The sequence below is a fragment of the Gadus morhua genome, chromosome 20 (genome assembly GCF_902167405.1).
Source record: "Gadus morhua chromosome 20, gadMor3.0, whole genome shotgun sequence".
Lineage (NCBI taxonomy): Eukaryota > Metazoa > Chordata > Actinopteri > Gadiformes > Gadidae > Gadus > Gadus morhua.
Genome location: NC_044067.1, coordinates 23760419 through 23832507, shown reverse-complemented (window position 1 = coordinate 23832507; position 72089 = coordinate 23760419). Strand labels below are relative to the sequence as shown.

The 72089-nt window shown below is 46.5% G+C and overlaps 2 protein-coding genes across 2 annotated transcripts; one reads left to right on the top strand and one right to left on the bottom strand.

The window, feature by feature from the left end:
• Positions 1-32327: 32327 nt before the first annotated feature.
• Positions 32328-53058, top strand: LOC115533580 (uncharacterized). Its single transcript, XM_030344139.1, has 2 exons — positions 32328-33412; positions 52667-53058. The coding sequence occupies exon 1, from the start codon at positions 32335-32337 to the stop codon at positions 33388-33390; it is 1056 nt and encodes a 351-aa protein (XP_030199999.1). The 5' UTR covers positions 32328-32334; the 3' UTR covers positions 33391-33412; positions 52667-53058.
• Positions 53059-55376: 2318 nt separating this feature from the next.
• LOC115533442 (uncharacterized) lies at positions 55377-57941 on the bottom strand. The gene is made up of 4 exons (XM_030343979.1): positions 57652-57941; positions 56382-56554; positions 56015-56263; positions 55377-55911 (listed from the first exon to the last, which is right to left on the bottom strand). The coding sequence occupies exons 1-4, from the start codon at positions 57809-57811 to the stop codon at positions 55456-55458; spliced, it is 1038 nt and encodes a 345-aa protein (XP_030199839.1). The 5' UTR covers positions 57812-57941; the 3' UTR covers positions 55377-55455.
• Positions 57942-72089: the final 14148 nt, after the last annotated feature.

The following is a 72089-nucleotide window of genomic DNA, read 5'->3' as shown; positions in this document are numbered from 1 at the left end:
GTTTAAATACACCCCATATCCAGGAATTATCATGCCAAGTAATCTTTGGAGATCACGTTTGTGTTTGGCATGGTGTCCGTCTAACACCTGCATTTCTTGCTGGGTCACTACGCGAAGCATCGGTACCGCGTATGCTAAGTAACATGTACCCTCCATACCGTTCGGTACAAAGCTGTACATTTTCCTGCCGCATGCGAGGAACACTCCGTTTGGTAAAGCTACTGAATTAGGACTGATTTGTATTGATTCGTTCAGGGATAATTTGTGGAATGGGCCAATGCAATTGCTATTTTCCAGATGGATTACGTCCTTGGGGTTCAGATTAAGTTAGGTAATATTTATGCAATTCGTAACGTTATACAATTTTGTTATTGTGAACTGATGACGAGATGGTTTTTGTTCTTTTAACGTGGGGTTAGTGGAGTGTGGAAGTTCACACCTGGCTTCTGCACATCGGGTCGTACGCAGGGTTGGTGGTGCTAACCTTGATGAGGTCAGCACCGTTGAACACTCGACCCTGGGAATATTATGCGACCTATTGCATATTGCTCCTACAGGTGGGCAGTTACAGTGTGTTCCGCTTTCACCAGCCACACAGTCAATTTGCGCATGATATGACTTCACTGTTAATAGACTGCCAAAGTTACCTTTAATACTTGATATTATCGCCATCCCGATGATCCGTGTTTGGTTGCATCCCTGCGGGGTGTGTTCTTTCGCCACATTTTCTATCTGGTTGACGATATCCGGCGCTGTTATGTAATATTCTTGTAGCGAGGCTGCATTTCTTTGGTCATCACAAGCATTATTTAAATTATTTGATGTTAAGTTACGCCAATTCGCAGTTAGAAATTGTAGGTGGGACAGCGGAACTGCTGCCACAACCGGCCCTTCAGCGCTGCTGGGTATGTGCATGCACATCCAACAATTTGTTTTGTTTAGATGTCTTACTGACTCCTGCATTAACCGAATCATTGAATTTTCAATTTCAGGTCCCACCTCTCGCTTGGCCCTTGTTCCCGCCAGTGTTTGATTTTCATGAGGTACTGGTGTCATCACTGGTTTGCACGTTAAAAATGATGGGTTAAACATAATCGTAATTAAAACAACAAGACCACAAATGATTCCTCGGATCTTCCATCCGAGCCTCGAACCGGGGTGTCATCGTCTGGCTCTGGTGTCCATGTTGATTGATGTTGATTCTGGCCACGTCTCTCCCCTGGCCAGAGAAAGTTTCTGGGCCTGGATCTGATGTGATTGTGTGCCCGTGAGGGTGAGTGAACAGCACTTCACCCTGTTTCAGTGTTGGGGTGACAGCCTAGGGGGTTGGGTCGGAAATTACCTTTGGCGTGAGTGGTGGTGCCCGTCTGCAATGGCTGGCGTGGATCCAGGTAGCCCTCTCAGCTACTTTGATAGCCGATGATGTGATCAAAAGGACTTGGAATGGTCCTAACCACCTTGGTGAGTTCCAGGTCCGTCTTCGATAATCCTTCACCACAATCCAATCGCCTGGTTGTAGATCATGGAGTTGCCCTTCCTTGGACAGCGGTAATGCCTCCTTCACCTGTATACGGATGGATTGCAAAGTCCGAGAGAGGTTAATACAATAATCAATCATGTCGTGATGAAAGAATTCTGTGTCCAAGTTGCTGTTGTGTGGTGCACCTGTCCCCATTGGCATCGGCCGTCCCATTAGGACTTCATAAGGGGACAGACCTACCTTTACTCTGGTGCGTCCCCTCATGGCCAGTAGGACCAGTGGCAAGACCTTTAGCCATGACATACCTGTATCCGCAGCTGCTTTGGCCAGTTTGTTCTTTAGAGTACCATTCTCCCTCTCCACTGCCCCACCACTCTGAGGGTGGTACGCACAATGGTTGCGTAGATCAATTCCTACATACTTGGACAACTGCTGGATGCAACCTTGGGATGATTTCTGTGATCAAGGCTTTGGCCACGGCCGCAGAGTCGGCCGCTTTGGTGGGGAATACCTCAACCCATTTGGAAAACATGTAAACTATCACCAAACAATACTTCTTTCCCTCACATGGTGTTAACTCTATAAAATCCATCATCAGATGATCCAATGGTAGGGATGGTTGTGGGTGGCTAGTGGGTACTACTTTCTTTCCTCTTCCTATGTTGTTGGTGACACACACAATACATTTTGCACAAAAACTTTGTGCATAGTTTGAAAATCCTTGTGTATACCAGTGCTGGTCAATGCTATCTACCATTCCCCCCTTTGACACGTGGTCTCTACCATGTGTCATATTAGCGTAGATAGGGAACAAACATTTAGGTAAGCATGGGCGCCCATTAGGGCCGTACCACAAACCCATGCGGTATGTTGCACCAGCTGATTTCCACAACTGACGCTCTGCGGGTAAGGCCCTGGTTTGAGCCTTCGCCAGTTCTTCGATCGTAACTGTCGGCGTCAGTTGTGTCATCTGCAAGGTGGAGGCAAGCGGGGCTTTGGCAGCCGCCTTAGCGCCCTCGTCTGCCAGAGCGTTTCCCCTGGATACCAAGTCCTTAGCCCCTGTGTGTGCTTCACATCGACAAACAGAGATGGCAGTGGGTAAGAGGATAGCATCCAGTAGATTAGCAACCAATTGTGAATGGTTAATTCGTTGGCCCGTGGATGTGAGGAAGCCACGCATCTTCCATAGTGTGCCAAAATTATGAACTACACCAAAAGCATACCTACTATCAGTGTAAATGGTAACCCGTTTACCCTCTGAAAGTATACACGCTCTGGTCAGGGCGAACAGCTCAGCCGCCTGGGCTGAAAGGTTAGATGGTAACCTTGCTGATTCCACCACGCAGTCCTGCGTGGCAATGGCGTAGCCCACTTCACTAACACCTGTGATCACATTCTTCCGGCTAGAACTATCGACATACAGAACATCATTCCCCGCTGGGAGTGGGGTGTCTGACAGGTCCACCCGTGGTGTGCACACCTCGTTAATGGTGGCCACACAATCGTGGGGTTCCCCATCTTCAGGGGTGGGCAGCAAGGTGGCTGGGTTTAATACAGTACATCTTTTCAAAGTAATGTTAGGCATTGCAAGCAACACGTTGTAGTATGACAAGGATCGTGATGCTGTTAGATGCGATGTACTTTGGGTTAACAAAATAGATGAAACCTCATGGGGTACAAGCAAAGTTAATGGTATGTAACCCACCAGCCCCCTACTGGCGGCAACCGCCATTGCCGCTGCTGCCACTGCCTTCAAACAGTGTGGTAGGCCTGCTGCCACCGGGTCTAATTTAGATGAGTAATAGGCGATGGGGCGCATCTTGCCCCCGTGTTCTTGCAACAGAACCGATGTCATGTATCCATTTCGCTCCCCCACAGTCTGTGTGAAGGGGCGCTTGTGGTCCGGCAACCCTAAAGTGGGAGGAGCCATAAGGGCCTTTTTAAGGTCTTCAAAAGCAGCGTCTGCCTCTGGGGTCCATGTCACGTGGTTAGTTGGGGTCAGTCCATGTCTGTGTGTGATGTCTTGGAGTGGTTGTGTCAGATTTGCATAATCGAGTATCCACTGTCTACAGTAGCCCGTTGTTCCCAGGAAGCCCATCATTTGTTTCTTTGTGATGGGTTTTGGCATGTTTTGAATTGTTTTTATCCTCTCCTCGCTAAGGGACCTGCCGTTCGGCGTGATGATGTGGCCCAGGAATGTTACCTTTTGCATTACAAACTGTAGTTTAGCTACACTGGCCTTGTGGCCCTGACTGGCTAAAAACTGTAGTAATACAATAGTGTCCTGTTTGCACACGTCGGGGTCAGGGGAACAAATTAAGAGGTCGTCTACGTATTGAATCAATGTGCTCCCCCCCGGTAAAATTAAATGATCCAAATTGTCGTGGAGCGCTGCTGAAAAAACAGCCGGTGATTCACAATACCCTTGGGGCATCCTAGTCCACGTATATGGCTTACCATTAAATTGAAAAGCAAACCAAAATTGGCTCGCAGGATCCACCGGTATGCTAAAGAACGCGTTTGCTAAATCGACCACTGAAAACCATTTACTATTCCCAGGTACCTGTGTTAATAGTGTGTGAGGATCTGGAACAATGGGTGTTCTAGGATGCACTGCATCGTTTACCTTCTTTAAATCTTGCACAAACCGCCATGCGGTAGGTTGGCCGGCTTCCAACAGTGAGTTGAAAACAGGTGTTATACCATCAATCGCCTCTTGGCGCAGCCTGTATTGTGGTTGCTTTGGTCTGTATGTTGATTTGGGAGTCACCATTAGGGGCTCCACATTTCGTATGCAGCCCACATCGTACTTGCTTTTAGCCCACAGGGTGGGTGGGACCTCAGCCAATCGTGGGTCGTCCACCGTCATCTGTGGGAGCAAGTACTCTGGTGACTCCCCCGTAGCACCTCGCATTTTTTGCACTGAGTGTCGGGTTTCGAAAGCTCCACCCCACGCTCTGTGTCTCAGACCCGTTGCGGGTGAGAAATATTGTCCCTCAGGACCATGCGGGTCTGGTATCCAATCACATGCTCCCCCCCCTTTCACTGCCCATGGGCCCAATTCAGCCCATGTCATGTCGGGGGTTTTTGCAAGGGACACATGTGGTGCTGAGCCTGGGATTCTAAAGAATCCCTTTACTTCCTCATTAGAAGCTACGGTTAACATGCAACATTTCTCATTCCAAAGCAACAACTGCCCCATCAACACAGCTGTTTCACAATCGTCTTTGTACCACTGTTCCTCCACTTCTGCTATTTGTCCATCATAAGACATTCTGGCAGTGCAATGCAAATTATCTGTGGGCATGTATTGTATTTCTGGCTGGTTCTGCATGCAGTGGTGTGCGTTTGTTATCAGTATGTCAGCTATTGCTCCCGGTCCCTCTCGCAGCAAGTCCCATGAATAAAAGTACCTCGGTGCGCTTGCCACACACGAGTATGCTTGGATCATGGGGCTTGCATTGGAGGTAACCGTGAGGCCCGCGTCGGTGCAAATGACACATTAAATCTCTCCCCAACAGGTTTTTCGGACATTGGTCTGACAGAAGGAACGAATGTTTAAGTTGTTTGTCGCAGTCCCGTACGGGGAGCGGGACTGTGAATTTTTCTTTAGGGTTGTCCGCCCGCCCCAACCAACTGTATGACGCGACCACTCAGTTTTGTTACATATTTCCATTCCTTGGAGGACAATACTGAATGTATTGCCCCTGAATCAACTAGGAATGTCATGTCTTTACCATTTACATTTATGCTTGTCTGTGGGAGCTGATCAGGTCGCGTAAGGCTGGTGAGAACCATACAACAATTATTTGGATGTGATGCTTGTGAGCGTTGTGACGCTGAGCCTAACAGTTCGGGTGATGGTTGTGTTTGTGTCATGGTGCTCATACCTCCTCCTTGGACCTGGCCTGCTCCTGCGTCCCGTCAATGCGAATTCCCCCTTCCATCTTTGCCTGTCTTTTCACCTTTGCCCTTCGGGTGATTTACAGTCACTTCACGGGAAGGTGCGGACTCCCAGTCGTCCGCCCCATGTTCTTCCTCTCTTCTCTTGGGACAGTCTTTGATCCAATGATCCTTGGCTCCACAATAATGACAGTTCCATCGTCCGTTGTTCTCTTTTCTCTTTTCTTTCGGCCCGTCGCCTCTTTTGTCTCTGTTGCGACGGGTTGGCTTAGGATTCTCCAGGGCCTCCAGTTGAGCGAGCTGGAGTTTCTTGGTTATCTCTTCTTTTCTATTCTTCCCGAATTTTTCTTTCTTCATGAAGAGGTTTTCTGCGTGGGTCGCGTGACTTACAATCAAGTCAAGTCTGGCGGTACGCCACCCAATGCAGTGTGTCTCTATGAATTCCGATATTTTGTCGGCCAACGCATCCAGGAAGGCCGCGGTGAGATTTTCTTCGTACGGAGTCTGAACCACCCGGTCGGTTGGTACAGGCACTCCCCCGTGGATCTTGAACACCTTTTCAACGCGGTCCATCAAGTCAGCCACCGTCTCGCCTTCTGTTTGTTTGATTTTTCGAATAGCGGTCCAATCTCTAACCATGGGGAACGCCCCCCTGGCCCGTTCACACAGTCCCTCTACCAGCCGGCGGTACACGGACCCTTGATCCCAATTGAACATTAAATCAGCTTCGTCCCTCCCGGGCATGTCGCCTTGGATCCGACCCCACCTTAGGGTCAGTCTGTACGTACAGAGTTGGCGAACTTCGCTGATGGAGGCCTTGTGTTGTTGGACCAACTCTTGAAGGGCTGTGGCGAAGGCAGCCCCCCCCACTACAGATGGGTCTGGGAGCCATTCCGCCATGTCCTTAATGTCACTGGGTCTCCATGCACGGAAAACGTATGCTGGACTGCCATCCTGGGGGTTCAGTACTTCGATCATGGGGAATTGTCCATCCATCACGTCCCCATGTTGAGGAGTTGGGGAGAACGCCATTCCCTGGTTCTTCAAGCGGCTGGCGACGGGTTCCCGCTTGGTCGGTGTGGCCGTCGCCTGCTGGAATGATTGTGGAGCTTTCTGCTGGCTACGAGTTGCAGGCCTATCTCCTGCCGTGCTGCATACGGGTGCTTTCTCCTCATCTTTGAGGTCAGGGTAGAGATTGTCCGATGAGGCGGCTTCAGGGGCGTTGTCATACGGGGGAGGAGAAGGGGGATTCGCACGCGGTCCGCCGGTGCAGTCCAGGTCCGGGTCTATATCTCGGGTGACATTGAGATTAAAAATCCCTACACTCTCTACGCTCTCTGTCCCTGGCTGATTTTTTTTTCTATCCTGGCCCTCTATTTCCCACAAATAAAATGCACACCAACATAGTTTGGAACTTTTCTTTTTCATTTCTGACTCCAACAATCGTCTCTCTAACTCCTGTAATCGTTTTAAGCTAAAACTCCCCATTTCAGGAAAGCCCAGTTTGCACCAATATTTTAAACCCTCCAGAGCCGATTCACCATGCTTCTCCAACATAACCTTTGCAGGCCCCGTTATCTCAGTTTTTCCCGATTTGTTCCCCATGTTTTTTTTTTTTTTTGATCCGTACACACTATTAATTATTATCTAATCACCGTAACCTCCTTGTTACTACACATAGGCCTATATATTTATTAATGAATGCCCGTTATTATTATCTATATATATATATAACACACCAACCGCACTTCAACGGGTTTCCCTTTACCGTCCCTGACAGACCCTAGCTGCCCATTCTGTTACCTATATAGACGGAAGCGAAACGGAGCTACCGCATGTTCCTATAACAGAGTTTCTTTGAACGAGCCCTAAGTTCAGATATAAGTTTACGTTTACCGAAACATTTATATACCGTTCCTGTAACAGATTTTATTTGGAAGCTTTAACAGTATTGTGATCTCACCTGCTCGAATTCTTTTTCCTTTGGATACCGTACTGAAGAACCCCTACTCCATCCCCATCAGACACTCTTTGCTCGACCCCATTAGTTCTGGTTACAGTCACCTGGAGGCGAGGTAGAGCTTTGGGACCGAGACCGAATCCTCAGACCTGACTTGGCAGACACCTAGGGATTTTTCACGGGATCTTCAGGTTAGATATCCCGGACGAGCCCCCAAATTGTCGCGGCAACTTCTATTTCAGAGTTTGCGTCTAAGACAGATGAGATGTTTAAATGCAAAAAGCACACAATACTGTTGACAATCAGTGGTTATATATATTTGTATTAAAAAGTACGAACAAAGATACATCACAACATGTATCAATAAACAATAAAACAGGCATACATTACAATAATCTGAGGCCTCAGATGGGAGTTCTCCATGCGTGGTACTTCATATACTAAAGGCACGCTTGGAAAAGGTCCACTGAGTAGCTAAAGTCAGGAGCTTTTATACACTTAGATCGGATCCTTGTGGGCAGTTGGCCCCGATAAACCAGAAACCTTTGTTAACCAGATGTTAATCTATTGATTGAAGTTTCTTCAGAGGTTAAAAAGGTGGTTGAGGCTGTTCCTTATCACCCTTTGCTTCTCTACGCTCCCCAGGGGGTCAAGTAAAACAGGTCTAAACCAAACTACATACAATACGGAACGGAATGTGAAACTAGATTACATCACATGAAACACTAAGAATTACATATTTAGAAGACCTTGCAGAATAGCAAGATTCCAAGAACGGGATGTGAAACTAGATTACATCACATGAAACACTAAGAATTACATATTTAGAAGACCTTGCAGAATAGCAAGATTCCAAGAACGGGATGTGAAACCAGATTACATCACATGAAACACTAAGTATTACATTTTATAAGACCCTGTACATAACATGTAGATTTTCCATCACAGGAGTAGGGTTTTGTATTGGATGCGGTAGTGTACTGGGAGCCAGTGAAGTTGGATGAGGACAGGGGTGATGTGGTCAGATGATTTGGTGCGGGTGATGATCCGGGCGGCTGAGTTCTGAATGATCTGCAGTCTGTTGATGAGTTTGGTGGGGAGTCCGGTGAGTAGGGCGTTGCAGTAGTCTATGCGTGATGTGACAAATGAGTGAACTAGGATTTCAGTGCTGGATTGGGTCAGTGATGGGCGGAGTCTGGCGATGTTGCGGAGGTGGAAGAATGCAGTCCGGGTGATGTTGTGAATATGGGGTGAGAATGAGAGGGTGTTGTCCAGGATGACGCCGAGGCTCTTGACTTTGGAGGAGAAGGGTACTGGGAATCCATAGATGATTATGAGTGGAGCTGGGGTGTGTTGTGATTTGGTGAGGGTGGATTTGGAGCCGATGAGCAGGGCCTCGGTCTTGTTTCCATTGAGTTTCAGGAAGTTCCTGCTCAACCAGCTCCGGATCTCTTCCAGGCACGTGATGAGGGAGGTGGGGGGGATGGCAGCGGTTGGTTTGGTGGAGATGTAGACCTGTGTGTCGTCAGCGTAGCAGTGAAAATGGACCCCATGGTGACGGAGGAGTGTGCCCAGCGGGAGGAGGTAAGTGGTGAACAGGAGTGGACCCAAGACTGACCCCTGGGGGACTCCCAGTGAGACACCTGAACACCCAGACTTGTGGTTGCTTAGTTGAACAAATTGTTGACGGCCGGTGAGGTAGGATGTAAACCAGGAGAGTGCAGCACCAGTGATCCCAATGCCAGTCAGGCGGTCCAGGAGCAGAGGGTGGGAGATGGTGTCGAATGCTGCCCTGAGATCGAGGAGGATGAGAATGGTGAGTAATCCAGAGTCGGCTGCACGGTGGAGGTCGTTGGTGATTTTGACTAGGGCTGTTTCAGTGCTGTGTTTTGGACGGAAGCCAGATTGGAACGGTTCGTTGAGATTGTTTGTGTCAAGGTGAGACTGTAGTTGTGCGGCAACCACCCTTTCAAGTGTTTTGGAGATGAAAGGGAGATTGGAGATGGGCCGGTAATGGTCAAGGTCAGTTGGGTCAGCACCAGGTTTTTTCAGGATGGGAGTGATGGCAGCCAGCTTGAGAGTGGGGGGTACGGTACCAGTAGTGAGGGAGGAGTTAATTATGTTGGTGATCATGGGGGAGATGGACGGTATACATGCTTTGACAAGGGAGGTGGGAAGAGGATCGAGCTGACAGGTGGTGGTTTTGGCTTTGCGGATGAGTTCTGAAACGGTCTGTTCTGCTACTGGGGTGAAGTCAGAGAGGGAGCTGATGAGAGGTTGGCCAGAGGTGATCATCCAGGGTGGGTCATCAGAGGGGGTGCGAGATGAGGCCAGTTGTTGGTGAATGGTGTTGATTTTAGAGCTGAAGAAGTCCAGGAACGCAGTGCATTGGGTGGTGGAAATGTCTGGAGGGAGGGTTTTAGGAGGCTGAAGTAAGTGGCTGACTGTTGAGAAGAGGACTCTGCTGTTGCCTGTACCAGTGTTGATGAGGTTGGAGTAGTATGAGGTTTTGGCAGTGGTGAGGGCATTCTTGTAGTGATGGAGGTGGTCCGAATACATTTGTTGGTGCACAGTGAGTTGAGTCTTATTGTAGAGTTGCTCCAGTCGACGACCAGTGGCTTTGAGCTGGCGCAGATGAGGAGTGAACCAGGGAGCAGTGTGGGTGAATGAGACTGAGCGGGTTTTCAGGGGGGCCAGGGTGGTGAGGGAAGAGGAGAGACAGTTATTGTAGTGAGTCACCAGGTCAGTCAGGGAGGAAGCTGGGGGAGGGTTGGGGTAGGAGCTGATCAGGTTCTGTGGTGTTGATATGTTTGATGTTTCTGAAGGAGATGGTCCGTTGTTCCTTGGTTTTGTGTAGTTGGGTATGAATGTCAAAAAGTACAGCTTTGTGGTCGGAGATGGGGAAATCAATGACATCAAGATTAGTGGGAGTGATGTCAGTGCAGCAGATTAAATCCAGAATGTGACCTTTGTTATGGGTTGGGAGGGTGACATGTTGTGTGATGCCAAGACAGTCCAGAAGTGATGTGAAGTCATTAGCAAAAGTACAGGATGGGTTGTCAATGTGGATGTTGAAATCACCAAGGAGGATAACAGTGGGGGACATTGCACATACAGATGTAAGAAGTGATGAGAATTCATTGAGGAAAACAGCAGAGGGTTTTGGTGGTCTGTAAATGGTGACAATGATAGTGGGTTTGGGGCTTGTGTGTTTTACAGCTACATATTCAAAGGAGGAGTGATGGGGGACTGTGACAGTGGTGACTTTAATGTTATCACGGTGGAGGAGAGCGAGGCCACCCCCCCTCCCATTAACCCGGGGTTTACTAATAAAAGAAAAACCTGGTGGGACAGCTTCATTTAGATGGGAGAAGTCATTTGGTTGTTGCCAGGTCTCAGTGAGGCAGAGAATGTCTAGGCTCTGGTCAACAATAAAGTCATTTATCAAAAGGGCCTTATTACTGAGGGATCTGGTGTGCAAGGAGGGGGGCGGGGCCCAGTGGTCCAGAAGGAGCGGATGTTTTTGTTGCTATTGTGAGTGTACTGAAAATTCCGTCCAGAGCCTCGTGGATGTATTTTGGTTGTTTGAGAATGTCATGGTGGGATGCAAGCTGAGGTGGGGGGGTCCTTGAGAAGATCCGGAGACGTAACATCTCCGTTACCGAATAACGGAGCGGCAGAGATGCGCTCGTGACGTGAGAGTCAAACATACCGCAATCCAGAGGAACAGGTTAAAAATCCACAGGCTGTGAAGTCGGCAGCGGCGTAAGCCAGCGGTAGATCCAGGCGATTATGGTGAAGCCACAGAGCCAGCACAGCGGAGGCAGAGGAGTGGAGCTTGCCGGTTGTAGCTAAGCTGGAGACGGGGAAGCCATTTGGACGGCGTCGGGGGTTAGCAGCAGTCTAGCCGGCCAGCAGGTGAACACTGTCGGGTAGCGGTGTAGGAGGGAGGTGGCGTCCCCCGCGATTGACAGCAATCCGCAGACGCAGGTAAGCGTCCAGGAGAGCTGGCAGGGTGGCAGCGGACCGGTGTGTCACAGTTGGTGTGTCATCCACCAACTGTCAAACAGCCGGCAGCCAGCTAATCAATGGCCCAGCGCTGCAGGCAGGTCCCGGACAGCTGACAGCAGTGGCACGGACAGGTAGCATCCAGCTGGTCACCAGCTGGTTAGCTAGCGTCCAGTTTCCAGGGGTAGAAAGGGAGAATTGTAGTCCGATCCGAGGTCCAGAAGGGTTTCAGACAGAAGGGGTTGAAAGTAAGCAAAATAAAACTAATAAAAAATTAAAAGACTAGTAAGATAAAGAAAAAGAAAATCGCGAAAAAATAATGCTCAGAATGATGTTCAGAGCGAGAAGCGGCAACCGGTGAGCAGCAGCGTTCAAAAGGCAAAAGCGTCCACCAACTGTCAAGCAAATGTACGACTTCACATATAAATAGCGTAAAAATAAAGAAAACTGCCGTACTTACAATAGCGAAAAGTGACTATATATAACTAGTAAACTTAGCTAAACTACTAAAGACCAAAAAAAAAAAAAAAATGTTCAATGCATTCGTGAGAAATATTAAAAATACTGAATAAAAACAAGCTATACAGAGCGGCGTTAGACTCGCCAGCGTCCCCGTTACTAGGCAACATATAAAGATGTATAATAATTTTCAAATGCCATTTGTATACCATCGGTAGTAATCTTTTTTGTCACAGGGTCTCTAATCTTGTGGATGGTATTTTTCCGCTTGTTCCTTTCTAAGCCTCCAAGCAAACAGCTTTGTTGCTTTAGGGCCTGACTCGTAGTATCTTTGCTTCATGAATCTAATATTTTTCTCAACTTCCTCGCTTAATATTTGATCTATTTCCTGCTTTAAATTTCAGATTTTATTTATGATACTGGCCTCTTTATTGACAATTTGCGTTCGCTCTAAATCTATTAATTCTTCCTGCAGTTTTGATAATTTTCTTGCTTTCAACTTTTTCAACATTGATGTCCTGGCTATGATTTTCCCCCTGAGAACGGCTTTAGCTGCATCCCATAAAATACTAGGACTCACATCTCCGGTGTCATTATCCTGTTAATATGAGTTTAAATCAGACACTATTGAATTCCTAAAAGCAGGGTCATTCAACGTACCGGTATTGAGTCGCCACAGTGTTTAGCGCTGTCTACTGTCTAAATGTAACATCAGATAAATTCCAGAGTGGTCCGAGAGGTCTCTCGGCCCCATTCTACAATCCCTTACTCTATGTAAATCCCCACCATACATAAAGCAATTGTCGATTCTAGAGTGAACCGAGTGTCGCGCAGAATAAAAAGTGTAGCCTGGGACTGATCCATGCACAAACCGCCATACATCATTCAGTCCAAGGTCTTCTAGTACTTTATATATATATTTCTCAGTAGCGTTATTTTTCCTCAATCTATTCGTTGTATCTAGTAGGGGTTTAAGTAGCATGTTAAAGTCTCCGGCACATATTAGAGTGCCATATGTTTCAGAGGCTATCAAATCAAACACCTTTCCGAAAAAATTATTTATCACTCCCAGGGGGGGCATATACATTAAAGAGAGTCACTTCTTTTTGATCTATTTTTCCTTTAATGAGAATGAATCTACCATCTTTATCTCTTATTTGGGATATAAGTTTGAATCTAGTCGAATTTGAAATTAGTACGGCAACTCCCCTCCGTTTTCCATTTTTAAATGATGAGTAAAAAGAATTCCTAAAGCACGTAGTTTTTCATGTTCAGGGCCAGAAAGGTGAGTTTCTTGCCAAAATGCTATGTTTACCTTCTCCTTTTTCAATTTAGTTATCATTTTGCTTCTTTTGATCGGATTATTCAGCCCATTGACATTCAGTGACAGTATGTTATAGTGTTGGTACTAGGGTTGCCGCGGTATACGGTATTACCGGTGTTACCGGTGTTGAGGCCAACACCGTTTACTCGGTGTTGCACACCGGCAACACCGATTATTATTATTTTATTTTTTTTCAGTTATAAAAAACAAATTCAGTAAAAATGAATAATATAATTATAATTAGACAAATTAAAATGTGTAGAATAGGCCACAGTTCTGCTCTGTGCGGGAGAATTGTCGCGCCGAGAATTGACGTGCTTCCTTACAAGACCGGTAACCATAGCAACGCCGGTAAACAAACCCCGCAGAGCCCAATCCCTACGTGAGCTACCCGCGCTACGGCCATCCGGAGGCGCACAGAGCTTTTCGCCGTGATATTATGATATATACAATTATATTATACTATATATATACTATTATATATAGAACGTTATAAGACGCCGAGAATTGGCGCGCTGCCAGCCGCTGTCACCGAGTGTGAGAGGAGAGTTGACGGAGAAGATGGCGGTTGACCTATAGTTTCAAAGTCAATACCGTTTATACCGGTAATACCGGTGTTGACACGAGCGTATTACTCGGTGTTAAAATGTCCACACCGCGGCAACCCTAGTTGGTACTGCATTATGTATATTCATGAGCAATTGTACTTGAAATATCCCAGACCTCAAAACACAGAACAAGAGAACTAGAACTATAAAATAAAGTGGAACAAGAGAACTAGAACTATAAAACAGAACATCAAACTGAGCTTCCAACAAGCAAGGTGACATGTCGCCTCGACAGTGAGGGGAGCAGGCCACAAAGTGGGGCCCCTCTGTAGCAAAGAAAAAAAAGAAGGAAGAAAGTCTCGTGGCTGTCTGTGCGCACCGTAGGTATCAGCCTTATAGTACAGTGTATTTGTTAAGTCAAAAGAAAGTATTGGACAGGGGTTTTAACGTTATTAATCCTTATAGAGGGTAGCCTTCATCCTCGGGTCCAGAGTATTTATTTATTTAATAAAAAAAAAAAAAAAGAGAGCAGGACTATGCAAATAAAAATTATGAGAGAGAGTGACTTGTCTCACCCTCCGATCTGATAATGAAAAAAAAATTGGGATTTTAACCATTCACCCATCCTCCTCTGCTGGTCCCGATTCCGTCCTGCGGTACTCCCTTAGTTTTTCCCGGATCTGCCTCTGGTATCGGTCCTTGTCTCTGCCGCAGCGGGTCTCTGTTGTTTCCCACGGGAGGAGCTGGGCCAGTGTTTCCTCCGTTATACCTGCACCCTTGGTCCCGCGAGTAACTTCACCCACGGTAAATCCCCGCTTGCGCAGATCCTCCGCAGCATGAGTCGCAGTGTTGTACATGACGGTGCCCGTTGCAAGGGAGACGCGCATCCTGGTTAATGGTGTCTGAAAGCACTTTATCCCGCAGAGCTCGTTGATCACAAAGCAGTTGGTTGTGGGCGTCCTTCAATCCAATGTTCCATCTTTCCATATCGGCCATGCTTTCCTCCATCTCATAAATGCGTTTCACCGCGCCCTCAATCTGACCCGCCGTATCTTGCATTTTCCGGTCCATTTCTGTTGAAAATTCCTCCATTTGTTTTTTAATGTCCTCCCGAAAACTGGCATGAAAGTCGGAGAGGTCTTTTTTCAATTCGGCTCGGAACGCTGCCATACCCGCGGTCATAACTTCGCTCACGGCTACACGGATTAGGTCCAAAGTATCACCTTCTCCGGGGTCGCCATCTTGACCTGCTAAAGTTTCGCTAGCCGCATCTCCTTTGTCGATTTGCCGATCGGTGTTGTACCGAAACCCATATCCGCCTTTCTTGCTTTTATCCCCATCCATTGTTATTCAGTGTGTATCAATTTGAATGAACAAAAACGCTTCAATTAGGGGGAATTTAAAGGCTGGTACCGGAGCTCTGTTTCTAAGCTGTCATGCAGTTTTGCGCGCCACCGGAAGAACCAATCACCACACTCTTGTTATAACAGCACTTCATTTATAACATCACTCCGGTTATTATAACATCACTTCAGTTATAAGTTATAACTGAAGTGATGTTCTAACTTATAACATCACCACACCTCAGTTATAACACCACCTCAATTATAACATTACTTCAGTTATAACATCACAACACTTATAACAAAGTTATAACCTATAACATAATGTATGTGTGTGTGTGTGTTGTGTGACTGTGTCTTGGTGTTGTGTGACTGTGTGTCTGGGTGTTGTGTGACTGTGTGTCTGGGTTTTGTGTGACTGTGTGTCTGGATGATATGACTCTGTGTGTGTGTGTATGTGTGTGTGTGTGTGTGTGTGTGTGTGTGTGTGTGTGTGTGTGTGTGTGTGTGTGTGTGTGTGTGTGTGTGTGTGTGTGCATGAGTGAGTGTGTGTGTGTATGTGCGTGCGGGTGCGTGTGTGTGTGTACCATTGTCCGGGAGGAAAAGGATGAGAAGAAGAGGAAGAGGTATCTGATGAAGGAGAGCTGAGGGACATCACAGTCCTCCAGCGCTGAAGACCCCCCTAATGCCTCCTCTCCACGACCACACCAGCCCTGAGACACCTGAGTCAGGATATAGGATTACAGAACTTCAGAAATATCTAATACGACCTCCCACCAGTTCCCCTACCAGTTCCCCTCCCAGCTGGACCTGTTCAGAGACTTGTTGAGACAATTCTGATGTTTGGTGCCTTGATGGTCAGAGGAAGCTTCAAAGGTCTGAGCGGCCAGCCGTGTATCAGTGAGCTGATGTTAATAAGGGTGGGGGTGTGGCCCTCACACTAAGATGTTAGTGTGAGATCAGAAGAACCCCTTAAGAGACTTTCAAGGAAACAGGAAATGTGCAGGGGAGGTAACCCAACATCCTCATGAACCCCTGACCAGCCTGTCAGGATACTACACACTTATTATTTGTTTTACATCCTTGCACCTAAAAATAGTACTTAGCATAGCATTTTATCCTATCTATCTTTGTTGTATAAGGGAAATGGGTTAACCTAGCGATTGTAAATGCTTGACACTTGGTTCTATGGACATCCTTAATGTACCGACTGCGATATATTGTTCCTCTTCTTCTGACAAACTTACTTATGTAATTTGCTTTGGATAAAAGCGTCTGCAGACAAACACACACACACACACACACACACACACACACACACACACACACACATACACAGACAGACAGAAAGTGAGACAGACAGACACACACAGAGAGACAGACACACACACAAACACAGAGGGACAGACAGACACTCAGACAGAAACACAGACACAGAAAGACACACAGACAGACACACACAGGCACACACACACAGAAAGACACAACAACACACAGAAACAGACAGACACATAACATTAATCCCAATATGAAATGTAACCGCAAGCCGTGTCCGAGCAAAATGAACAGTCAAGAACACACTAATTGAAGATATATAGGGAAGATATATAAATATGACATATAATTATGAAGGAAAGATGTTGATGAGAATGTTCCCCCTAATGCCATGCTGTGTCTCGGCTTTCAGGTGAGTGGGCTGCAGAGCAATGGCCAAATGTCATGTTCAGCTTGTTCATAATGCTCTAATCGGGATTCAAACTCTCAAACTAAGGATCACCAGTACAAGGCATTATCACATTGAGCCACTGACAAACCTGAACTGTAGCTTCATCACATGGTTAAAAATTATATTGAAAAGCACACAACATCAAGAAAACTCCAAGCACACATTTCTGAAGTGAATTAAGGGCTTCCTTAAAAGCAAATACCTGAAAAATCTTTGCAATTCTGGAGAAATTAAACATTTGTAGTCAAGAACACTAACGGAAGAAATACAAATATGAAAGAGTCAATTATTGAGGAAAAATGGTTAATGAACAAGTTCCCTTTAATGCCATACTGTGTCTTGCCAGTCAGATTCTTGGAAACTAATGAGCCGGAATGTTGATTGCCTGATGAATTTCAGGTGCTGTTCAATGTTGTGCTCCTTAAATGAGTGGCAATGACAGAATGTCATATTCAGCTTGTTCAAAATGCTCTAATCGGGATTTGAACTCTCAACCTAAGGATCAGCAGTACAAGGCATTATCCCGTTGAGCCTCTGACATTCCTGAACTGCATGAAACCTCATTCACATGGTGAAAATCTCCATTGATAAGCACACAACATCAAGAAAACTCCAAGCACACATTTCACAAGGCAATTATGGGCTTAAAAGGGTACAGATCTGAAAATATGCACTGTTAATGGTTTATTGGTAGTGGGGGGTATTGTTATCCACCTAAGGATAGTCGTATTTTCTTTTTAACAAAATGGTCAACAAAATAAGAAAAATAGGGTAACTGCTCCGAATTTATTTGCCAATATTTCTTAAATGGAACTAAATAAAACAACTGTTTGATAACTTTTGTGAGGCTTGGTCTAAAGATTTTATGTGGCGATTTTGATGAATTTTTGATTATTTTGTAGCCTGTGAATAGGGATGGGAATTGATAAGAATTTCATGATTCCGATTCCGATTCTGCTTATCGATCCGATTCCTTATAGATTATCTTATCGATTCTCATTGGGTGCGAAAATAAGTACAAATGTGTTTGTTTGTATCTCTTTAATATCTGATCAGAAGTGCGTCCAGTATTAGGAAATTGTACATTTTCACATAAATTGGTCTTTGGCTTTTTAAGCCCAAATGCCATCATTATGTGCCATAAAACTAAAAACACAGACTGAAAACAGTCAAGTAAGAGCTTGTGCCTTTTGGAATACTAACAGTGCTCATTTGCATTCAACTTGTAACAAAATTCAACTGACATAAACAAAATAAATAAGTCTTCTGTAAAGATAACAACACAACTAACAAACTAACTCATGACGCATTTGCCTTGACCGGAACCGATAAGCGGAATCGTTAAGCAGGCTTGATAATGATTCCAAGGAATCGGTTTACTCGGAACCGGTTCTCGATTCCCATCCCTACCTGTGAATCTTTTCATCATGTTTGGATTTCTACGAAATTGTGGGAACATTTTTAGGGCATAAGACCAGGGGGTATAATGATGCATCTGATTCTAGAGATTCATATGTTGAGTCCAGGTCAATCTGGTCTGAGAAATAAGCCTAATTCGTGATATTTTACAATAGCGCCACCTTTGAGTGCAATACCCAATTTGGGTTTATGGGTAGTGAGGGTTAGAGTTTTTGACTTACGGTATATGCTGCAGTATGACTTTTACAGAATTTGAGGGAAAAAAAGAATGTTACAGAAACAATAGGGGACCAAGCAGCTCCGCCGCACGGATCCCTAATAATGAAAATATAGACGATATAGACTATAATCCTATTAATCCTATAATTAATCATGGTAATATTGTAGATCATAACCAACCAGCCAGTCTACCAGCTGTAGCAGTCTGTAGCGATGAGGTGAGACAGTTTTAGGAAGGTCCACCTCCACCACCGTCCCTACTGACCTACTGGGACCCACATTCAACACCTACACAACCCCACACACACACACACACACACACACACACACACACACACACACACACACACACACACACACACACACACACACACACACACACACACACATTGTTTGTATGTGTACAGTTACATTATATTATCTTATAATAAGGTAATGTTATTGTATTCATTATATTATCTTATAATAAGGTAATGTTAATGTATTAATTATATTACCTTAATGACATGTAATGTTATTGTGTTAATAATATTCTCTTATAGATGCAAGTTATGTTATTGTATCATGTTAATGTATGAATATTATTATCTTATCAACATGCAATGTCAATGTATTATATTATTTTCTTATTGATGTGTAATGTTATTGTATTCATATTACTACCTTGTACGTGTAGTTGAAGGATTCAGAAAAACACTCGACTTGTGAGGTCTCCCGGTTCCCAAACACAAAGGATGTGGGCGATACAAAACTAGAGAGAGGTAGAGCGACCGTTAGAGACAGACAGCTAGAGAGACAGAACGTTGGAGAGAGAGACAGACCGTTACTGTGCGTTCACAGCAATAGCGAATTGAGCTACCAAATCACCGGAAGTCATTCACTTTCTATGGGCAAGAGCGACCAAAGCGACACAAGCGTCCAACACTACCAGCGGCAAAAGGTGAGCGACCAGAGCGACCAAAAAAAGTTAAGACGCAGTGGCGGCTCGCCTATAGAGGGCGCTGGGGCGCCGCCCTCCCGCCGACCACCCTTTTTTCCTTTTTTTAATATATTTATATATATTTTTTAATAATCTTCTCATTTTGAGAATTAATCTATTTTAATTGCATTCGAATAATGCATTTAATTTAGAATATCTTTAGAATCCCCCATAATTAAATCTTCATTCACTGACATGTTCAACGTTCATTTTGGTGAAGCAGATGTCTTCCGTGGGGCGCTTTTCGCTCAGCCCCACATGCCTGAATTATTAGCCAATGGTTCCCCCATTGCTAGGGAGAAAAGTACGTCATTTCGCCAATCAGCGTCGTCGATTTGTATGGCTTTGGGGCGCTCAAGATATAGCCCCAAGCGCAATGCACCGTCCACAGCGCGTAACCGCTCATTTGCCATTACCTCAGAGATCAGCAAGATGGCGACTTTGAGTACTGCTTCCACTGTTTCCCTGTGAGTTCAGCTAGCCCCAAATTCAGTTAAGTCTTTGCTTATGAATCCCTTCGAAAGAAGAACATTTGCAGTAAAAGAACTCGGAGCAGAAAAGCCAGAAGTGAACGTAACCCAACAAGCAAGAGAAAAGGATAGAGCCTACAAGAGAAGTTTTTCCAGAGTTTGGTTCAGGCTTGGCTAACTAGCTGTGGGTATGCCAATGCAATTTTTTGCTTTCCTTGTGATAGTTCGTGGACACAGACCTGACGTAAGAGGAATGACACATTCTGTCAGAACGGATAAAAAAAACACAAGCGAGCAAGAGTGCATATGACAACTGTGTGAAGCTAGCCATGCTAGAGGTAAGCAACTTCTATTTATTCAATTAGCCTATATGTATTTCCCTTGAGATGGACACTGGTTGCAGACCCTCACAACCTCCCCCCACCCCGTACTGTATATAGTTCTCTGCAAACCTACGGTGGGACCAGGCCTTCATTGTGCATATTGTATATAGTCCTCTGCAAACCTATTCAGTGTACATACTGTATATAGTTCTCTGCAAACATGGTGGCATCAGGCCTTCAGTGTGCATATTGTATATAGTCCTCTGTAAACCTATTCAGTGTACATACTGTATATAGTTCTCGGCAAACCTATGGTTGCTTCAGGCCTTCAGTGTTCATATTGTATATAGTCCTCTGCAAACCTTTGGTGGCATCAGGCCTTCAGTGTGCATATTGTACTGTATGTAGTCCTCTGCAAACCTATGTTGGCATCATGCCTGAAGTGTGTCTTCAACAACCACACACAAAAGTTTGCACATTTACATGAATTTTGTGGAATTCATATTTCATTGTATTTGTCTAAATGCATACTAATGCAGACTGTAGATATATTTATGAGTGACGTTTACCAACACAATGGCTTGGCCGTAACACACTCACCCATTATATCTATCTCTCTCTCTCTCACTCACACACAGAGAGAGAGAGAATGTTACCTTGTGTGTAATTCAAAGTTATTGTTGATGTATCTGCAATCTTAATGTTGCTGATTTCTACAAGGCAAAAAATGTACTTAAAACTTAGTTCCCTGGCCCCATTCGTCTTTGTAAGTTAATGATCTTTTTTTGCCTTTACTATTTTGTCAGAATGCACCAGAATGCTTCGTTTGTTTGTGAAAATCACAAAAAAATCTTGTGGGGGAGGATGCCCCCAGACCCCCCTTTTTGGGTTTGGAATGCAAACGTTCAGCCCCCCCTCAAATAAATTCCACCAGCCGCCACTGTTAAGACGGCTGAACTTTATGCAAATTACTATGACAGGTTTCAGCGGCCAGACACTGACAGCCAATCTATGGAGCCAGTTTCCTGCCATAATTCAAACCTGAAAAAAAAAGTTTCAAAGGCTTGTAAGTCTGGGTTTGAAAACTCAACACCTTGTAAAAAAGGTTTTGCAACGCTGAAAAAAGAGATTATAACCTGAAAAAATTCAAACAAAAATTCAAACATCTGTAAACATGATTTTGTGTTCTATTTTATCTTCTTCATCATTTTCACCAACACATTTTCAAAGTATTATTTTTTTCACAAACATGTTCTCAAAGTTCAAACAATTTCACCAGCGCATTTGCAGAGTTTCAAATCTGGCACTGTTCTAACAGTGTATTTCATTGTTTCCCGGTTTTGAAACCTTGTAAATGGGATTCTGCAAACAGTTGTTCATACATTGAGAAATAAGTTTTGAAAGGTTGAATATTTATTTTTTAAAACTTGTAAAGGTGTACGTTTACGCCATTGCAATGTATTTTTTCAGAACTGACTTTTCAGCACTGAATTTTCAGAGATTTGACCACACAATATTGGCAGTGTTCTGTCGCACATTCGTTTTGAAACTCCTGACAGTCAAAGTCTGAAGAAAAAAAAAAATGTTCCTGGGGGCGGGACCATTTAGCTCTAAACCTATTGGTTGCTCTCGGCTGACGTACATTCCAATCACATGTGCCGTTCACCGGGCTGTGCGTGATTGACAGTGCTCTGCCGATGAAAAGAATGTGATTGGAATGTACGTCAGCCGAGAGCAACCAATAGGTTTAGAGCTAAATAGTCCCGCCCCAGGAACGTTTTTTTTTTCTTCAGACTTTGGCCACGTTTATACGTAGCAGGGTATTTATAGAAACTAATATTTCCCCCCCTCCGTTTTCAAAAATAACATTGTGCACACAACATCGTTTTCAAAAAAGCAATTAAAGCCATGCAAGCCAATCAGAATCCGCAGAATCAACAACAACATATAACACGAGCGTCTTCCTGTAACAAACAAACTGTAAACATAGGGCGCTCATATGTCGTTAAGCATTTCCTGGCGCATAATGTGACGCTTCAGAACCTAAAACCCCGTTTCCCCCCGTTGACACGACAACACATAACCGGCGTTTTCAGAAATCTCCACTTTGGCCGGAGTTTTTAGAAATGAAAGTTTTCTGTGACAAAAACTGTGTTTTCGTGTAAACGAGAGGCCAAACCGCGTGGAAATATCTGCGTTTTCCCTTCGTGTAAACGGGGCCTTTGACTGTCAGGAGTTTCAAAACGAATGCGTGACAGAACACTGCCAATATTCACGTGACTCAAAGCTTGCGCCTGTGTGTTCAAATCTCTGAAAAGTCAGTGCTGAAAAGTCAGTTCTGAAAAAATACATTGCAATGGCGTAAATGTACACCTTTACAAGTTTTTAAAAATAAATATTCAACCTTTCAAAACTTATTTCTCAATGTATGAACACCTGTTTGCAGAATCCCATTTACAAGGTTTCAAAACCGGGAAACAATGAAATACACTGTTAGAACAGTGCCAGATTTGAAACTCTGCAAATGCGCTGGTGAAATTGTTTGAACTTTGAAAACATGTTTGTGAAAAAAATAATACTTTGAAAATGTGTTGGTGAAAATGATGAAGAAGATCAAATAGAACACAAAATAATGTTTACACAATTTTTTTTTTCAGGTTATAATCTCTTTTTTCAGTGTTGCAAAACCTTTTTTACAAGGTGTTGAGTTTTCTCAGTTTTCTCTTGCCTGGGCACATTTTAATTTCTTAATTATAATTATATTATTCATTTTTACTGAATTTGTTTTTTATTACTGAAAAAAAAAAGAAAAAAAACGGTGTAGCCGGTGTGCAACACCGAGTAAACGGTGTTGGCCTCAACACCGGTAACACCGGTAATACCGTATACCGCGGCAACCCTACTCCATACCAATCGTAATGTAGGCGCTCTTTGCTTGCATGGATCCCAGGATACTCTGAACACCGGCACTTTGGTTCCTATCTACTGTTTTGGCTCCTACTGAAAAATTTATCGCGGCTGTAACTGGGCACCCGGTGTTTTACGATCCAAGCCTTTTTCATTTCAGAGATCGCAACGAAAAGGCTCTGGCCTGGGCACATTTTAATTTTCTGAATTACAATTATATTATTAATTTTTACTGAATTAGTTTTTTATTACTGAAAAAAATAAATTAAAAAAACTCCACACCGGTAACACCGGTAATACCGTATACCGCGGCAACCCTACTCCATACCAATCGTAATGTAGGCGTGGTTGGTTGGTCTGTATGTGAATTAATGAAACGTTTGAGATTATTGTAAAATAGGCGCGATACATGCCTGCTAACCAAGATCCTATCATACTAATCTTCCTTGCTCTGAATGGGACGATATCGTTTTCAAATATCGAAAATACATAGGTTGTGCAAAGGAATAATACATTGTGCAACGGAATAATGCACGCATAATAATGCAATAATAATGCAAATGAATAATGCACAGAACAAACATGTCACTTCAATGCAGTTAAATAGAGGATAGACAGCTGACAAATGACCATTCAGCAGACGCTTTTATCCAAAGCGACTTGCAATAAGTACATTTGTCATAAGAAGTGAAACGATATATCGCTGTCAGTGACAGTGATAATGACAGCTGTGTTTTCTGTTTGTGTTCAATAGTTAATGAGCGCAACATCCATAGTGATTTTGATACAAAGTGATGATAAGCAGGAGTATTTATAGAAAATATTTGCGATCTAGAACGTTCGTATTTAAGCGGGAATCATTTGCTCTCCATACCACCAATCTAACCAACCAATCGCGTGTAGTCATGCTTTAAACAAAACACGTTCTATGTCGTATAGGCTACGACTTTTAAGGCTATCGCTATTGGGTTATCCCTAGGCCTGAGCCGTAGCACTGAAAAATTTGTAATCCCATTCCCCGCCCACCAACAGCGTGGGCCTCAATTACGTCCGCGGGCCTCAACGACGGAGTCGGGCTCGAGGCCGCGACACACCCCGCCCTTCTCGACCCGATCTGGCCGATATTTCCCGCCATCAGCCCGTACTTCAGTGGGGCTGCGGCGGAGCCCGGGTTGCTCGGGGCCCCGGTGAAAACCTTTATCCAGGTCACGAAGACGGAGGGTCCGACAGACCGGGGTTACAGGGCGGTACCGCCGCTGGATCCCGCTCTGTGTGCTGTCTTTGGAGTGAAGCCGGGGCTCAGGGACCGCTGCCCCACTGCCAAAGACCAGCTGACGGCCAAGCTTACAGACAGAGCGCATCAGTGTATGATGCAGCAAGAGGCTTTTATGAATAACATCGCCCTGCTGGCGCATAACATCTCCACCATGGCGGCTGACCCTCATCGTCTGGCCGAACAGGCAGTTGACGTGGCGAAAACCGCCGGTGTCATCCTCTGCCTCTGCTCTAACAGGCGCGGTGGAAGCGGCTTACCAGCCCCGCCCGCCTCCATCACAGGCTGCGGCGAGCGGCCAGCGAAGGCCCCGGGCAGCGGGCTCATGGGGCGATGTCCCGCCCCACAAGCGCTGGCTATTACGGGGCGAGGGAGAACCAAGTGACAGCGAGAAACACCTCTTTACTTTTTTAAAGACGGCTGTTTTCTCCCCACACAGTTAACGCCGGAGCCTACCGGCCCGTCCATGACTGTTTCACACGCATCTCCCCCCACACATAGGCAGGCCGTCAATAAACCTTGTATTATGGATAGAGCCAGCCCTACATTACTTTCCCCTCACCACGTCATGCCTGGCATGACATGTGGCGAGACGGCCGCTAAAACGAGCTCTCTGTCTACGAATGAGACGCAGCTCGTTCACAGTGTCAGCAGTCTGCTGCCCAGTCACAGTGTTATTCCTCCTCGCGTCCCAACGCTCAGGAGAGAGGAAGCTACACTCTTGTCACAAGCTGAGCAGACAGGGCATGCCTCTGCTAATGACACACACACCCAGCCCTTTCGGTCGGAGCTCCCCATGGGCTGCGAGGAGGACTCCTCCCCTCGCAGCGGCGGCAGGGGCTCAAGTGTGGCTCGTTTCCATGACAGCCGCATCAAAACAAGAGGCTGCACAGCCGCTTTCAGAGCATTACTCAGAATGGCTGAACGCTTGCACCCTGGCCAAATGGATGGACAGGCTGATCAGCAAGGGTCACACCTTGCAGTTCACCTCCATTCCACTGCAATTCAACAGGATTTTGGAAACAACGCTGTCAACCAAGGATCAACAGCTGTCACTTTTGGAGGAGCTCCAGCAGCTTCTAGCGAAAAAAGTAATTTCCACGGTCCCGAAGGGAGGGGAAATGCAGGGATTCTATTCCCGTTATTTCCTGGTACCCAAGAAAACAGGAGGGCTGAGACCGATTCTCGATCTAGCCCTATTCAACAAATGCATCGCAGAGAGGCCATTTCACATGTTAACAATCAGACGAGTGTTACAGTGTATAAAGCCGGGCGACTGGTTCACCTCAATAGATTTGAAGGACGCCTACTTCCACGTCACAGTGATCCCCAAACACGGGATATTCCTGCGTTTCTAGTTCCAAGTGTCACACTACCAGTACAACCGTCTCCCATTCGGCTATTCTCTAGACCCACAAACGTTTTCCAAGTGCGTGGAGACGGCTCTCCGGCCGCTTCACACAACAGGTATGAGAGTACTGTTCTACTTGGACGATCTGCTTTTGATGGCTCGCTCCAAGGAGGAAGCAGCTATTCAAACGAAAAAGCTGGTGATTCACCTGTCGAATTTAGGCTTCGCCATAAATTGGAAGAAGAGCTCCCCCCTCCCCTCAAAGTGTGTGATGTATTTGGGGGTAGAGCTGGATTCAGGTGTAATGAGAGCACGGCTCTCACAGCAGAGGATGGAGACGCTGTGGTCTCTCCTCCGCCGCTGTTCCCCGGTCAGCATTGTGACAGCCCTCTCTGTCATGAGGCTGCTGGGCATGATGTCAGCCGCTCACACGGTGGTGCCGCTGGGGCTGCTTCACATGAGGCGGCTGCAGAGATGGTTTTCTCGCCTGCGCATCGACCCGGTGCGCCAACGCGGCGCAAAGTGACCATTCCCCTATCAGTGGGCCCAGATTTGACCCACTGGGGCGATCCCCGAACTCTCGCGAGAGTGGTGCCGTTGGGCAGAGCAACGTCACACATCTCATTGTTCACGGATGCTTCTCTGTCGGGCTGGGGAGGAACATGCGAGTTTCACGTAGTGGGAAGCGTTTGGCCGCCCCCCGTGACAATGCATATAAACTAGTGGTGGGCATAGATATATATTTTTTATCTAGATTAATTTTGGAATTAATCTAGATTAATCTAGATTAAAATGGCAAACGGCAAAAAATCCTTTCGTTTACCTTGACAACTGTCAATTATACTTGGCAACGGTGAATTATCGAATATAATTCACCGCTGGAAGTTGTGCAGTGCCCATGCAAGTGAACGGAGTATAAACAAAAATAATTGACAGCTGAACGTTGGGAAGGCCCATGCAAGTGAATGGAGCAGTCTACAGCATTGAGAAGAGCTGTGTAATAATCCATAATAATGTAAGGTTTAGAAGTTAAATATTTCAAAGTTGTAGAATAAATTAATGCAATTTATATTGGAGTTAATTTGCTAGAAATTTACTGACAATGTTTAGTCAGTTAATCATTTGCATATTTATGTTATACAATTATTACTTACATATTTACATGTTTACATATTTAACACAGTCAGGATATTCTTTTTTCGAATCTGCCTCTCTGATTCCCTCACGTTTTACTCAGTCTAAATTCTAGCTTCTTATTGGTTAGTTCAGTCACGTGATGGATCCGAACAAGGAAGTGTTTGAAAATAGATTAACGGCGATATTTTTTTTATCGCGCGATAAAAGTTTCGCGTTAACGCAGCCGTTAACGCCGATAACGGCCCACCACTAATATAAACGCATTGGAGCTCCTCACTGTGTTGAAAGTGGTCCAACACTTTGCCCCAATATTCACGAATCAACACGTAATGATTCGCACGGACAACAAGGCGACAGCAGCATACATAAATCGCCAAGGGGGCGTGCGCTCGGCACAGCTGCTGAGCATAGCGAGACAGATGTTATGCTGCAAGGGCGCACGCACACGCACTTGCTCTCCATCAGAGCAGCGTACATCCCCGGTGTCCTGAACAGAGGGGCCCACATGATGTCGAGGGGGGGTCCCCAACCATGAGACTGGACTCTGCACCACGATCTGATCAATCAGATATGGAGCGAGTTTGGGAAGGCGGAGGTCGACCTATTCGCCACGCAGGAGAACACACAGTGCGAGCTGTGGTTCTCTCTCAGCGCGAAGGACAATCCCCCACTCGGGGTGGATGCGTTCGCTCACAGACCGTGGCCGAACACATTCCTGTACGCTTACCCACCCGTCCCCCTGATTTCCCAAGTCTTGGACCGAGTCCAAGAGGAGGGGCTGTATATGATTCTCATAGCACTGCAACGCACGAGTGCACCGTGTTTTCCCTGCCTCCAGCGTCTGCTCTCGGGGCCGCCGAAGGAACTCCCTTGGCGGCGGGATGCTCTCTCACAGGCAGGGGGAGCAATCATAGATTACCCAGAGATCGGCCAGCGCTTGTGGGCCTGGCCGCTGAACGCGAGCGCCTATAGGGTCTCGGCCTCTCCCAGGAGGTCGTACAGACCATCCAGGGTGCCAGAGCTGACTCCACCAGAGCGTGTTACTCGGCTAAATGGGCGGCTTTCCAGAAATTATGCTAGGAGAGGGGTTGTGATCCCATCTCCTGCGCTTTGCCGCATTTGCTCTCTTTCCTCCAGAAACTGATGGAAAGAGGGCTGGCATTTAGCACGGTTAAGACGTACGCGGCTGCTGTTTTATCATGCCACGAAGGCTTCGGGGATAAAACTGTTTTTAGTCACCCCTTAAAGGGGACCTATTATGCTTTTTCGACTTTTATGACCTATAATCGTTGTTATAATGATTGATAGTCATGTTTAACCATACTAAAGTGTCAAATAATGACGTACATGCATTTCGACGTATTCCCTGCTGACAGTCTGGGGTGGCTGTGCTAGCGCTAAACACTCGGGACAACGATTGCGATTCACTTGTTCACATTTCCGGGAAACATCTACGTAGACATACTCCTGCCACGCCCCCATATGCCTGGCCAAATCTGCCCGCGCGCGCTCCAAGGAAGGTAACCAATCACAACGGAGTTGGGTTGGCAGGAGGGGGGCGAGGGGGCGGAGAAGGACGAAACGGAGCGTTGACAGAGAAGGCTGAAAGCGCCCAGATGAGAGGAAGAGTTTCCCGAAAATCTACATCGTTTTTTGTGTATGGTTAAACATGACTATCAATCATTATAACAACGTTTATAGGTCATAAAAGTCGAAAAGCATAATAGGTCCCCTTTAATAAAGCGCTTCCTAAAAGGTGTGAGGAGAGAGAGACCCGTGTCACGCTCTCTCACTCCACAATGGGATTTAACACTGGTGCTGCGCGCACTGGTTAAAGCCCCATTTGAGCCTCTTGACCGGGTGCCCCTCAAGTTTGTGTCAGCCAAGACAGCTTTGCTGCTGGCCCTGACGTCAGCTAAGAGAGTGAGCGACCTGTCTGCACTCTCTGTAGCCCCTTCTTGTCTTAGAATACAAGGGGACAGCAGTTCGGCCATATTACGCCCGAACCTGGCTTTTACACCAAAGAGTATTACTAGCTTGTTCAGATCGAGAGTAATAACACTCAATGGTTTCTCTCTCCCTCCTCATCAATCTGAGGAGGAGGCAACAGCCTATCTCTTGTGCCCCATACGCGCGCTTGCCTGTTATGTGAAGCGCACGGAGGCTCTGCACAATACTCAACAGTTATTTGTGCATTACAGAGAACATTCCCAGGGCCTCCCCCTGACGAAACAACGGCTGTCGCATTGGCTGTGTGATGCTATCACACAGGCTTATGTGTCAGCGGGGGCAGAGCTAGAAGTTCAATTTACATGACTATATTTCCACCATAACAAAATAATAGACTTTCCATTATGTCTTTAATCTTTTTGATTTCAGATTTATTTATTTTGTTTTAGGTTGTCTGAGACTATCAGAGCTCACTCGACCAGAGGAATATCATCCTCTGTCGCTCTGCAAAGAGGGATGCCTATGGAGGATATCTGCACAGCAGCCTCCTGGGCTTCCCCATGCTCTTTTATTAGGTTTTACCTAAGAGACATGTCGCGCCTCTCTATGACACACTCAGTTCTAGGTGCTTTGTCAGAGTGAGTGCGATTGTGTGACTATTCCCCTTGCATGTTAAACAATGTGAGGAGGAGTCAAATATTCATGCTGAGAGCTCTTGTGTCTTATTAGACACATTGGAGCTGCTTGTTGATGACGTGCCATAAGACGCATGACGTATGTTATGCTACGTCTGATGCATGATACTAGCGCGTATGTAGCTGTGTTCCTGGTACTGATCGGGACCAATGAGGCATAGACTATATCGTGCTTCGCCCTTTAACCCAATAGCGATAGCCTTAAAAGGCGAAGCCTATAGGCGCAGCCTTTTAAGTGTCGGCCTCATTGTCCTTTAAATAGCTGAAGAAAAGCTGTTTATTGGGAGAAAAACGTCCGCCGGCGCCCGCCTATATCTGCGAACTGAGGCCCACGCTGTTGGTGGGCGGGGATGACAAATTACAAATCAGTGCTACGGCTCACGCCTAGGGATAACCCAATAGCGATAGCCTTAAAAGGCTGTGCCTATACTCATAGAATCTAGAGTTACAATACGTAACTATCGTTTTTGAAATCGTCAATTACACAAACTAATCGACAAGACGAGGGATAAATGACAAGTGATATATCTCTTGTCTTTTAGCCTAGTGAAGTCTTTATTAATACCAAACGGCACAAATCGTCGGGAATTCATTTAGGTGATTCAGCTCACACAGGACTGTAGCCTACAAGACCACACAGAACAAGGGAGACAAGTCTGACTGGACATACACAAAATACATCAAATTAAAACTACACACGTTGATAGATGGATAGATATACAGATAGGCCTAGATAGATGGATAAATATGTTCCATTATTTGCCTTGCGGAGCCAGCCTGTGCGCCTATGCAAATTAGCCATGTGCGCCAATGTCAATTTGTTTGACGAATGAGTGCAGATCATGATTTGCAGATGCAGATCAGTGAAACATATTTTAACTAGCCTTCTACAGCACGCAACGTTTTTTTGATCTTGGTTGTAATTACATTTTAGAATTTTTTTAATATATACATATATATTGGAGGGGAATCACTGTCCTACTTGCTGTCGAAGCACTTTATCCAACAAGCAAAACCGTCTCTGCAATATGGCCAAAGTGTATGGGAGTTCACTCTTTGATATGGCTGTCTGTACTAAAAGCAAACGGCTCTTTTAAATGAGTATGCAAAATTGCATACTTGCAAAATGTGGTCGATAGTGTTTAATTGTGGTCGATAGTGTTTAAATGTGGTCGATAGGGTTTAAATGTGGTCAATAGGGTTTACATGTTTACATGTGGTCGATAGTGTATATATATGGCCGATAGGGTTTACATGTGGTCGATAGGGTTTACATGTGGTCCATAGTGTTTAAATGTGGTCCTTAGTGTTTAAATGTGGGCGATAGTGTTTAAATGTGGGCGAGTGTTTAAATGTGGTCGATAGGGTTTACGTGTGCTCCATAGTGTTTAAATGTGGGTGATAGTGTTTAAATGTGGGCGATAGTGTTTACATGTGGTCGATAGGGTTTACATGTGGTCGATAGTGTTTAAATATGGTCGATAGTGTTTAAATGTGGTCGATAGTGTTTACATGTGGTCGATATTGTTTAAATGTGATCGATAGTGTTTAAATATAGTCGATAGTGTTTAAATGTTCTTTTCCCTCACTCTCCACCTCATCCCTAACTCTCCACCTCAAGCTGGTGTGTAGTGAGCGTTCTGGCACCGATTGGCTGCCGTGCATCACCCAAGTGGGTGCTACATATTGGTGGTGGTTGGTGAGGTCCCCCCTTCACTTTAGGCGTCTTTGAGTGTTATTAATTATTATTATTCTCAATGTTTAACCTCTGTTTTCCTTTTATTCCTAGTCTGTTTTACATAGTTTTGAATGATGACTATATGCTCTGTAAGGTGACCTTGGGTGTCTTGAAAGGCGCCTCTAAATTAAATGTATATTATTTATTATTAATTGTACGTCATGAGCGACTTGAGCGACAAAAGCGAACAGAAATATTCGCAGCGATACTTTATGAGCGACCAAAGCGTCTTTGCAGCGCAATTCGCTTTTAGTGTGAACGCACAGTTAGAGACACACAGCTAGAGAGAGACAGACCGTTAGATAGAGAGACAGACCGTTAGAGGCACACAGCTAGAGAGAGACAGACCATTAAAGACAGACAGCTTGAGAGAGACAGACCGTTAAAGAGAGAGACTGACCGTTAGAGACACACAGCTAGAGAGAGACAGACCGTTAGAGAGAGAGACAGACCGTTAGAGACACACAGCTTGAGAGAGGCAGACCGTTAAATAGAGACAGACAGCTAGAGAGACAGACCGTTAGAGAGAGAGACAGACCGTTAGAGACAAACAGCTAAAGAGAGAGACAGACCGTTAGACACACAGCTAGAGAGAGACAGACCGTTAAAGACACAGCTAGAGAGAGAGAGACAGACAGCTAGAGAGAGAGACAGACCGTTAGACGCACAGCTAGAGAGAGAAACAGACAGCTAGAGAGAGAGACAGACCGTTAGAGATCATGCAGGATGGAGAGTGAGACAGAAGGGTCGAGAGTGAGACATGAAGGAGCCGGTGAGACAGGACATGAACAGGTCAAGACAGGGAGGAGAGTGAGACAGAACAGTTAGACAGAGATAGTTAGACAAAAGAGTGAGACGGGGAGGAGAGTGAAACAGGAGAGTGAGCCAGGACGGAGTGATTCAGGGGAGCGAGACCCGTGGATGCTGATGTCGACTCCATATCTGAGGGGTAGGACCAGTCTGACTGCGTTGTCATGGAGATAGTCTTCATGCTCATAGTTATCACTGGAAGAGGATAAACCACAGTTTAACATCATTCATGAGAAAACTAATAATTCAATAATGATATAAGCACAGTTTGAGGAAGTGATACGCCCATTGAGGAATAGGGGCAACGGGAGAATGTCGTATGCTGCATCAGCGAACAGGAGTGGTAAAACACGTGAACCAAGACAAAACACGTCAACAAACAAGGAGGGTGGAAGAGGAAAAGCGATTGGAAGCAGTGACCCAACAAAAAACCGTGAGACAGAGGGTAAGAATGGCAAGAATGGAGAACGCTCGCCTAACGCACGCCAAACTAAAGACAGCACCGAGCTCCGAAGCGCGAGGTCCAGCGCGAGGTCCAGCGCCGGTTACGACGGAACACCAGGAGGGAGGGGGCCCAAGGCATCCAGGCCCGGTGCTTTTCTTTCAAACCGGTATGAAACAAGCGAGGAGGACGACGTTATGATACGAAGCATGAGAGGTGAGAGCCAGGAGGAAACGCTGCATTCAGATATAATGGCAGCGGTCGACGCTGAAACTGACTCAATACTGGCTGATTTTGGCACAGAGGATTTAACCAAAATTGTGCTCATCACTATCAAAGCAGCAGTACCAGCAATAGTCAAAGCGGTGCAGAAACAACTTTTGGCATCAGTGGACACTACCCGAATTAACAAAAATATACTGCAGAGCAGGTACAAGGAAGACGAACTGGAGCAGTACACACGCAAGGAAAATGTGCGCATCAGCGGGATCGAGGAGGAGAACGGAGCGGAGACCGAGGATCAACTTGTGGAAAAAGTGTGTAAACTGGTAGCGACCTCAGGCACGTCAATTAAAGAAAGTGACATCTCCACTGCGCACCGCCTGGGGAGAGTGAGACAACAGGGTGAGGCCCGACCTGTCATTGTCAGATTTGTGAGCAGGAGAAAGAAAGCTGAACTGTTGAGGAGCAAAGCGTTGCTGAGAAACCATGACACTCACAGGAATATCTTCGTTAACGAAGACCTCACACATCTGAGATACAGGCTGTTCAAGTGTGCCAGGGAGAAATGCCAACACACTTTTATTAGGGACGGGAAAGTGATCTGCAAAAGTGAAGGCCAGTACGTCACTATAAACAATCCCGACGACCTGTTCCTTATTGGGTATGACGATGTGGACTACAAAGCCTTTGGTATTGACCTATAGGACAGACACGGGGCACAGACAGGTGAGAAGTCATACTATGAGAGAGCAACATTACATTGTGGGCTGAGGATATGTACTCTGAACGTATGTGGAATAAGATCTAAAATAGAGATCCCTGACTTTATTGAAATCTGTAAAAAATATGATGTCCTCTGTTTCAGTGAGACAAAAACAGACGATCTAGACTCACCGGACTTGCTTGAAAAATTTAAAGATATAGGTTTCCAAATGTTTATCAGCAACCGACATAGGTTGACAAACTGGCGATCAGGAGGAGTGATAATTGCCGTGAGTAAGAAAATTGCCAAAAAATGTGAGCAAAAAAATATACAAACTGATTTATGCTTGTGCCTTAAAATAAATAGACAACTGCTTAACTATGATAAAGACCTGTTTATCCTGTCAGTCTACATTCCTCCCTATAACACCAGGTACTCTAATGTGGGCATGTTTGATGAATTGGCACAGATTATTCTTGACATCGGTATTGAAAATAACCACGTTCTAATCTGTGGTGATATGAATGCCCATACCCAAGAAAGAGATGATTTTGATGTATGCCCAATAGAGAGTGATGGCAAGAGTCTGGATGTTAATACTGGATGTGAATCAAGCACAGTGGAGCAATTAGAAGTGTTTAATATACCACTGAAGAGAAAATCCCTTGATAAACATATAGATTTTGGCAATTATGGTAAAGCACTGCTAGAAATGTGTAAAAATCTCCCAATGTGTATATTAAATGGTAGGTGTGGTGATGATGCACACATTGGTAATGCAACAACTGTTGACAATAGTGTAATTGATTACATGATAGGGGTACCATTTGTTTTGAGCAAGGTAAAACATTTCTGTGTACATTCTTTTGATTCTTTATTTTCTGATAAGCACTGCCTTGTTGAAGTCATCTTGGAGGTAAATCATGGAGGGGAACACTGCAGGGCAAATACACCAGTAAGGGACGAGCTAAGGCTCACAGATACAATAGCTGAAAAACGAATTGGTAAATGGGAGAAAGAAAAAGAAATCGAGTTTACCACAAACATAGACCTTGACAAGGTCGAGAATCTGTTATGTAATGTAGACAGCATGTCAGTTAATGAAATAACGAAGTGTGTTTGTGATATTATGATAAAAAGTGCAATGACTACATTCCCAAAAACACAAAAGCAGAAGAAAAACCTAAAACTTGGTAAAAGAAAAATAGCAGCATGGTTTAACCGTGAATGTAGAGAAAAAAGAAAAGAATATAGAAAAGTTAAAAGAATGCTTGAGAAGCATAGAAGTGTGGCTAATGCTGAATGTTTAAGGGAAAAAAGTAAAGAGTATAGGAGAGTGTTGCACAAAGCTCAGAGGGCCCATAGGAAGAAACTCAGTGACGAGTTAATGAGCATGAAATCTGAGAATCCAAAGCTGTACTGGAAGAAGCTGAATGATTCTAGCAAAATCAAAAGTGTTTGTCCAATCACAGTAGAAGAATTCCATGACCACTTTGAAAACTTATCTGATGGGGGTGTACCAATAGATGAGCTCCAAGAACTTGAAAGTGACGGACAAATAATAGACAGTATTGTTCTGAATGTGTGTTTCACTGAACAGGAAATTAATGAGGCTATTCGAAAAATAAAACCAGGAAAAGCTGCAGGCATAGATACAGTGCTGAACGAATACATTAAAAGCACCTCAACTATTTTTATGCCTCTATATGTTCTCTTGTTTAATAAGATCTTGGATTCAGGTGTTATCCCCGAGGATTGGGTGCTTGGTTTAATCGTGCCAATATATAAAAAGAAAGGGGATAAGAGAGACTGTGATAACTATAGAGGAATCACACTTTTGAGTTGTTTAGGTAAATTATTTACGAATGTTTTGAATGAAAGGCTATGTACATTTTGTGAAGATAATTCTACACTGAAGGAGAACCAGGCAGGATTCAGAAAGAACTACTCGACCGTCGATCATATCTTTTTACTCAAACAAATCATTGATTTGTACCGCTTTAAAAAGAAAAGTTTATTTTGCTGTTTCATTGATTATAGTAAGGCATTTGATACAGTCTGGAGAGATGCACTCTGGCATAAGCTCTTAAAAATAGGTATCGAAGGTAAATTCCTTAATTTAGTTATCAACATGTATAAAAATATAAAATCATGCGTATATGTTAATGGAGCTAAATCTGAGTTTTTTGCAAGTTTAACAGGAGTCAGGCAGGGTGAAAACTTATCACCACTGCTGTTTGCCCTCTTCATTAATGACTTGGAGGATTATCTATTACAAAAAGGTTGTGAGCCCATTACTTTTGATGATGCTGTGTTAGACAATTATATACAACTAATGGCACTGATGTACGCTGACGATACTATTATCATGTCTACAACTAAGAGAGGGTTACAGAAAGCTATAAATTATATGTGTGACTTCTGTGAGAAATGGAAACTAAAAATTAATAGCGATAAAACTAAAGTTACAGTTTTTGGTTTTAGGAGAGCGGATACTAGTACACTACAGTTTGTGTGCAACGGTCAAAGTCTAGAGACTGTACATTGTTTCAGATATCTTGGTGTCATCATGAATTATAATGGCTCATTTAAAATTGCTATTGAGGAACTGCATAAGCAAGCATTGCGTGCAATGTTTGCTTTACTCAACAAATGCAGAAAGCTTCAGCTTTCTGTAGATGTCACTCTGGACCTTTTTGACAAGTTGGTTACTCCAGTTATGTTGTATGCATGTGAAGTGTGGGGGTTTGAAAAACTACATCTGTTAGAAAAACTACATCTCAAATTTCTAAAGTACATCTTAAAAGTTAAAATGACAACCTGCAGTCATATGGTGTATGGAGAGCTTGGACGGTACCCACTCTGTGTTACAGTTAAAAAAAGAATAATTGGATATTGGGGGAGACTGTTAGAAAGTAAAGAAAGTAAACTTAGTAAAATCATGTACAATCAGCTACACAGCTTGCATAGCAGTGGTGCATATGCTTCACCCTGGGTATCACAGGTGAAACAGATACTGGATGACTGCGGGTTGTCATATATCTGGATAACACAAAAGTACAACAACATCAACTGGCTGAAAAAAATTGTTGAGCAGAAGTTAAAAGATCAATTCATCCAGAGGTGGCAGAGCGAGCTTACAAGCATGACTTCCTGTGACACGTACATAGAATTTAAACAAGAGTTTAAATTAGAAAAATACCTGATGTATGAAAACCAAAACTCCAGACAGGCTATCTGCAATTTTAGAACGAATAACACCAGAATACCTAAAGTCACTGGAAGATACAAAGGGCTGGAAAGAAGCGAAAGAATGTGCAACATCTGCGATTCCCATTGTGTTGGCGACGAATATCATGTGCTTTTTGAGTGTAAAAATGTAAACGTAATGTATTATAGAAAAAAATACCTGCCAAAATATTATGTCTATTCTCCATCTAAGATCAAACTGATTTTGCTTTTGAGGTCAAATAACTCAGGGGTTATTGCTAAAACAGGTGCCTTTCTGAGAAATGTCCTGCCATTGTTTAAGTAATGTTTTGGGTTTTTCCCTTGCCGTGCACCATTGTTTTGGTATGTAATGATTTAAGTTGAATTTTGTGCTCCATGCCATGTGCTATGGCCGTGAGCCGTAATAAATAAATGAAATGAAAAAAAAAAAACAATTGATAAAAAAAAAAACTAATCAGTAACACAATGAATCCTAAAAAAAGTATTTGTCAAATATAAATATTATATATTTAATAATATATTATTAACACCTTTGTTGCATTAATAGGATGTTTGGATGCATTAAACATCCACATTTATCTAAGTTTTATTCCAAAAACAGCAGTGGATTTGTGTAATTTACCTGCTGGCGTTCATAGAGATGATGACATCACCAGGTGTAGTACTCCGGTTCACATCCAGCAGGAACCTGAGCTCAGCCTGACGACACAGAGAGAGAGACACAACGTCAGGTTAAAGACAGCCCCAGATAAACAACAGCTAGCATAAAAACATAGTCCCCAGAAAAACAACAGCTTAACGTAGCTTACCTTAGCATGAGCAGCTAGATAGAAGCTAGAGATGCTACAATATACAGTTGTTCTGTTGGCATTTTCCGATACATCACAGCCAGTGGGACCATCCTCCTACACACACACACACACACACACACACACACACACACACGGGAGCACACATGCACAGGGACACAAACACACACGCAATTCATTACACACAAACAAACACACACACACCATAATAGACACCCACACACAAACACAGACACAAACACACACACAATTCATTACACACAAACACACACACAAATACATGAGTCTATGCAGACAGATGTTGATGTTGTTTGTTGGTTGTTGTTCACGGTCTACTTACAGTCGGCAGTACTTTGATGTAGTGTATGTTCGGAGGCAGGTGGACGGTCAACGTTGGCAGGAAGGAGTCATCTCCTCTGTTGAAAATACCAACGACCAACACCAGGCCATGCCCACTTCCCAACATGAAGCTCCGCCCACTATCCTGGGAGTAATAACTCCCATTCCACCTGCAGTACAGGACAAAATTATAATATACTGCTGTGATTTAATTGTTATCGAATTGTATTTTTGTAGAACGGCGTCTTACTGTTCGAGCTGAGCTGATAGCTGGAGGTCGGTGGAGCAGTTGGCTAGGATGCAAGAACGGAAGAAACTAGTCTGATACGAACAGACAAAGAGACAGACAGACAGGGTTGATGTAAAGACCGCTTCCTGGTGTGGAATAAACTGACTTGCTAAGTATTGTTCTAACCAGAAACATATGTAGGGAGTGAAAAGGGTTTTAATTAGAGCTGTCAAGTGATTAAAATATTTAATCGTGATTAATCGCATTAATGTCATAGTTTACTCACGATTAATCGCAAATTATTTTTCTATGCTAAATATCCCTTGATTTTTTTGTCCCAGAATTCTTCTCCTTTTAATTATCTTATCAACATGGTGAAGTGCATCGGCTTGCCTTGTGCAAATGATTTTTTATTGATAACAACATTGGCATATACTGATCAAAACAGGACGATACAAAAAAAGAGCCTATAGTGCAATTGAACGACTGCTTTGGACAAATGTAATTTGAACATAGCAGTCAGGCTTCTGCTTCTTTGTTTTGAGCCAAAGAAAAAAATTTTTTTTGTTTTTTTTGTAAATAAAATAATTGCGTTAATCGCGCAATAATTTTTTTAACGCCGTTAAAATTGGTTTGTGTTAACGCCGTTAATAACGCGTTTAACTGACAGCTCTAGTTTTAATATAACTAACCAAAGGGTATTCTGTATCTGCACATGTGGCCGTGTGAAGCCACTTCTGTTGCTGAAATGCTAAATCAGCTATTGATTGGTGCGGTCCACATAAAGGAAATTAAGAGGATTGTGTTGCTGTTGTCATGGAAACTGGATAAAGACGCTTTTGTCATGATACCTTGCTATCTGTTATTGATATTTGGCATACTTTAAATGGCTAGCAATGCTGTTGCCAGGGAGACGGCTACCTGGCTAGTGATGCTGTGGCCAGGGAGGCCGCTACCTGGCTAGTGATGCTGTTGCCATGGATACTGTTACCTTGCTAGTGATTCTGTTGCTATGGTACCCGGTTAGCAATGCTTTCGCTATGGTACATAGCTAGGGATTCAGCCGTCATGGAGACTTGGGACTGTAGGTGAGTCAATCTATGAAAAAAAAGGGCTTAACCCCAAAAAAATTGATACAAAAGGTTTTTTAATGGATTCTAGTAGTATTTGGTGTGCTGAATAACATACTAAAAGTATAGCAAAATATACCTCCCAGAAAGCCCTCATTTCCAAGATGGCGGCCGAAATGGCGGCGGGGAGCTTGAAATGGCTATATCTCAAATTGAAAAAATGCTGCAAAGGAATTTTCAACTGATTCTGGTACTCCTGGACATGCTTATGAACATACTAAAAATCGAGGAAAATACACCTTCCGGAAAGGCTTCATTTTCAAGATGGCATCCAAAATGGTGGCCGGCCAAGCTTAAAATGGCTATATATCTCAATAGAAAAAGATTATTCAAATGATTTTTCCTTTATTCTGGTACCTGTAAATATGCTTATGAACATACTAACAATCTAGGAAAATATACCTCCCAGAAAGGCTTCATTTTCATAATGGCATCCAAAATGGCGGCCGGGAGCTTAGAATGGCTATATCTCAAATGGAAAATGTTACAAAAGAATGTTTCAACTGATTCTGGTACCTCTATACATTAAGAACGTGCGACAAATCTAGGTAAATATAACTGCTAGAAAGGCATCATTTTCAAAATGACTGCCTGATGGAATAGGGGAGCATGGACTGCGGGAGTAAGACAAGTTCCCGTGCTTTGACTGCGGGAACGGACAGGTTCCTGTGCTTTGTGCGAGGAAATCACACACACACACACACACACACACACACACACACACACACACACACACACACACACACACACACACACACACACACACACACACACACACACACACAGTGGAAGGGGGAGTGTCTTCTTTATAAGACTCGCTCTGCTTCTCATTTTCTGTTCATTTGCCATTAGACTTACTTTGAGTAAAGACCTAACTTGAGCAGCAGCAGCATATTCGATTCATTGACGACATTGATGAGGTCATTGAAGACTACCGGTGGTATGACGCATGGAAGTGGAATGACTGACAATCAGAGAGCCCTTTGGAGCCCCATGTCAAAGTGCATAACATCAGAGTACAACACCGCAATGCAGGAGTTCACAAACCAGGCATACACAACATCAGAACAGCACAAGGACTCAACAGAGGCAAGGATGAAAAGGGATGCTGCTGACCTGGAGAAGATCACTTCAAAACTTGCTATATGGTCACCTTTCTCTCCAGACTCTTCTTTAAGGAATGTTGTTACAGGTGTTGTTGCTGAGGACGGAGTGAACGTGCATGATTATGACTCTGTTGGACGCAATTTCATGCACAAAATGATTGGACAGCCTGCATTCACATTCTCATTTAGTAGAAAGGATAAAGCCATAACCCTTGGACAAAAATCGTCTATCAAGGTTGCTCTCCAAACTGGAGAGCTATCATTGGAGGAGGTTATGTGTTACGAACTCAGTCCTTTCCCTCCTGCCCTCTTAGAAGCTGGAAACATCTTCCGCAAGGCTGATAAACCACAACTTGCACACGCAATCTGTGATCATGCAAGTGATGCAATCATAGATACTGTACCAGAAACAGATCATTATGTTCTTGATGGAGGTTCACTCCTTCACCGAATACCATGGAAGCTCGGACAAAGTTACGGTAAAATTGCGCAGTCATATGCAGACTTCACCATCCAATATTATGGCTCAGCTACCACCATTGTGTTCGATGGCTATGGGGATGGGCCATCCATTAAAGACAACACACATCAAAGAAGAGGAAACAATATTCATCCCATTGTCAACTTCACTGCTGAGACAGAGTTCTCAGGTAAAAGGAGGAGTTCCTGTCAAGAGATCTAAATAAACAGAGGCTGATCCAAATGATAAGCGATGAACTGAAAGAAAGGGGTTGCACTGTGGTCAATTCAATTGGAGATGCTGATGTAGACATCGTAAGGGCCGCAGTGGAATCATCTCTTCTTCTCACCACTACGCTGATTGGAGAAGATACAGATCTCCTTGTCTTACTACTTCACTATGCACAGAGAGATAGTAAGGGCGTTTATTTCAGATCAGACAAGTCAAAAGCTGATGCATTTTAAAGTGTATGCCGTAAACCATTTAAAATAAGTACTAGGACATGATGTGTGTTCTCAGTTGATGTTCATCCATGCTTTCACTGGCTGTGACAAAACTTCTCGGATCTTCGGGTTTGGCAAAAAGACTGCTTTCCAGAAGCTTGTAAAAGGGGATCCTGTCCTTCGATCTTGTGCCAATGCATTCATTGTCCCAAACCAGACCACAGAGGTGATCGATGACCTTGGGTGCCAAATAATGGCTGTCCTCTTTGGTGGAAAGTGCACAGATTCCCTTGCAGCAATGCGATATAACATTTTCAGCAAGAAGGTTGTCTCAGCTTCATCAACTGTAACGCCTGAACGTCTGCCACCAACTGAATCTGCGACCAAATTTCACTGTCGTAGAGCATACTACCAGGTCATGGTCTGGATGGGAACAGAAGATGGTATGGATGCCCTGAACTGGGGGTGGAGCCTGCAGGACAATAGATTTGTCCCACTCATGTCAACAATGAATGTTGCTCCAGACAGTCTCTTGAAGGGCATTCATTGTAACTGTACCACTGCCTGCAAGACACTCCGCTGCTCTTGCAGAAAATATGGACTACCTTGTACTACTGTCTGTGGACCATGTCAACTTAAAGAATGTGACAATCCACATAACAAGTTTCTTCCAGAGGAGCCCGAAGATGATGATGAATAAAGACCACAATAAGTGTGGCATTTATGTTGTTGAACACCAACACCACCTTTCTAGTTTGAATAGTAACCAATTTTAACCATTTAACCAATGTAAGCTTTTTGAAAATGATGCCTTTCTAGCAGTTATATTTACCTAGATTTGTCGCAAGTTCTCAATGTATAGAGGTACCAGAATCAGTTGAAACATTCTTTTGTAACATTTTCCATTTGAGATATAGCCATTCTAAGCTCCCGGCCGCCATTTTGGATGCCATTATGAAAATGAAGCCTTTCTGGGAGTTATATTTTCCTAGATTGTTAGTATGTTCATAAGCATATTTGCAGGTACCAGAATCAAGTGAAGAATCAAGTGAAAAATCATTCGAAAAATCATTTTCTATTGAGATATATAGCCATTTTAAGCTTGGCCGGCCACCATTTTGGACGCCATCTTGGAAATGAAGCCTTTCCAGAAGGTGTATTTTCCTAGATCTTTAGTATGTTCATAAGCATATGTCCAGACGTACCAGAATCAGTTGAAAATTCCTTTGCATCATTGTTTCAATTTGAGATATAGCCATTTCAAGCTCCCCGCCGCCATTGCGGCCGCCATCTTGGAAATGAGGGCTTTCTGGGAGGTATATTTTGGTATACTTTTAGTATGTTATTCAGCACACCAAATACTACTAGAATCCATTGAAAAACCTTTTGTATCAATTTTTTTGGGGTTAAGCCCTTTTTTTTCATAGATTGACTCACCTACTGGATAGTGATGCTGTTGTCATTGGAACTGACTAGTGATGCTGTTGTCTTGGTATCTGGCTAGTGATGCTGTTGTCTTGATACCTGGTGAGTGATGCTGTTGTCATGGAGACCGGTACCTGGCTAGTGATGCTGTTGCCATGGAGGTTGTGCTGAAGGAGTGGTTTAAGGGGAGGGTAGTTGCGGCTGTTTCCTCTGTAAAGGCTGGATTCACTGAGAGCATAGGACACCTGGAAGAGGACCTTAGTGAAGACATCCCTGGTGTCCCTCTGAAGCACACAAACACACACAAAGAGTTAGAAGTCATTGGTGTGAGTGTGTGTGTGTGTGTGTGTGTGTGTGTGTGTGTGTGTGTGTGTGTGTGTGTGTGTGTGTGTGTGTGTGTGTGCGTGCGTGCGTGCGTGCGTGCGTGCGTGCGTGCGTGCGTGCGTGCGTGCGTGCGTGCGTGCGTGCGTGCGTGTGTGTGTTTGTGCAGGGTTCGAGTTAGGTGGGACCTAGGACCTCTCTCCCATAGAGAGCGGTCTGGCTCCCATGAAAGCAGCAAACTCAAAATATCTGTGGGGATCTATGAAAATACAGCAGCATAATATTGTAATTACAAATAAAGCTATTTTCCCTTCCACATACAGAGTGTTGGGCAAAATAACCTGCTGAGTACATCACATGTACATTATAAGTATAGCTAACTCCTACCCTAGCTTAATGAGCACATCACATGGCAGTCAACTTACAATATAGTCAACTTTTAACACATAACACATACATGAGAATATAGTCAGGTCAAGGCCGGAGCCGAAGGCCCCATTTCCCAGGCTGGCAGCATCTTCAAGAACGGGAGAGCCGCACACAGGAGACACTTTGAAGCTCTCCCCCGTTATCTGCCCATACCAAGGGCCTGAGAGACACGAGGAGCTCTCCCCCGTTAGGAGGCATACACAGCAGGGCCTGGGAGCCAAGGTCAAGTAAAACACACAGAACCACACACATCTCAAACGCACACACCTCATCAGGAGGAAGATACAGTATAAGACTGTATCACACAGAGACTCTTCACCTTCTTCTGAAGCAGACCTTCCACGGAGGCGAAGCTCCGGACGAACCATCAGCGCTGATTAGGGACTTAGACATATTCGATTTCTCACGCTTATGACTCTGTATAACCGTTGCCACTTTACTTAATAAATCCAAGGTCCTCGTGCCGACAGACTTTATTACCTCTCCGTCTCATTTCATCTGGTCCAGTAACTAGACAGACCGTTTTTCCCTTCAAGAGTAATATTGACGTTAAGTAAGGGATAATAGAACGCCGCCGATAATGAGCGGCTACTTGCCAAACGGAAAAAAAAATTCACAAGGTGTCTTTTTACAATTTATTTGTTACCATTCGTTGTGTTCAGCAGAGAAATAGTTAGCCAAAGACGTTGACGTCGCTTAGCAACCGAAGACGCTGGGATTGTTGTGAAGGGCCCATGCAAGTGAACGGAGCGTTCCACGGCATTGAGAAGAGCCGTGTCATAATAGCCTATATTTACTTCCGAAACAGTTCTCAATAGTGGCCCTCACGCAGATTTTTAATGTCTGCTTAGTCAACCGCAAAGTTCCTGACTCTTGGAAATGAGCCATCCTCTATAGGATTCCCAAGAAAAATAACATCCCAGAGGATCCATCTACCTGGAGGGATATATCACTGCTCCCCACCATATACAAGATGTTCATGAAGTGCATCTTAAACCGGATTTTACCATGGCTTGTGGAATCTGGAACACTGTCACCCAACCAAAAAGAATACATAGAGAGGCAAGGAATGAATGAGCACGTATTCTGTCTGAAGACTGCCATTGATGATTTTAAACATGAATCCCGTTTTTATGCGGTGTTCCTTGACTTTCGTGACGCATTTGGTTCCCCACACCACTGCGTAATGCTGCATTCCCTAGAGGAAATATATCTGCCGGAACAATACATTCATATTGTTAAGGATGTATATGAAAAATATTTTCTACAGCAACTTACAAAACCGGTCAAACTTGAGGTTGGAATTAAAACGGGATGCCCATGGAGCGGTGTTAATTTCATAGTGGCTCTAAACCATTGGCTGAAATGGATATTGAGGGGAAAAACGGTCTGTCTAGTTACTGGACCAGATGAAATGAGACGGAGAGGTAATAAAGTCTGTCGGCACGAGGACCTTGGATTTATTAAGTAAAGTGGCAACGGTTATGCAGAGTCATAAAGCGTGAGAGATCGAATATTTCTAAGTCCCTAATCAGCGCTGATGGTTCGTCCAGAGCTTCGCCTCCGTGGAAGGTCTGCTTCAGAAGAAGATGCAGAGTCCCTGTGTGATACAGTCTTATGCTGTATCCTCCTCTCGATGAGGTGTGTGCGTTTGAGGTGTGTGTGGTTCTGTGTGTTTTTGCTTGACCTTGGCTCCCAGGCCCTAGTATATGCATGTGTATCTTCTTGTGTTCTTCCTAACGGGGGAGTGCCCCCGAAGTGTCTCCTGTGTGATAAATTAAAACGGGGGAGCGCCCCCCCGAAGTGTCTCCTGTGTGATAATTTAATGTGGTTCTCAGGCCCTGGTATGGGCAGGTGTATCTCTTGGTTCCTCCTAACGGGGGAGAGCTCTCAAAATGTCTCCTGTGTGATAAATTAATGTGGCTCTCCCGTTCTTGAGGATGACTGGTGCATTGTCTGAGTGTCTACCATTTGCCTGGAGGAGAAATGGGGCCTTCGGCTCCGGCCTTGACCTGACTATATTATCATGTTTGTGTTATGTGTTCGTTGGGTTAGAGCAAGAGTTGACTATATTGTAATGTGTCTGCCATGTGATGTGCTCATCAGGCTAGGGTAGGAGTTAGCTATATTTGTAATGTACATGTGATGTACTCAGCAGGTTATTTTTCCCAACATATCCCCCTCAAGTCGTCGCAAGACGACTTTTACTCATTAGGGGTACGAGGGATAGGACTCCAGCGCGGGACTACCATCATAACACCATTAGAAATAACAGAAAGAAGGCAAAATGATCATAAAAACAAACAACCATGAGCATGGGACTAAAACAACTCGCTGGACCGGGTGTATGGGGAACCACGTGGGAGAAACGCTACCCATGCTTCAGACATGGGTATGCCATACACACCCCACCTAGGGGGTCGCATCCACCCCGGCCTTACATCGCGAGCAGACAACACCAACAATACTGGCAGCAGATAATACACAAAAAACATACAACAAGCATACAACAATACAAAAACAAATATCAAACGATACCAAAAAACAACAACCAACCAAATGCAACAGTAAAACTAACAGTAAACAATAATGATGTAAACAAAAATGCAACAATCACACAAACACTACACAATAACAATCACAGGAAAGAAATTCAACCATGAAACGTGTCCCTAAATAATAATAATAATATCAGAAAGATATGAGGTACACAACGAATGGCAATCCCCCTCAACCCATCCCTAGATGACCACACACTAAGGATGTGAGGAGGAGTTAACTGGTCGTGTAACAATAAGCAATCACACGCATGGGGTATTCAGGGTAGGCCCGGGGCACGGGAACAACTAAGAAACCACGGAATAGTCCTGAGCATCATCACGGGCAGGTGGACTCAAGGCACCACCTGAGCATTAGACCCTTTTATTCAACTGCGCTCAGGACCTCATCTGATAAACGGGCAATCAAGGCCCCTGGAATCTCGCCCGTGTGTATCCCCGAGCTCCATCTAGTGGGACAGCGATATAAAGCCAGGGATGACAGGACGGCCATGAGAAGGCCCTTCCACTTGCCGAACATGTCAGTCATCCATTTCTCCATGCGGTTGTCGACCCCAGAGTCCTCTGCCATCTGGACGGAAAGAGCTCGAAGGCCGGCCAGGGCCCTTGTCACTGACCCGTCAGGGGCCGTGTTGTTGGGAATGAAGGTGCAGCACTGAGCCCCAAACATCGAACAGACCCCCCCTGTCTCGGCTAACAACATGTCCAGGGCTAGACGGTTTTGATACGCCTTTAGAGAGGTGGCGGCCAGTTGTGAGGCCAGCCCTTGTACCGCGTCGCGAGTCAGGTTGGATAGGCGCTGGACGTTGTAGTGAATGTAATTAATGCGATCTACGTTTTTGTTGGGGGTGATTGGAATTATGGCAGAGATAAGGGGTATGTTCTCGAAACCCGCGACTATCTGGTCTGCTAACTTAAACTGGTTTGGAACGCCCCGGGGAATGCCTATGCTATCCATGTACGTGGGGGTGTTCTTGGTTAGGTCCAAGTGGTCGGTCAGAGCGGTGTCGCGGCGGTGTCGAGAGGTAGTCTGGTTGTCGGGCCCGGGCGAACCCTGGGTAAAGAGCGTGACGGGCATAAGTAAGCGCACTATAATGCAGGTTCCGGACCATTGTGCCGGGAGTGTAAGTCTGAGGGTGAATTTGTCACAGGACCAGAATAGGTCTTGGCGTCCTAGGCCCGGTTTGGTCATGTTGGGCCAAAGCGTAACGTTCGTGATGGAGTGGCACCACGACGGTGGTACCGCCCCAACTTTTACCGTTCCGACCCTGGTGATGCAAGAGTGGGTGTACTCCCCAGGGGGAAGTGAGTCGTTAAGGCCGGGTGGAAACAGAGAGCTAAGGAGCCGGCCGGTTTGGGGGTAACAAACAGAGCTAACATGCAGTGAGAACCGATGGGGTCGCTGGTAAAATCGAACAGTACTGGGGTTGAGATGAGATCGGGGCGAGCTGACGCACAGGCTACGCAGTCGGACAGCCCCTGGAATCGGATCGTAGCAGCAATCCAGCTGAGCCATGCGTTATCGTCTGCGTAGCCGGTCGCGAGCGCGATGGAATCGTGGGTGGGGAGCTGCCCCACGGAATCTAAATCAAAAATCGTGACCGGGCCGTCGCGAGTCATTATGGGTCGGACCGGGGGTTTAGGAGTTGTCGTGTGGGCTCTGGAGGCTGGTGGGGTGGGTGTGGTGGGGGCCTTTCTGAAATTTATTTTCAACAAAGCCGCCGTGTCCGGGCCGGAATGGGATACCCCGAACACAAAATAGGCAGAGTCAGTGTTTACACCGCACGCCCGAGTCGACCCTAACGTGGGGTTGCCCCATCCTTGGTACGGGTTGCTGGTAATGTTCCTGAGGGTAAGGGTGATTCCGCCGTTGCCTCCCGAGAGGAAGCCATTTGCCTGTAGTGCGGCCGTCTTGTCAGGCCTGTGGAGAGTCCGAGAGCGGTTAGTCACATAGTACCCCTGGTGCCTCCCTGTCATCCATAGTACATTTCCCCATCCTCGACACCAACCCTGGTTGTTGTCCGGGGACACCATTACCCCGTTGCCCTGGACACCCGCGAAGGAACCCTTGGGGGCATCGCAGATGTATGCATCGTACTTTTCCCAGGCTGCGGGTCCGCCTACGCACGGAACGACGTCGCATAGGAGGAAGGTATAGGCGGCGCTGGAACCATAAGTATAGGTTAGGGATAGCCCACCGTAATTGTTGAGGCAGGGGTCGCTGGGGGACTTGGCGGCTTGCAGGGGTGTCTGTCTCTTGTGGCGGTGTGGACCCTGGGTTGGGGGTCCCGATGAGGGTTGTATCGTCGTAGACGGGGGCTTGATGGTGAAGGCCTTCGCCGGGATGGCCGTATGGAAGTCCATTCCCCACAGGATGAAGAAACCCATCATGGCCCCGGTTATTCCTACCATGCCGATGATGCAACGTCTATTGGTCCGGGCCTCCTGTGGCGTCAGTGGTGGCCTCATGGTGCAGCTGTGCGAGGTCGCGTTGAACGGTAGCCAGGGTGCGGTCATGTGGGTTGTCGGCCTTGCGGGTGGTAGACAGATGGTGCCAGCGGGCGCCGCTCCTTCCTGAAAGGGAGACAGAGAAGGGGGTGGCCAGAAGTACCTTATAGGGGCCTTCCCACCGTGGCTGAAGGCATTGTCTCTTGTGGACCCTGACCAGACCCAATCCCCGGGATTAACGAGGACGGGGTTGGGTTCTGCGGGGGTCGGGAGGGAGGTGACCTGTGTGTACAAGGCTCGGGAGGCGAGAGTCAGGGCCTGTACGTATTCTAAGAGGGCTTCATCGTAGTGGTCCAGTACTGGGCCCCTGGGGGGAGAATGTGGCCCGGGCATGGGCCTACCTGTCACTAACTCGAAGGGGCTAAGCCCGCACCGGGAGCTAGGATGGGAGCGCACGCTGAACAACGCCAATGGGAGAGCCTCTATCCAGCTCATCTTTTTCTTAGAGGCGTAGCCCCGCTAGCTCTTCCTGCAGCAATTGTTGCTGCTGGGGACCTGTGTCCCCAGGGTGAACTGCCTTCGCGATCACGCTTTTGAGAGTCCGGTTTGCCCTTTCCACCAGTCCCTGGCTCTGGGGATGGTAGACGGAGCCAAACCGGTGTGCTATCCCTAACGCGGCCTCTACCTCCTGCAATTTGGCGTTAGAGAAATGGGACCCGTTGTCTGAGCAGAGTAGCTTGGGGTAGCCCCAACGGGGAATGATGTCATTTAGCAAAATTTTGACCACGGACGCGCTGTCTTCACGGCTGGTGGGGAAGGCCTCTACCCATTTGGTAAATCTATCGACGATCACCAGGAGGTAGCGTTTCCCCTGGGTGCGGTTGTCCAGCCCCATGTCGGTATAGTCTATGTAGAGTTCTTGGAAGGGTAGTTGGGGAACAGGGAAAACTCCTCTAGGGGGTTTGTGGGCTGGGCGTGGGTTGTGTATTTGGCAGGCGTGACAGTCTCTGATCACTTCCTGGATGCTGGCTCTCATCTCGGGGTGCCACCAGTCTCGCCGGATTGTCTCCATTGTCGCGGTGGTGGCCTGGTGGGTGCGGGAGTGGTGTGACCGAGCCATGAGAGAGAGAGCTCGGGAGCTGAGTGCCGGTTTGCCATCTGAGTAGCGGTAGATGTCGGACTCGTCCTGAGTGCATCCTCGTGCGATCCAGGTGCTTTTCTCATAAGGACCGGCGTGTTCTTGCATCTCGCCAAGGTATATCAGGAAGTCGCTCATGCTCTTCGGGTATGGCTCCTCCTCTAGGGGGTCCATCAGGGGAATGACTAGCGGCGGTGTGTAGCCCCCCGCCTTCTTGGCGGCTGCATCGGCGGCGTTGTTACCGCGGGTGACCAGGGAGTCTCCTTTTGTGTGGCCCTGGCACTTGATGATGGCCACAGACTCTGGTAGCTGGATGGCGAGGAGTAGGCGGACGACGAGGTCCCTGTGCTTCAGGGGCGCCCCTGTAGAGGTCAGCATACCCCGCCTTTCTGCTTGGGTAGCGTTCAGATGGCAGAGCTCGTACACGTAGTTGCTGTCGGTGTAAAGGTCGAGGCGTAGGTCCTTCGCGACTTCGAGGGCTACGACCATGGCCGTGAGTTCAGCCCTTTGGGCCGAGGGATACTCCGGGAGTATCCCCGAGTGTCTGGTGTGGCAGACCCCTGTCGGCCCCTGTTCCACCACCGCCCAAGAGGCGATGTTGGTTCCCTGGGCATCCTTGTAGCAGCAGCCGTCGGTGTACCACACTGTTTTGGGTGTTTCTAGGGATGACCCTTGGAGGTCTGGTCGTGCTCGGAGTTCCGACAGGATGCGAGGCGTGCAGTTGTGGGGGGTGCCGTCCGTGTCTGCGGGATACTCTCCGGTCATTTTCACTCCTTTCGTTGAGTAGCTCACCGAGGGATCTGTCAGGGCCTCGGTCAACCGGATCTGGGTGATGGCGGTCGACAGGGTGAAGAGCGAGCTCTCCACCGCAGCCTTAACTCCGTGGGTGGTGTGCACCACCGTGGGGTTGTTCATGGTGAGGAACTGTGTCTTTCGTAGGGCGATGGCGATGGCCATGAGATGTCTGGCGCAGTGAGGGAGTCCTAGGCCCGGAGTGGGTAGGGCCGAGCTGTGGTAGAGGAGGATCCTTCGGGTGCCTGCCAGAGGGTGGCCGCTACATTTCCGTTCTTCTGTGTGACGTCCAGATGGAAGGGGGTCGTATAGTCGGGGGCTTGGAGGGCGGCGGCTGAGTGGCGGGCCTGCTTCAGCTGATGGAAGGCGGTGTCTCTTCCTGGGTCCCATTCCAGCGGGGCCTGTAGGTGTCGGGCCCCGGCTGTGGTGACCATCTGGCGGAGTTCGGACGTTCGCTCTGTGAAGTCCGGGAGGTACTGGCGGCTGTAATTGCACAGGCCCAGGAAGGCCAACATTTGCTGAACCGTGGCGGGTTTTGGGTAATTCAGGATGGTTTCTCGGGTGTCCTGGGTCATGTCTCTGGTATCTCCTCCGACCAACCTCCCCAGGAATTTCACCATGGGCCGGACAGCCTGTAGTTTGGGCCGCTTGACCTTGTACCCTGCTTTCCCTAGGGTCTCGAGCAGGGTTTTGGTAGCGTCCACACAGGCTTGTCTGGTAGGCGCAGCGAGCAGGATGTCGTCTACATATTGGACCATAACCACTCCGTCGGGAAGTACAGTGTCCTTGAGGTCCTTCCGCACACATTCGTTGAATATTGTGGGGGTCGATCGGTACCCCTGCGGCATTCGGGTGTAGGTGAGTTTTTCTCCCCTCCAGGTAAAAGAGAAGATGTCTTGTGAGTCTTTGTCCAGGGGGATGCAGAAGAAGGCGTTGGCCAGGTCTATTGCAGAGAACCAGAGGTGGTCGGGGTTGACCACGTGGAGCGCCGCATGCGGGTTTGGCACCCTCTCGGGGGGTCCTTCCGTGGCGTCGTTTACTAGACGGAGATCATGGGCCATCCTCCACGTGAGTCCGTCCGCCTTTTTCACTGGGAGAATCGGGGTGTTCCAAAGGGACTGAGAGGGTCGGAGCACTCCTGCCTCTTTGAGGCCCTGTATGGTGGCTGTGATCCCTGCTTCTGCCTCGGGTCTGACCTTGTACTGGGGCTGGTGAATCGGGGTTTGATCGGGTTTGAGAGGTATTTGGATGTTTTGCTGGGGGGTAAACCCCATGTCGTAGGCGCCGGTGGCCCAGAGATTCTGAGGGAGGTCGTCTAACATGATCTTTACGTCGGGGTCTTCGGCTTCCAGGGGGCTGGGGGTGTCGACATCCTCGGGGGCGAGCGGCCGGTCGCGCTCCACTCGTTCTGCCACCCCCCAGGAGGCCGTCTGGGGGAAGGAGACTCGGATCAAGCCTTTGTCAGGGGCTAGGTGTATGTGTGGGTTGTCGGTGGGTGCCCACTCTCGTACTTGAGTCGCTCGGTAGATCATGGGCCCCAGCTTCATGGCCGTGTGGTGCTTGGCTACTGCCAGGGTCACGTGTGGTCGGAACTCGGGTTTGAGACGGTACCAGTATTCTTGATCCGGGGTGAGGAGGGTGGGGGCCGCCACCCCCTCAGGTCCGATGTACATTGCTTCATAGAGGCACTTCTTACCGGTTCCCTCCATGATGCGCCTCCATTGTTCGTCGTAGCTTTCGTCTGGGTCTCGAAGGACATTGAGGGTCGTGTGGGGGGGGTCGAGCGGTGGGTAGAAGTCCCCCTGTTGATGGATCCAGGGGGCCCATTCTTGATACGTTTCTTCTAGGGGCTTGAGTCCGTCCGGGGTAGTCATGTTCCGGATCCAATATACGTCTGACGGGGGGCTCAGGGGCGGGGGTTCATGCACCAGCATCATCTGGAGGGGTTGGTCGGCTTCTGTCGTCATTGAAGTTCCTTCGGGGGAACAGCTGATGTGGCAGTTGATCTTGCTCAGGATGTCTCTGACCATGAGGTTGGTGGGGCACTTGGGGGCATATAGGAGGGAGTGGTAGAAGGTTTGCCCCAGGATGGATAGGGAGATTTAGGCGTCAATTCAGAACCGGGTACGTCGTCCACCAGATGGCACATGGTGCATGGGGAGGTTTGGGACGTGTTCCGTATAAGAAATGTCTCTCGAGATGAAGTAGGTTTGGGACGTTTTCCGTTTAAGAATTGTGTCTCATAACTAAATTCGTTTTTGGGACGTGTTCCATCTAAGAAATGTGTCTCGAGATGAAGTAGGTTTGGGACGTTTCCCGTTTAAGAAATGTGTCTCATAACTAAATTCGTTTTTCCACTCACATACACTTGAAGCATTTTATTGTGTTTAATTCATTTTTCTTCTCTCCATCTACCCAGGTGCAGGAGCCTCACCGAGGGGGAAGGAGTAGTCCTGCGAGAGACCCGTCTTCTCTCGTACCCACACACACACTCCCTTCATCTACCCGGGTACAGGTGCCTCACCGAGGGGGAAGGAGTAGTCCTGCGAGAGACCCGTCTCCTCTCGTACCCACACACACACTCCCTTCATCTACCCGGGTACAGGTGCCTCACCGAGGGGGAAGGAGTAGTCCTGCGAGAGACCCGTCTCCTCTCGTGAATGAAGTAGGATTGGGACATTTGCTGTTTAAGGAATGTCTCTTAAAATAAAAGTACATTTCGGACACATTTGCTGTTTAAGAAATGTCTTACCATTAAGTAGGTTTTGGACATTTACTGTTTAAGAAATGTTTCTTGAAATGAAGTAGGTTTGGGACATTTGCTGTTTAAGAAATGTCTCCTAAAATAAAAGTACATTTCGGACACATTTGCTGTTTAAGAAATGTCTTACCATGAAGTAGGTTTGGGACATATGCTGTTTAAGAAATGTTTCTTGAAATGAAGTAGGTTTGGGACATTTGCTGTTTATGAAATGTCTCTTGAAATGAAGAAAGCTGTTTAAGAAATGTCTCCTAAAATAAAACTACATTTCGGACACATTTGCTGTTTAAGAAATGTCTTACCATGAAGTAGGTTTGGGACATATGCTGTTTAAGAAATGTTTCTTAAAATGAAGTAGGTTTGGGACATTTGCTGTTTAAGAAATGTCTCCTAAAATAAAAGTACATTTCGGACACATTTGCTGTTTAAGAAATGTCTTACCATGAAGTAGGTTTGGGACATATGATGTTTAAGAAATGTTTCTTGAAATGAAGTAGGTTTGGGACATTTGCTGTTTAAGAAATGTCTCCTAAAATAAAAGTACATTTCGGACACATTTGCTGTTTAAGAAATGTCTTACCATGAAGTAGGTTTGGGACATATGCTGTTTAAGAAATGTTTCTTGAAATGAAGTAGGTTTGGGACATTTGCTGTTTAAGAAATGTCTCCTAAAATAAAAGTACATTTCGGACACATTTGCTGTTTAAGAAATGTCTTACCATGAAGTAGGTTTGGGACATATGCTGTTTAAGAAATGTTTCTTGAAATGAAGTAGGTTTGGGACATTTGCTGTTTAAGAAATGTCTCCTAAAATAAAAGTACATTTCGGACACATTTGCTGTTTAAGAAATGTCTTACCATGAAGTAGGTTTGGGACATATGCTGTTTAAGAAATGTTTCTTGAAATGAAGTAGGTTTGGGACATTTGCTGTTTAAGAAATGTCTCCTAAAATAAAAGTACATTTCGGACACATTTGCTGTTTAAGAAATGTCTTACCATGAAGTAGGTTTGGGACATATGCTGTTTAAGAAATGTTCCTTGAAATGAAGTAGGTTTGGGACATTTGCTGTTTAAGAAATGTCTCCTAAAATAAAAGTACATTTCGGACACATTTGCTGTTTAAGAAATGTCTTACCATGAAGTAGGTTTGGGACATATGATGTTTAAGAAATGTTTCTTGAAATGAAGTAGGTTTGGGACATTTGCTGTTTAAGAAATGTCTCCTAAAATAAAAGTACATTTCGGACACATTTGCTGTTTAAGAAATGTCTTACCATGAAGTAGGTTTGGGACATATGCTGTTTAAGAAATGTTTCTTGAAATGAAGTAGGTTTGGGACATTTGCTGTTTAAGAAATGTCTCCTAAAATAAAAGTACATTTCGGACACATTTGCTGTTTAAGAAATGTCTTACCATGAAGTAGGTTTGGGACATATGCTGTTTAAGAAATGTTTCTTGAAATGAAGTAGGTTTGGGACATTTGCTGTTTAAGAAATGTCTCCTAAAATAAAAGTACATTTCGGACACATTTGCTGTTTAAGAAATGTCTTACCATGAAGTAGGTTTCGGACATTTTCTGTTTAAGAAATGTCTCCTAAAATAAAAGTACATTTCGGACACATTTGGTGTTTAACAAATGTCTTACCATGAAGTAGGTTTGGGACATATGCTGTTTAAGAAATGTTTCTTGAAACGAAGTAGGTTTGGGACATTTGCTGTTTAAGAAATGTCTCCTAAAATAAAAGTACATTTCGGACGCATTTGCTGTTTAAGAAATGTCTTACCATGAAGTAGGTTTCGGACATTTGCTGTTTAAGAAATGTCTCCTAAAATAAAAGTACATTTCGGACACATTTGCTGTTTAAGAAATGTCTTACCATGAAGTAGGTTTGGGACATATGCTGTTTAAGAAATGTTTCTTGAAATGAAGAAAGTAGGTTTGGGACATTTGCTGTTTAAGAAATGTCTCCTAAAATAAAAGTACATTTCGGACACATTTGCTGTTTAAGAAATGTCTTACCATGAAGTAGGTTTGGGACATATGCTGTTTATGAAATGTCTCTTGAAATGAAGAAAGTAGGTTTGGGACATTTGCTGTTTAAGAAATGTCTCTTAAAATAAAACTACATTTCGGACACATTTGCTGTTTAAGAAATGTCTTACCATGAAGTAGGTTTGGGACATTTGCTGTTTAAGAAATGTCTCTTAAAATAAAGAAATGTGTTTGTGATACTTATTTTTGTTTATGGAATTATTTTACATAAAAATTAACAAACAACGACCAGTTTGCAAATGTTTTACTTATTAGAAAAAAGAACAGAACAGAACATAAATAAATATGAACAAATGAAACAACAACATGAACATGAACATGAAACAAGATGAACAAATGAACTACTACAGTATATACAAGTGAACAGGCAAGTGAACTGGGGTCAGGAAGGGTTCACAGTCTCTTGATGAACACGCGGCAACTCTTTTTTGGAGAAATCCCCCTTTTCTCCTTCACCCTCTGGGCCATCCTCTGCGTGGCAGATGGCCGAAGCCTCCTCCTCACGGAGCCAGGAGCAGCGGGGGAGGAGGAGGAGCCTGCAGCAGGAGCAGAGGAGGAGGAGGAGCAGCCTGCAGCAGGAGCAGAGGAGGAGGAGGAGCAGCCTGCGTGAGGAGCGGAGGAGGAGGAGCCTGCAGCAGGAGCGGAGGAGGAGGAGGAGCCTGCAGCAGGATCGGAGGAGGAGGAAGCAGATGAGGGCTCTCGCTGCGCAAGGCGGACGAAGAGGTCCCTCATCTGCTTCGCCCTTGAAAGGTTCTTATGGAGCGCGTAGAAGCGCTCCTGGGTCCTGATGTCGTGGCACATGAAGTCCCCTAGGCTCCTGCGTACCTCGGCGTCGTTGGTCTCAAAGTTCTACAAACAAAGAAAAAGAGGGGCATTTACAAACCAGAATGTGCGTAACGGAAGCAAAATGCACCAAATTGACCAATTCCTCATCACGTGTTTTGATACTCACGTATGTGGCCACGGCCGACCTGATGTCCATTAGACTCGGGGAGCCGGGGAGGCCCATCTCCCCCCAAGCTCGTCGAAAATATTTAATCAGGTCCTTCGGCTCCCCCTTGCCGAAGGACGTAAAAAAAAACTTGTTTTGTGGCACGGAGCGCAGCCGCAGGCGGAGCCACTCCCGGCACCAGGCGTACTCGCCGGCCTCGAGGTACACCTGGGCCACCCCAAATTTACGCACCGTCTTGTGCTCCATGACCTGCAGAAGACAAAGTATGACAGGAGGCAGAGATGTCAGCCAATTCCCAAGTGTGCAACAGCCGCCCCCCCTGTTTTTAATGTAGAAAAGGACCCGAGGTGAGTAAAAGCATACTTACATTAATGAGGTAGCCCTTGTCCTCGTCCCCGATCGCGTCCTGCACCTCCCTGACCCTCATCCGGGTCAGCACCCCCGACCTGTGCCCGTAGATTGAGGAAAGGTAGGCCACCAGGTACCCAAAGAACCGGTACCGGGTCTTTGGGTCCCTGGGGGGCGCCGCTTTCATGTCCGCTGTAATGAGTTAAAGAGAGAAAAGGAAAATGCGACTTTAAGCTTTTTTGAGAGAGACTCACCGAGGAGAGAGAGAGACTCACCGAGGAGAGAGAGAGAGAGAGAGAGACTCACCGAGGAGAGAGAGAGAGAGACTCACCGAGGAGAGAGAGAGAGACTCACCGAGGAGAGAGAGACTCACCGAGGAGAGAGAGAGAGAGAGACTCACCAAGGAGAGAGAGAGAGAGAGAGAGAGACTCACCGAGGAGAGAGAGAGAGAGAAAGAGAGAGACTCACCGAGGAGAGAGAGAGACTCACCGAGGAGAGAGAGAGAGAGAGACTCACCGAGGAGAGAGAGAGACTCACCGAGGAGAGAGAGAGACTCACCGAGGAGAGAGAGAGAGAGAGAGACTCACCGAGGAGAGAGAGAGACTCACCGAGGAGAGAGAGAGAGAGAGAGAGAGAGAGAGAGAGAGAGAGAGACTCACCGAGGAGAGAGAGAGAGAGAGAGAGACTCACCGAGGAGAGAGAGAGACTCACCGAGGAGAGAGAGAGAGAGAGACTCACCGAGGAGAGAGAGAGACTCACCGAGGAGAGAGAGAGAGAGAGAGAGACTCACCGAGGAGAGAGAGAGACTCACCGAGGAGAGAGAGAGACTCACCGAGGAGAGAGAGAGAGAGACTCACCGAGGAGAGAGACTCACCGAGGAGAGAGAGAGAGAGAGAGACTCACCGAGGAGAGAGAGACTCACCGAGGAGAGAGAGAGAGAGAGACTCACCGAGGAGAGAGAGAGACTCACCGAGGAGAGAGAGAGACTCACCGAGGAGAGAGAGAGAGAGACTCACCGAGGAGAGAGACTCACCGAGGAGAGAGAGAGAGAGAGAGAGACTCACCGAGGAGAGAGAGACTCACCGAGGAGAGAGAGAGAGAGACTCACCGAGGAGAGAGACTCACCGAGGAGAGAGAGAGAGAGAGAGAGAGATAGACTCACCGAGGAGAGAGAGACTCACCGAGGAGAGAGAGAGAGAGAGACTCACCGAGGAGAGAGACTCACCGAGGAGAGAGAGAGAGAGAGAGAGAGAGAGAGAGAGACTCACCGAGGAGAGAGAGAGACTCACCGAGGAGAGAGGGGATCTTTTCTTTGGCCATCACCTGGCACTTGGCCAGGTCCTCCTTGGCCACCAGTCTCAATAGTTTGCCCTGTTTCACCAGGGACTGGTGGCCAAGGACGTTCCGGTTCAAGTCCTTCAATAGCTTCCTTAACTCCCGGGTGACCATGACCAGCTGGCCGTTGGTCACCCGGGAGTATTTAGCTGGGGTGTCCCGGAAATATTCCAAAAAGGAGATGGCCTGGCCCACGTATAACACGATGGTTGTCGGGGCCAGGCCAGCCGCTCTCAGGGCAGCAGGGTAGCTGTAGAAAGAGCAGGCTGTAATTAGTCTCAGTCATATGTTTTGAGTACTACTTCATCATTATCATCATCAAAAATTCACTACTTACGTCTTTATGAGGGGGATGTTGAACAAAAACTCCCAACTCCAATATTTGATCGAAGGCCAGCCGAGCGTCAGGTATTTCAGGAACACCTTTGCTCGGCTGGCCTTCGACACGCTGTTTTGAACCATTTTGGGGGTCCCTTCCGGGCAGAAAAGGTAGGCCCCGTACTCCTCCAGGTAAGTGTCTGTAAAGATGCAACACATGATGAGGAATGTAGCGTGAAAACACTCGACACACCTGCACAAATACACAATGTGTTATTTCTTACCCATGGAGGTCCCAAACGTAATTTTCCTAATTGTTGAGCCCCTGCTCTTCCATTTGAGCAGGGACATCAACACCCGTGAGGCCGACTGCGCGAAAAACAAACATAATTAACACCACTTTTGTATGACCGCATTTCCTCATTGGTTCTACACTTGGTAAAGATTTGTAAAATTATTGATGAACTAATCCATCCCACTCACCACATCCCTGGTGCCTCCTCCTCCTCCATCCTCCTCTTCCTCCTCCTCCTCCTCCTCCTCCTCCTCAGCAGCAGCAGCAGCTTCATTTGACATCTTGCTTTTTTTCTGGGTAGAGAGAAAAACAATAACAAGACATGATTAAGTTACATACTTTGGCCTTGGGCAACATGATTATGTATTACACTAATCAATTATCTTCTCACCCCAAGAGTGCCAAATGGCAGTTTTCTACGGACCGCTTTCCGGGTGTGCTTCTCCTGCTGCTGCTCCTCCTCCTCCTCCTCCTCCTCCTTGGTGGCTGTGGCCGGGGCCGGGGCCGGGGCTTCCTCCTCCTCCGTGGCGGCTGTGGGCGGCTGTGGGCGGCTCCGTGGCGGCTGTGGGGCTTCCTCCTCCTCCGTGGCGGCTGTGGGCGGGGCTTCCTGCTCTGGGGATGAAGGCTCCTCCTCCTCCTCCTCATCCTCCTCCTCCTCCGGGGCCGGTATTGGGGCTGGGGCTGGGGCTCTGGGCGGGGCTTCCTGCTCTGGGGACGAAGGCTCCTCCTCCTCCTCCTCCTCCTCCTCCGGGGCTGGGGCTGGGGCTGGGGCTCGGGATGGGGCTGGGGCTGCCTCTGCGGAGAGGAAAAAACAAACAGCAAGAGAAAACAGGACTGTTTTCATAGCAATTAACATAGCAATTAAGGTATAATTGCTATGTTTTTTTCATTCACTCACGTCGAGGTCGGCGCTGAGGCCAGGCCAGGGCCTGGAACTGGGTCAGACTCTGCAGAGGGAAAAAAACAAACAGCAAGAGAAAACAGGACAGCAAATTAATGACACTGTAATGATTGAGTTATTGAAATAAATTGTTCATGGAAAGAATGCCTAATTGCTATGTATTTTCACTCACGGCACGAACGTCTGCTACCTCTCGCTCCAGCTCGCGGACCCGGAGGCGGGCATTGACGCATGTGCGCTTCTGGCACATGATCACTCCCGCCTCCGGGTCAGTCTGCTCCGCCTGGTGCTGTTCCAGGTCCAGCACGCTGACCATAGGTGGATCGGGAGAAGTGGCCCTCAAGGCCGCCAGCTTGCTAAGAGCTGCAACTCGCTTGAGGGCCTTGATCTCCCGATCCACACTTTGGCCACTCAGGTTGCTGTGCTGCGACTGCAGATGCTTCTCCAGGTTTAACAGATGTGAAGAACACCCGGGAAGGGGAAGGGGGCAGGGTCCGGCGGGGATCAAAGTCCTGCCTGTCGCCAGGTGGTTGAGGATCAGTCTCTCCTGCGTGTTCTTTAGCAAATGGACCTCCCTGAGGTGCCTCGCGACAGTGTGGATGATCTTCCCACAGAGGGGACACTCCCCAATGTCCTTGGGTTTGGTCATCTGTAAAAGTCATGAGATATTAGTTACATTCGTAATTGATTAACTAAACTAGATAACAATTGTATATTTGTTATAATGAATTAAAGCTCACTCTCTTTGTAGCTCACGCTCCAATATTGTTCAATAATTAATAATGCAATAATAGTAATAACAACCGGAGATTCAATCCATCTCGGAGTACAGGCTGAGGCCTGTGCGCACTTGTGCGTAATGGCGCAGTAACAACCAAACGGAGATTCCGTCCATAGCAGAGGACGGAGAGCACACACGTAATAACAGTGTGTGTCATTGTTCACTTACATTTGACTCTGCTTGTTTAACTTGATGAATTAAAGATCAGATCACATACAGGCATTTGACGGCACTATCACGTAAATTGGTTAACTTGTGTGTTTGTAATCACGGATGAAGCTCACAAACTAAGCTGATGCACCGATATTGTTCAATAATTCGGCCTAATAATGCAATAATAATAATAACAACCGGAGATTCAATCCATCTCGGAGTACAGGCTGAGGCCTGTGCGCACTTGTGCGTGATGGCGCAGTAACAACCAAACGGAGATTCCGTCCATAGCAGAGGACGGAGAGCACACACGTAATAACAGTGTGTGTCATTGTTCACTTACATTTGACTCTGCTTTTTTAACTTAATAGTTGGCGATCGTTGTGTGTATGTGTCTCAGACGCTGCTTACAAGTTACACCTGACTTCTGCGCACCTCTGTCGGCTTTATAAAGGCTGACCAGTGACCACACACCCGGGGGCGCGGCTAGGGCCCACGCAACTAACACGTAATCGTGTGAACGGATTAACTTGTACATCTGTAATAATTAATTAATCCTCACCAAATAGTAAGGTGAGTACGGTGCCCCTCTGGTGACATGGGTGAATATTAATTAATTCGTGGCCATAGAATAATAATTCGTAATTTATAGAAGCAGCAGCAGCGCCGTTGTGCGAATGAGAACCTTGTCGACTCAATCAACATATGGTCGCGAGGGAGCACTCGTTTGTTTTTATAATAACACTATTTGGCAGGCACGTTGTAACTATTGCAGCCCTATCCAACACGGCAGTAGACTGGTTAGAATCATAGGTTAACCATTGATACCGGATACTGCCCGATGCAACATCGTATCTCCTGCCTGGTGCTGCTTGGCGCAGCATTGTGGTTTTATCTCATGTTCATGGCGTTCCCGCAGCATAGCACGCACTGTCATCGGTTCAAATACACATGAGCTGGGTGTTCACATCAATCAAAAGCAATTCCACAATAAAAAAAAAGATGCCGGCTGGGTGTTCATGTGATCGGCGATCGTGTCTGCCTATTACAGAACAGGTGGTGGCGTTCAGAGCGCACAATCTAGGTCTACTGTAGGCTACTGACGAAAACCACACGATATAGGCCTACACATACTACTACTTATATTTAGTAACACTATTTATTAATTTAGGCTATTTGGCTGCTCCAACTCGAGTCAGCCCAGCCAGGCGATAGTTAAGTCTCGGGTTTCAACTCGGCATTTCCTACGTGTACATCTGTAATAATTAATTAATCCTCACTAGGAAGCTGACACACCTTTATTGTTCAATAATTGATAATGAAATAATAATATTAAACAGAGATTTTGTCCATAGCAGAGGACATGCCCTACGGAGAGCACACACACGCACACACACGCACACACACACACACACACACACACACACACACACACACACACACACACACACACACACACACACACACACACACACACACACACACACACACACACACATATACCGAATAACGGTATAATAACGGTCTATTTATAAACTGCAAAGAATTCAAGTCTTGCACTAAGTATTCATTTGTTTTAGAAAGGTTTAGGGTTTTATAGTAACTTTTATTTATTAAATGAATTCTCAAGTCTCAAGTCATAACCGTCAAGTCGAGTCTTTAAACAGCGTCAGCCAAGCGACTCTCGGGGCAAGTCATGTGACTCTTGAGGAATGTGACTCCCATCCCCCATGTCTGGTACGCTCCTTCTACCAGAGACGATTCTTGTCTCTGGTAGTTCAAGTAGTTCAAGTCATGCACTCGGTATTAAATTGTTTTAGAAATGTTTAGGGTTTCATAGTAACCTTTATTTAGTAAATGAATTCATTAAATGAATGAATAAATTAATAAAAAGTCTCCCGTGTGATGTTGGGAAAAATAACCTGCTGAGTACATCACATGTACATTACAAATATAGCTAACTCCTACCCTAGCCTGATGAGCACATCACAGGGCAGACACATTACAATATAGTCAACTCTTGCTCTAACTCAACAAACACAAACATGATAACATATAGTCAGGTCAAGGCCGGAGCCGAAGGCCCCATTTCCCAGGCTGGCAGATGGTGGACACTCAGACAATGCACCAGTCATCCTCAAGAACGGGAGAGCCACATTAATTTATCACAACAGTAGACACTTTGAAATTCTCCCCCGTTACCTGCCCATACCAAGAGCCTGAGAGCCACATTAAATTATCACACACGAGACAGTTCGGGGGACACTCCCCGGTTTAATTTACCACACAGGAGACATTTTGAGAGCTCTTCCCCGTTAGGAGGAACCAAGAGATACCCCTGCCCACACCAGGGCCTGAGAAGCCACATTTCGGGGGGGCACTCCCCGGTTTAATTTATCACACCGGAGACACGAGGAGCTCTCCCCCGTTAGGAGGCATACACAGCAGGGCCCGGGAGCCAAGGCCAAGCAAAAACACACAGAACCACACACACCTCAAACGCACACACCTCATCGAGAGGAGGATACAGCATAAAACTGTATCACACAGGGACTCTTCACCTTCTTCTGAAGCAGACCTTCCACGGAGGCGAAGCTCCGGACGAACCATCAGCGCTGATTAGGGACTTAGACATATTCGATTTCTCACGCTTATGACTCTGTATAACCGTTGCCACTTTACTTAATAAATCCAAGGTCCTCGTGCCGACAGACTTTATTACCTCTCCGTCTCATTTCATCTGGTCCAGTAACTAGACAGACCGTTTTTCCCTTCAATTTGGTGACCCACGACGTGATTTTTTCTGAATTGGACCGCAACTGGGAAACGAGAGACGGAGAGCGGCACGACCTCGGGACCCCGGAGCACCGGACCGATTCCTGCAGTCTCACCTCGCGCGCGCCCAACAAAAGGTAGGCAGAACCTGTTGATAAAATCCAAACTCTGCATAGTTATATAGGAACCACATTAGGAGATGAGACTGTGAGAACGGTTCGCTACGGGATATCTCGTGGGGACGAATAGAACTGCACCCCAGCATTTCCCCATAAAACCCGATTGACCCTGAACGCGTGACACATCGAATATCGGCTCGTTGCATGGTGAAAGAATACCCTCGAGACCATAGGGCCTATAAGAATCGGTCATAGTGATACAAGACTACCGATGGCCAAAGTAATAAATACCTGGGCCATAGAGTGGACTCAGAGGGATGCCTGGACCGAGGGTGGACCCAGAGGGAATAATAAATGCCTGGGCCATAGAGTGGACCCAGAGGGATGCCTGGACCGAGGGTGGACCCAGAGGGAATAATAAATGCCTGGGCCATAGAGTGGACCCAGAGGGATGCCTGGACCGAGGGTGGACCCAGAGGGAATAATAAATGCCTGGGCCATAGAGTGGACCCAGAGGGATGCCTGGACCGAGGGTGGACCCAGAGGGAATAATAAATACCTGGACCATAGAGTGGACCCAGAGGGATGCCTGGACCGAGGGTGGACCCAGAGGGAATAATAAATGCCTGGGCCATAGAGTGGACCCAGAGGGATGCCTGGACCGAGAGTGGACCCAGAGGGAATAATAAATGCCTGGACCATAAAGTGGACCCAGAGGGATGCCTGGGCCGTGAACGGAACCCAGAGGGGAAGAGAGAGAAAAAAAAAAAAAAAAAAACTAGGCTCGTTGCATGGTGGAAAAATACCCTCGAGACCCTAGGGCCTATAAGAATCGGTCATAGTGATACAAGACTACCGATGGCCGAGTATTGGATGTGTATTAAATAATTCTATGTGGTAAGAAGGTTAGAGTCCTTTATCGGGGTTAAAGTCCCTTTGCAGAGGAAACAGCGTGTGTATGCGCGAGTGAAAGAGAGACAGCGTGTGTATGCGCGAGTGAAAGAGAGACAGTGTGTGTATGCGCGAGTGAACGAGAGACAGTGTGTGTATGCGCGAGAATAAGAGAGAGAGAGACGGAGTGGCTGTGTGTGTGTGTGTGTGTGTGTGTGTGTGTGTGTGTGTGTGTGTGTGTGTGTGTGTGTGTGTGTGTGTGTGTGTAAGAGGCCCAGAGAGAGAGAAAGAAAGAGAGCGAGCGTATTTGTGGGCCGGCTAAATATAGAACTAAATAAATCAATGATAACCCGGCTATGTGTGCAACGCTTGCTTGCTTTGTTATGCTCAACGCTATTTTGCCGTGTCTGATGTGTGAGTGCGGTAGCAGACGGATGATTGCATTGACCACAGCGGACGGGAATAGTAGACACCTGTTGCCCCTCACTAGTAAGGTGCAAGCGGCTGGGCATATATCTCTGTCCAGACTCCCTGTGCATGTGTGTCAGAAAGAGAGAGAGAAAGGCTGTGAGCGATTCTGTGTGCGTACGTCAGTGTGTACGTGTGTGTCAGCGAGTATGCGTCAACGTGCGTTTATGTGTGTGTGTCTGCGGGAGACAGAATGAGAGGAGCCGTGTGGGAAGTCAGTGTGTATGTGCGTGACAGCTTGTACATGTCAATGTGCGTTTGTGTGAGAGGGAGCGAGAGAGATAGCAAGGAGAGATAGCAAGGAGAGCTAAAGTCGGAGGACGATCGAGAGGGACCATTTTCCCTCTAGTCAGTTGGAGGTAGCGATAGAGTGCGTGTTTTTCTAACAATGAACGGTTGTTCCAGGACCACGAGAAGGGACTCTGTATAGTTTTCAGGCCCAGAGTGTAATCCCCTTTCCCATATGTGTAGTCCTCCCATTTGAGGTCCCCGTCCACCATATTTGAAGTCCTCTACTCCACCTCATGTTGTAGTTCCCCTCCCTAGAATTGTATGGAAGTTAGAACCTGTGAGGGTGTTTTGGTTCGGCCTGACGAGGCCTGTACCAATTTCGGTGGTCAGCTTCTAGTTTTGTGTATATAGAAATTTGGAAAGGGGGAGCAGTATTAAGTTATATATAATAAAGTGAAAAGTTAATTGTGAATGAAGGGACAGAAGGATCTTTTTGTGTGTGAGAGATAGTTATTAGGCCATTGTTCCATGATGGATAGTTCAGGATGTTGCATTCCAGGCTTATCTTTTAACAATCCTAGGTGCTGCTTGACCCTAAGGGGAGTGAGGAAGAATAAGAGAGAGAACACATTTCACCCCCATTTGTCGACCTACACCATTAAGGCAGTACAGAGAGACACACTAACACACAGTACAGAGAAAGGAAATAGAGAGTGTGTTCAACTGAAAGCGTGTGGTGGCCATACGCCATAAAATACCACATATCCAAGGAATACAGGTAGAGCTCTGTTGAGTTTTCAGGCTTTGATAAATTTGTAGTTCCCCGTCTGCCATGTTTGAAGTTCTTTGTAGTCTCTGTCCATAGGTTTCACCTGAACAACCCCTCTGCTGGCCGAGAAAAGGAACTACCACTGGTTTCTCCCACACCCAGCACCCAAAGTGGGAGGGAGACAAGCAGAGAGAGAGAGAAGCCACATTCCACCCTTATCTGTTGTCTTGCACCAAACAGCACCCCGTACTGAGGAGGGAGAGAGAGCGTGTTCTCCTGAAGGAGGGAGAGTCACAGGGAGACACGCAGTGGATATTCACATTATGGCTAATTTGTTGTTCTTTAAGTTTAGTTTTTATTTTGTTTTTTGTCTTCCTAGGACAACAGTAATGATAATCTAATGCAATTGGACTAAAGAAGGTGTTGCTATTAACTAAGTGATTATTATTATTTTCACACAGGAAAGAATAATTGAATAAATATGGATATGATAAAGATGAGGATAATAATTAAAAATATATACATAAAGTAAAAACGTAATCTTGATAAACTGTACAATAGGACTACACCAATTAAAATATAGGGTAAATCTCTTTGGTCAAGGATGACGGGGATTAGCGCTACATCTGCTGGGAAGGGATCCTACATGCTATGTTGTCAATTTGGATTCGGAAGTAGTGGGTTTACCTTTCAAATGCCACTACTGCTGCTGCAACACTTAAATAATTTTAGCTCTGATAAATGACTTTTTGTTTTATAGTTTCCCTGAGGTGTATCTTTTACGCACACACACGCTGCATAGGGCAGAAGCGGCTGAAGACTCTGTCTCCATCCCTCCACCTTGCGATCTATACCACCATATAGGTGGGGATTGATCGTATCCCAGGTACGGCATCCTGCAATAAGCCAGTATGGAAGGCTGGTTAGCCAACGACGGGTAAGATCCCACCTTGACACCCGGGACGACCTAAGGCAGGCACAGTCACGATTACCTGGCAGAGTCGCTGTGGGCACTGGCTTACTTGATCATGAAGTCACGAGCTGCAACAATCATAGGAAGTGCCGGGTGGGATGTAAGGTGGAGGAGGAACAGGCGTCAGATATGTCAGCTCTGGCAGCAGAGGTGGTCTTGGAACAGGGCATGTCGCATTTTATTTAATTTTTTTTTTTTACCTTTGTGGTATAGAAGCCCACTAACGCATGTACGTTTTTCGGTTTAGTGCATGACTTTGGAACAGCGTGGTCTCAGGCGGCTGATGGTAAACCCACCCATATTGGGCTTTGGTTTTGGACACACTGGTTCGATTTCCCTTCCCAAAAGATTGGCTTTAATTTGCTGATGGTTAAGGTTAGACGTTTCGACGTTGGTTGCACCAACGGCGTTCTTAGATTTGCTTATCATTTAATGCGCATGGTTTTGACCATTGCGCAAGGGGTGAGGTATTGAGGAGAATTAAAAAAAAATAATAATAATAATAATAATAATAATTAGAAAACAAGGTTTTTCTTCACCATACTTGCAAACAATGATTGACATCCAGCTAAATGAGTGTGAAATACAGTGTTCAACAGATGGGTAGAAGCAGTCCCATCAAAAGACCAAAGTGCGACTACAGTAATCAAGTTTCTGACTGGAGAAGTCAAGACAAGGTTTGGAATTCCGTCAGAAATAAGCTCAGACAAAACGTTTGTTCGGAGAACACTCAAACAAGTGATTCAACATTTGCATGTCAAATAAAGACTAGATTACGCCCCAATCCTCAACCACAAGGTATGGTGGAAAGAGGAATGGGACGCTTCAGACAAAGATTAACAAAATTAAATTAGAGTACTAAATTAAAGGATTGATGCACTACCACTGACACTTATGAATTATCGCATGAAAACTAACAGAACGACACATCTAACCCCGCATGAAATGCTTAAGGGTCGACCCATGCCTTCACTTAACATTCGAGGGTCCCAAAAGGGACTTCCATTGGAGTAATTAGAAATAGAATTAAGGAAAATATGTTTGAACATCTAACTGTTGTACATAAGTTTGTAATTCCAGCAAGAGAAACACAAAGTTCCAGGGCCAGAGGAGGAGCCAGATGCAGACACGCCCGGAGCCGACCAACTACCCAAGGATGATGCAATCAGATTTCATACGGATGGGTCGGTGGCCAGGGCGCTGGCAGGGTTACAGTCCCTCAGATTAGAGTTGGCAGAGAGCTCCGGCATTAATGACCCCTTCACAGAATGGATGGAGAGCCCAATGAGCGATGGGTGCTACAGGTGCAGCAGGTGCCATCCAAGCTTACCTGGGGATCGAGTATACACCGGAGAGTTTGGACGAGGGACCACCAGAGGGGCCCGACCTGATCTGGCTGGAGAACATAGAATAGACCCCCTGCACCATTGTCCAAGAGCCCCACCACCACACCCCCCTCCCCCCCCCCCGCCTGTGACGTGCTAGTAACCTCTCCAGGTGGGCTGCCCCATTCCCGTCCCCGCCAACGGCACCACCCCCCTCCCACCTGATGCACCCACGTCGACCGGACCAGGGATCTGCGTTCCGGTACCAGGGGCTGCGGCCCGTTCCCTTAAGGCTTGAGGGCGCCCCTGGCTGTATTCGCTTCTGTATGCTTCACTGTTTTTAGCCGCTCCCATATCTATGCCCGCGTCTACGCAACCGACGCCGGGAACGTAAATGTTGTTGTTTATATCGCTGTCCCACTAGATGGAGCTCGGGGATACACACGGGCGAGATTCCAGGGGCCTTGATTGCCCGTTTATCAGATGAGGTCCTGAGCGCAGTTGAATAAAAGGGTCTAATGCTCAGGTGGCGCCTTGCGTCCACCTGCCCGTGATGACGCTCGGGACTATTCCGTGGTTTCTTAGTTGTTCCCGTGCCCCGGGCCTACCCTGAATACCCCATGCGTGTGATTGCTTATTGTTACACGACCAGTTAACTCCTCCTCACATCCTTAGTGTGTGGTCATCTAGGGATGGGTTGAGGGGGATTGCCATTCGTTGTGTACCTCATATCTTTCTGATATTATTATTATTGTTTAGGGACACGTTTCATGGTTACATTTCTTTCCTGTGATTGTTGCATTTTTGTTTATATCGTTATTGTTTACTGTTAGTTTTGTTGTTGCATTTTGTTGTTGTTGTTATGGTTTGGTGTTGGTTTTGTTGTGTATCATCTGCTGCCAGCATTGTTGGTATTGTCTGCTCGCGATGTAAGGCCGGGGTGGATCCCACCCCCTAGGTGGGGTGTGTATGGCATACCCATGTCTGAAGCATGGGTAGCGTTTCTCCCACGTGGTTTCCCCATACACCCGGTCCAGCGAGTTGTTTTAGTCCCATGCTCATGGTTGTTTGTTTTATGGTCATTTGCCTTCTTTCTGTTATTTCTAATATTGTTATAATGGTAGTCCCGCGCTGGAGTCCTATCCCTCGTACCCCTAATGAGTAAAAGTCGTCTTGCGACGACTTGAGGGGGATATGTTGGGAAAAATAACCTGCTGAGTACATCACATGTACATTACAAATATAGCTAACTCCTACCCTAGCCTGATGAGCACATCACAGGGCAGACACATTACAATATAGTCAACTCTTGCTCTAACTCAACAAACACAAACATGATAATATATAGTCAGGTCAAGGCCGGAGCCGAAGGCCCCATTTCCCAGGCTGGCAGATGGTGGACACTCAGACAATATACCAGTCATCCTCAAGAACGGGAGAGCCACATTAATTTATCACAACAGTAGACACTTTGAAATTCTCCCCCGTTACCTGCCCATACCAAGAGCCTGAGAGCCACATTAAATTATCACACACGAGACAGTTCGGGGGACACTCCCCGGTTTAATTTACCACACAGGAGACATTTTGAGAGCTCTTCCCCGTTAGGAGGAACCAAGAGATACCCCTGCCCACACCAGGGCCTGAGAAGCCACATTTCGGGGGGGCACTCCCCGGTTTAATTTATCACACCGGAGACACGAGGAGCTCTCCCCCGTTAGGAGGCATACACAGCAGGGCCTGGGAGCCAAGGCCAAGCAAAAACACACAGAACCACACACACCTCAAACGCACACACCTCATCGAGAGGAGGATACAGCATAAAACTGTATCACACAGGGACTCTTCACCTTCTTCTGAAGCAGACCTTCCACGGAGGCGAAGCTCCGGACGAACCATCAGCGCTGATTAGGGACTTAGACATATTCGATTTCTCACGCTTATGACTCTGTATAACCGTTGCCACTTTACTTAATAAATCCAAGGTCCTCGTGCCGACAGACTTTATTACCTCTCCGTCTCATTTCATCTGGTCCAGTAACTAGACAGACCGTTTTTCCCTTCAGTGATTTCCTGAAAACTGTCTACTCTTCAATTAATTAATCACGAAGACATTAAGGTAGGGGTCTGAAACTGCAGTATGGTGCACGGGACACCACAGGCAATCCCCTCGCAGAGTTTCAGAGCCGTGCGGCCTTCCCGAGGGTCGTAGGTCAGCCGTGACCTTTGACGGCGCCGACCCCGTGTGCGTCACTCTCTATTTCAGCATAATTCCTAAACGCTTTGAGCCGGCGGTCTGTAAACCGGGTGGTCGTATCAGGAGATAAGGCTCATCCACCGTGACGAGTTTCAGAGCCGTGCGGCCTTCCCAAGTGTCAAAGGTCAGCCGTGACCTTTGGCGGCGACGACCCCGTGACTCTCTATTTCAGCATAATTCCTAAACGCTTTGAGCCGGCGGTCTGAAAACCGGGTGTGCGTCTCAGGAGCTGAGGCTCATCCACGACAAAGAGTTTCAGACCCGTGCGGCCTTCCCAAGTGTCAAAGGTCAGCCGAAGAAAATTGCGGAGGCATTTGAATGGAGAGAAAATGACCTAAAATGGAGCGAGGCCTAAAAGGTCACACGGGGTCGGGAAAGCTTTCCGAGACTCATTTCTGCCTGATTTTTGACAATGTCGTGCGCCAGAGGACCTTCAGCTAGGATATCTTTGCCACGTTGCGATACGACCACCACAGAGCTACTTGGCTTCGCTGAAGGTCTACCGGGCCGGGACTCTGGCAGACTGACCAGGGCCTCTCGGGAGGGCCGCAGACCAAATTTAAAGCCGTTCGGTCCATTTCTGCGGCAACAGCGAACACTCAAAGGGAGGAAAAGGCGAGCGATCAAAGCCCCGCCCTTCGAAAAGTACAGGTCCGAGCGGCACGGTTCGGACGTCCCTCCGCTCGTCCAGAGGCCCCCAATGACATATAAAAAATTCAGGCTCCTGTGACCTCTAGAAAAGAAAATCCTCCGAAGCCAACTCACAGACCAAAGGGTGTCAGAGCCCACGGGTCTGACGGCTTCTGTGTGGATTTTAGGGGAAAAGGCTCTATTTCGGCATAATTCCTAAACGCTTTGAGCCGGCGGTCTGAAAACCGGGTGGTCGTCTCAGGAGATAAGGCTCATCCACCGTGACGAGTTTCAGAGCCGTGCTGCCTTCCCGAGTGTCAAAGGTCAGCCGTGACCTTTGACGGCGCCGACCCCGTGTGCGTGACTGTCTATTTCAGCATAATTCCTAAACGCTTTGAGCCGGCGGTCTGTAAACCGGGTGGTCGTATCAGGAGATAAGGCTCATCCACCGTGACGAGTTTCAGAGCCGTGCGGCCTTCCCCAGGGTCGTGGGTCAGCCGTGACCTTTGACGGCGCCGACCCCGTGCGTGACTCTCTATTTCAGCATAATTCCTAAACGCTTTGAGCCGGCGGTCTGAAAACCGGGTGGTCGTCTCAGGAGATAAGGCTCATCCACCGTGACGAGTTTCAGAGCCGTGCGGCCTTCCCGAGTGTCAAAGGTCAGCCGTGACCTTTGGCGGCGACGACCCCGTGACTGTCTATTTCAGCATAATTCCTAAACGCTTTGAGCGGCGGTCTGAAAACCGGTGTGTGCGTCTCAGGAGCTGAGGCTCATCCACGACAAAGAGTTTCAGACCCGTGCGGCCTTCCCAAGTGTCAAAGGTCAGCCGAAGAAAATTGCGGAGGCATTTGAATGGAGAGAAAATGACCTAAAATGGAGCGAGGCCTAAAAGGTCACACAGGGTCGGGAAGGCTTTCCGAGACTCATTTCTGCCTGATTTTTGACAATGTCGTGCGCCAGAGGACCTTCAGCATGGATCTTTTCGCCACGTAGCGATACGACCACCGTAGAGCTACTTGGCTTCGCTGAAGGTCTACCGGGCCGGGACTCTGGCAGACTGACCAGGGCCTCTCAGGAGGGCCGCAGACCAAATTTAAAGCCGTTCGGTCCATTTCTGCGGCAACAGCGAACACTCAAAGGGAGGAAAAGGCGAGCGATCAAAGCCCCGCCCTTCGAAAAGTACAGGTCCGAGCGGCACGGTTCGGACGTCCCTCCGCTCGTCCAGAGGCCCCCAATGACATATAAAAAATAAAGGCTCCTGTGACCTCTAGAAAAGAAAATCCTCCGAAGCCAACTCACAGACCAAAGGGTGTCAGAGCCCACGGGTCTGACGGCTTCTGTGTGGATTTTAGGGGAAAAGGCTCTATTTCGGCATAATTCCTAAACTCTTTGAGCCGGCGGTCTGAAAACCGGGTGGTCGTCTCAGGAGATAAGGCTCATCCACCGTGACGAGTTTCAGAGCCGTGCTGCCTTCCCGAGTGTCAAAGGTCAGCCGTGACCTTTGG

Excerpts from the sequence above, each read along its gene's own strand:
- LOC115533580 (XM_030344139.1), top strand. The coding sequence starts at position 32,335 with ATGTCGTATGCTGCATCAGCGAACAGGAGTGGTAAAACACGTGAACCA.
- LOC115533442 (XM_030343979.1), bottom strand. The coding sequence starts at position 57,811 with ATGGTCACCCGGGAGTTAAGGAAGCTATTGAAGGACTTGAACCGGAAC. Across the intron at positions 56,555-57,651 it reads AAAGATCCCCTCTCTCCTCG|CGGACATGAAAGCGGCGCCC; the intron begins GTGAGTCTCTCT and ends AACTCATTACAG. Across the intron at positions 56,264-56,381 it reads ACAAGGGCTACCTCATTAAT|GTCATGGAGCACAAGACGGT; the intron begins GTAAGTATGCTT and ends TGTCTTCTGCAG.